Raw genomic sequence first — 72,089 nt, 5'->3', positions numbered from 1 at the left:
ATCAAATACTTCAGGCACTTCTGGTTAGGTGCATTATGGAGCAGTGTCTGCCTTTTCCTTGAAGCATCCTTTGAAGATCCTGGCCATTGAAAGCTGTAGAATACAGGACTTGATAGCTTGAAGTTGTGATCTTATACGACAAATTGTATCCTATGTTGTGCTGGGAAATGGAAGACCGGGGGTAGAAGACCAATATTTCTCAGAGCTACAGGAATCTATATTCTGTGGTCTCATCCTGCCTTGAGAGCAGCAACTAACAACAATCCCTTTTTTCCAGTGCTCCATTAAAAACAGAGCCAAATTCTGGTTGTGTTATTTGGCTATAAGTATGGACACTCATTAATGTTGCAAAATAGCGTTATTAACTGAGCTCTTATCCAGATTACTCCTGCTAGCCACACAGGGCTGTGGAAGCCTTTTAATATGCATAAATTTGGGCAATTCCAACCCCTGTTTTGGTCATTATATCCAAATTATAATGCATAAAGCCATGAGCGTCTTGTATCAGACAAATGCTCAGGTGGGCATCTTGCAAGGAGAAAGCAAATTCTGCTAGGCGTGTCAGTGCACATACAGGTCAAGCGGATTTAAAATAGCTCTCACAAGGAGCAACTATCTTTACTTTCAGATGTCTAATCTGATATTTACTGTATAACCAAATGCTCAACCGATCAGTATACAGTGGATTGGTGTGGGGGGAAGAGAGGATGTGTCAGGAAGGCTGTAAATATTGATTGCTATCTATGAGGTGCTCCAATATGAGGTGCCATGTAAGAACTTAGTGACAGATGTTGCAGTAGATGAGCTGGTTTGTTGTGATATTAAAGCAACGTACAAAGTAGCACAAAACCTGTAGAATATTCATCCCTTCTTTACCAGTGTTCTCCTTTTCATTCTCTACCTGGAATTTACATTATGCTGCTGCTAGCACAGTGCAGTGCCAATGAATTTCAGGGTTCCCAACATACATAAATCAGTGAATTTTGCTCTCATTAAAAATGATCTTTCTTATTTACTTGTATAGAGCTAGGCAATCTTACATACTGAACAGTGCAAGGACATTTTAACTAAATGGCAAAGCTTTGTGTGTGAAAATCGCCCCTGTGCAATGGACCATTTTGCTGAGATTCAAATGGGACTTCAGTGGTGCACAGGCCTTGGACTGGATCACTGTGCAAGTGCCCAGTGTTACTTCATAGGTAACTCAAAACTGAGGGTTTCCCCCCTCCCTTCTTTCCACCAACTTTTTGCATGTGCAAAGACAGTAACAAGCTCCAAATGATGTATGATCTAAACAATAAACTCTCACTCACTGATATACAAGGAACGCTTTCCAGTTATTTCTGTGCCAGGCTATCTGTAGTAATATTTAGTTCAGACAAAGCCAAAAATCAAATGAACCACCAAGTAAAACTTCAGCCAAAACAGAGACACATAAATTATTTATTAAAGGGATTTTTTTTCTGTTTTTATTAGTTTTTTCATTTCCTCTCTCCCTTTTCCACATACTTTTGCCCCTAGGCAGTCAGCAAGCTAAAAATTTGGGAATAAAAGCTTTTTCTCACACACAAAGCAAACTTCCCTGACAAAAATGTTTTCCAAAACAAGAAAGTGGATTATTTCTAACCTCTTCCCCCCCTCCCCTTTTTAGTATCTGCTTTTAAAGTGTTTTCTAGGCACAGTCGTCTTTTTTTTTCTCATTTCCATTGATGAGGAATTATCTGTGTTGCAAACTGAATTATCTGCCTGCCAAACCACTAGCCACTGAAAACTCACATGGTTTCTGAACAGAGCAGGTTGAAAATTTTTCAACTAAACTCTCTTCCATCGAAACAGAAATGTTATGTAGAAATGTACTGGTTTTTGATGAAAAATTAATGAGGAAAGCTTTTTCAGGTCTTGGGTGGAATTTCTGAGACTGACCAGAATTAGGGCACTCAGCTGCTCTGAATCAGGTACAGAAAGACACAAACTTCGGCCTCCCACATCCCAAACAACTGCCCCAACCGCTGAGCTAGAGAGTCAGTTTCTCCTTTTTCTGGCCTAATGACTAGTTATTTAAACAAGTGGAACAGCTGCAACAGGAAAGACTGAGAGAGGCTTACCCCGTAATTTAGGGCACTTTCCAGACAGGGAGAGAGGTGCATTTCAAGTCCTGCTCCAGAGCAGGGATTCAACTGTAAATCTTCCATAGCCTAGTGGAATGTCCTAACCACTGGATACAAGGAGAACAACACTACAATATCCTTGTGACTCTAGCCCAGTGATGATCAAACTGTGGACCACGTCTGGCCCGTCAGACATTTTAATCCGGCCCTCAAGCTCCCACTGGGAAGTAGGGTCGGGGAATTGCCCAGCTTCACATGGCTCCCAGAAGCAGCGGCATGTCCCCCTCTGGCTACTACATATAGGGGCCGCCTGGGGGCTCCACACGCTGTCCCTACTCCAAGAGTCATCTCTGCAGCTCCTATTGGCCATAGCCCTGTGTCTGCAGGGGTGCCGCCTGCAGACACAGCAGCATGCAGAGCCAACTGGCTGGCATCATGCCTCCTCATAGGAGCCGGAGGCGGGACATGCCACTGCTTCTGGGAGATGCTTGAGGTAAGCGCCGCCCGGACCCTGCACCTCTGACCTCCTGTGCCCCAACCCCCTGCCCCAGTCCTGATCTCCCTCCTCCCCTCCAAACTCTTCCGTTCCAGCCTGGAGCCGCCTCCTGCACCTTGAACTCCTCATTTCTGGCCCCACCCATTCTGCACCCCAAGTCAGAGTCCTCAGCCCCTCTTGCCCCCCAACCCCCAATTTCGTGAGCATTCAGGGCCTGCCATACAATTTCCATACCCAGATGTGGCCCTCGGGCCCAAAAGTTTGCCCACCCCTGCTCCAGCCCTTCATTTCTTTTGCTTTAAAGGTTAAAAACCCCAAAATCAAAACATTTTGTTCAACCTGAAACAAAATTCTTCCAGCTTAGGTGAGTAACATGCCTGAACCTTAGGGTATGACCCTACATAGCTCTCTAGCCACACAAGCTGTCTCCCTGTTTTTGCAGTGTAGTGTCCTATTGCTTCCTCACTGCTGGAACTTTTCCCTGCCCCAGGGAGCAGCCAAGGCCTTGCTCTAACAGTGGGGAAGGTCCCATTTGCCAGAGCCTTTTACTGCTGTATGTAGCTGCACCCTGCAGTGTTGAATGCATCCAGCTTTCCACTGCAGATGGTAGCTATGTCTACCCTACACGCCAGTGTAGACAAGGCCTATATACACCCAGCTAGATGGACAAGCACTTTTTAAAAAATGTACGATTAAAAATAAACTTGTAAGATACTAGAAGTCCCTGCTATTGCTCCAACATGTTGTTGTGCCATCTGTTGAAACAGCTTTCAGCTTTCCCAGTGTAACTTGGGATGGGAGGCTGAAGAAGGAAGGAGAAATATACTGACAGCAAGTTTTACAAAGAAAGGCCATACTGGACATTTTCTTGACAGCAGCTTGCTTGTGAATTCAGTGTGGTTGAGTTAATGTTACATATTGTACATTCAACTGCCACAATTGAAACTGTAGTGTATTATTGTTTTCTTGTGAGGTTGATGTGCCATGTGCTAGATGAGAAATGTAGGCCCTTTTGCCTACAGGACTACAATATTGATGTAACATTAGTCCCATAATTCTTGCTGACCCAACTGTCCAACAATATACTAAGTACCGGGTTGATTTATGATGCATTTGTTCCCACTGTGGACAAAAGAGTACCTTTTGCATACAGAATCTCTTGGATTTGCTCCTGAAATTGAGCACACAGACACATCTATAGCTACATTTCTCCCAGTTATATCTTCAGGTGAGAGGAGAGGATGTCAGAAGAATAGAGGGACCAATTTTTCTACAGAGAAAATGGACATCCTGGTGGGATGGTAGCCAGCATTATAAAAGGGAGGAGCATGCGGATTAGGTACAGGCATCATGAATACAGTCTTAAAGGAGCTAGCACTGTCTTTTTGCAGCATAGGAATGTGTTTAGCCAGAAACACTGATCACAGCACTATGCTGGATACTAGCGTTGTCAGTGAACCCCGCACATGCTATATACCCACTACTCAGCCACCATGCAATTCTCCAGGCTAACCCAGCTGAGACTGTCCAAAGTGCTGAGTACTGTACCACTGTGCCAGCAGGGTGCTTTGTATCACTGATAATCTGCACACTGACTGCATAAAACATCCTCTTATTCTAATAGGTCACCACATTGGCTGTGGGGAGTGCCTTAAAGACAGTGTAGCCTGTGGTACCCAGAACATTTGGGACAGCGCCATAGCCTTTTGGCTATACGTAAACTGATCAATCCTCCCAGCGTTGGCACTCAGAAACTGATCTATGCAGGTGGAAGAGAAGACTGGCTTTAATGCGTTCAGTGTGGGAGGTTTTTTTCCTCTGGCATCAGACTCCTCTGCTAGAAGGAACCATTGCACAATGGTGACTTTAACTCCCACTGATATTGGACAGCTTCTACATTTGTGACTCTAGATAACCTTGTAACTCCTCATGCGGGCTTGGAATAGTTTGTCACTCCTGTGCCTTGCTCACCCCACGAATAGTCATCTGACCCATAAATCTTGGTGTGCAGATATGGTTGAGCTCTTCTCTGCCCATAGGGCCTCTAACCTTCTTCCCATTCCTCCTCCTCTTTGACCTAGAGGTTGGCTAAACTGTGATATGGGTAGCAAGCAGTGCAAACTGCTGTCAAGTGCTTTCCTGGTTGTCTCTGGGTGTTGTGTTTAAGACGGCTGGTGTAACAAGGGAATGTAGTGCAGGTGGTGTAGGTTACTCCCCTGCTGATGACGCTTAGGATATTTCTTGTATGGATTTTTGGGGCTGCAGTTTCCATTAATGCATTTTCTTGAACAAGTCTCCAAGCCACCTTTTGTACCAGGTGACTTTAAACAGCTGCACTGCACTTTACTTGCCACTCCCCATGGGTCTTCTGTGTGCATCTTCTAAAAAAGCCTCAGCAATCACAAACACTAGTTTGTCCCTGTTGTTACAGATGCAATAGCCAAATTCTAGTGCCACAAACCTTTTGATATCTGTGCTGGGTTTGACAAAGCAGTACAAGTATCAGCATTCGCAGCCAACCAACCACTTCCAATACCTTTGAATTAGGTCCAGTTGACAGAAAAAGTCAGGGAAATGAATAAATTACTGCCACATTTTTCTTGTTTTCTTTTTGCTAGCATAGTGTGTATGAAAATAGGTGAGATTTAGAAGTTTGCTAATTTCCAATGTTTAATACGCCAATACGGATTACTGGAAGTCTCCCTCACAGTTGACAAGTCCCAGTATCTTTGAGAGGAAGCTAATTTGTTCTTATTTGTTACAGAACAGAAAGCCTGGCAGTAGTTAGATAGGCAGACAGTTGCCCTTCCGGAAGGACAAGGAATGAAAAAGATGTGTGAGATCGCACTGTCTGTATCGAGGAAGACAGTGTCAGAACTTTCTTAAAGATAGGCAAACATTAAAAGGAACAAAAGCACAGTGGTGCCAGTTCTCCAAGAACTGTGGATATTTTGCTTTAAATTGTATAGTGAACAATGCCATAGCTGCAGGCAAAGGTACAATTTGTTGGTCCTCTGGGGCACATTTTGTTGGTCTGAGTACAAAAATGGGGAGCTGTGGGTGCTTGGTTGTAACATTGACCCCTATGACTTCTGGCAAATCACCGAGAGTCTGATTTTTCAGAAGACCACAGTACGCAAATCTCCTTTGTAAGTCATTGGGAGCAGTGGGCACTCAGCACCTTTGAAAATCAGGCCCTTAGTGAGGCCACTGATTTTGAGCACCTCCATTTTTATGTGCCCACTTCTTCAGAGGTGCCGAGCAGCTGCTTTTGGTGCTGTGGTTTCTCAGTGGCACACAGTGGCTTAGTGTGCATGATCTTGACTCATGTTGGTGGCTTGTCCCAGTTACTGGACACCCTGCTAGTATTGGCTAGCTAAAGACGTTCTCTTGTAGCTCAAGTACTATAGGCTTCAGAGCCAACATTAGACTATTTGCCATCATACGCAGATATCCCCATCGTCTGAACTGTCTTGGCTGCATGGGGAGAGGGAACAGGCCATCTGTGGGCCACTCAGACAGTTTCGGTCAAGCCACAACTGCTGCTGCTCCTCCCCACATGGTGTAGGGATGGCATGGCCAGGCTGCAGCTGCATCAGCATAGCTGTTCCCAGTCCCCCACGCTACTGATTGTGTGTGTATATGGGAGGAGGGATTCCTTGTAAGGGGCAGATCCTACCACCTCTGGAAGCTATCCCAGATGGCAAGAGGAGAAGCTGGACAGAAACCACAGGGACTTAGCAGCCCATTTGCATAGCTATTGCTACTGCTACCAGGGAGAGATGGGGCAGCTGAGCAAAGCCACCTTGAAAATTCAGTGCCAGAAGTGACTGCCTGGGTGGCCTTCATGAAATGGCCATCCAGAAAGGGTTTTGTGCCTTTTTGTGCTGAATTGAAGTGCTCCGTCTCCTGAGATCTGGTGGGTGGGTGTGTACAGTTATGATTCATTCCACTAAGCACTTCTGAAAAAATCAGACTCTACCGATCCCAATTTCAGCACTCAAAATCAGAAGCTGTTTGAAAAATTGCCCCTTAAAGCTCTGCTTCATTTTTTCCACATGTGAAAGTGTAGATTTACACTGGTGGTGTGAAGCTTTGAGGATTTAAACTAAGATATTGGTGATACAATAAGCATATGGATTATCTCTTTCAGAGTATCAGAATATTACTATGCTCATAAAATATGCTCAGAAATAAGGAAATGGCTTATATAGTATTCCTCAAAATTAACCATGTAATTTAAATATATGTATTTCTCTAATGACTCATAAGCATTATTTTGTAGGCATTATTGTGAAGATTAGTTATCTCAGAGAAAGTAGGAAAATTGCAATGTTTCACCCATAGAACCGACAATTACTCAGTTGTACATTGAGGGCAGGTTTCAGGAGATTGTTTCAACTGAAACACAATTGCCTTCTTGGAATTAGCAATTGCAGTTAGGTGAAAAGGGCAGGTAAATATGATTAGTAAGAATAAAAGCAGGTAGAAGGGAAGGGAAGTGCAACAAACCTGAGATAGCAAGTTTAACCAACTCCCAAATCTCATTCAAATCTAGCCTATGCTGAATATTAACATCTGAGCACTATTTTTGTGGCCTATTTAGAATGAATTTGGTCACCTTGGTCTAGTTCCTAGTGACAGAATTCACCTCGATAGTTGGCACTAAAGGTCATCTCTGGCAGCCTCAAATCAACATGGGAAATAAACTATTGTCTCATCCAGTGTGGGCTACCACTCCAGGTCAGAACTGAGGCACATTGCATTGTGGGGAATCTCACACTGCTGCTGCTCAGATGTACCTATTCTGTGACTAACCAGAGGATTTTAGTCTCAAAGGCCACATTACCTTAGTGCAAAATCAGATTCTCACACCCGCCTACTGTGGGTTCTAACACCTTCCTCTGAAAGATCTGGCCACTGCCAGGGCCACCCAGAGGATTCAGGGGGCCTGGGGCAAAGCAATTTCGGGGGCCCCTTCCATAAAAAAAAGTTGCAATACTACAGAATACTATATTCTCGTGGGGGCCTCTTTGGGGCCCAGGGCCTGGGGCAAATTGCCTCACTTGCTCCTTCCCCCCCTCTCCCGGGCAGCCCTGGTCACTGCAGGAGACAGGATACTGGCCTCAATGGACCTTAGGTCTTATCCAGTATGACAACTTCTATGCTCTTAAATTTACACATTTTTCAGTTTAACATTTTCAGTCCTTGAGAGTTTTACTTTGTTTTGCCTATTTTTCTGTCATCTCTGTGATTGTGGCTTTGTCTCTTTGTGTTTTGTGTATGAACGAATAAACTGCACACACAATTTTTCATTACAGAGAATATTTCTAAAAATATTGTGGAAAATGTGACTTTGTAGAGACCATGTTGTTGGCACCTTATAAAATTAACTCAGCTACAATGCCAGCTGCTGATTTGCTTTGTTCCTTGATTTACAGTTACTCGTGATTTGCTTTGTTCCTTGATTTACAGTTACTCATAGGCTCACTGATGGGTGGGAACATATTTACTGTTTCTATTCAGAGTGTTTCTTGCGCTGTGTGGTTTAACCCAACAGGTGGTGGTCAGGAAAAGCAGAAAAGTGTGCTGACTCACCAAGTCATGATTCCGTTTTCTTTTTAAGTCTGGGGTAGCTCTGAGTTATCTTGAAAGTGAGAAATTGACAGCATAAGCTAGCGCTCGTGACAGCATAGACCAGTGCTGCTCATGGTTCCCCAACCAGCTCTGATCCTTTATTTCCAACACCCCTGACTTCTAATCCTCAGCCTCTGCTAAACTGAAAATGTCATTGTGCCAGATTGCACAGTGACTCAGTGGTGTGGACCAGTTTCCACCAGCACTAGGAGCACTAGATTCATTGTACTTAAGTTATATGATTACCACATTCTCCAAAAACAATTAAGCCCATGTGTTATCCAACCATCAAAGGATCGGTGGTAGGATCAAGACACTGGTCTGCACTGAGATTGGTGCATAGCCCCAGCCAAGCTCCAGGAGGCAATGAACTTCAAGGCACTCGGGAAATTAATGCACAATTTAAAATAAAAAAAAATAATTGGAGATATACCTATCTCCTAGAATTGGAAGGGACCTTGAAAGGTCATTGAGTCCAGCCCCCTACTTCACTAGCAGGACCAAGTACTGATCTTTGCCCCAGATTTTCCTCACTACACAAGAGAACCATGCCTGCTAAACCACCTCTTAAGAGACTACAGTGTATACCTTCCTTCCCCGGCCAAGGTGGAGGCTGGTGGGGACTTGGCCTGGCCTCCTGCCTTTGGGGTTGATAGTACTGCAGGAGGTACTAGAAGGGAGCAGTTCACATGCTCAGAGGAGCACAGATAATTGGTAACTTCTAGCAGGAGCACTTTCTGCATTCCACTATTTCTCAAGGAGAGTGCTTTCTATTTAAAGAGCCAATGTGTCCCAATGTATTAAGAGCAACACTGTACAGAATGTGGGCTGGACACTAAATGATATAATCCAGCCCTTAAATGAATTAATTTATTCATACTTGTAAAGCATTTATCTGGGTGCTTTTAAAAAATACTAAAGCACAACTCATCAGATCAAAAAGGCCAATACTTTCCAATCCCCTACGACAAACTACTGCCCTTTGTCTATAACTACCCTTTAAATCATATGAGGCCTGGTCTAAGGTTTGCTGCATTTTTGAAGATCATCAATTCAAGCGCTGACAGACCAAAGGGGTGGAGGACAGGAGGAGTTTTAATCAACCTATGGAGATTTATTGTACAGTATTGCAGCTTTAGGGCTCAAGCAATTGAGTGGAAACATATGTCACTTCTGCACTGCAAAAGACTGTGCTATGCCACTAAATCAAACCTATTTTTTTTCTAGATTTTGCCCCAAGTTAAAACTGTTGGAAACATTCCATTTCAGCTGTTTATCCTTTTGAAAATGCATCTTCCAGCGGGGCTACAATCTCTTGAATGGACTTTAGCAGAGTTAGTGCAATGCTTCTCTAACGTCTATAGAGCAACTGTCTTGTGGTCAGAGCAGTTATATTTCCATCAGTGGTCAGGCTCCTCTTTTGTCCTTGAGGGAGGGGCGTTCTTTCACTTCTGCATTTAGTCATGTTAGTGCGACAATAATAAAAACAGAGATGGACACCCAGATAAGAGTATTTTCTGGTCTTATGTTGTTGTCTTGTCCTTGCTTCTTTAATTTCTTTTCCTCTAATTATGTTGCGTGGTAAAAACTTATGCATGGTCTCTGAGCATTCTCTGTTTAACAGCATCTGAGGATATACACAGCATACTGTATTTATCATTCAGACTACATTTTTAACAACACAGCACTTAGCATTTATAAAGCAGAGGACATAGCTCTTTCAAAGAAAATTTAAAACTGGACGTCTTTCTTCTGATGCAAATGCAGTTTATATTCTTCTGTCTGGCTTCTAGTCCTTGTTTTGCCACACACTTGTTGTGTAATCCCTGTTACTCAATTTCCCATCTGCAAAGTGGGCATAATAATATTCACTAGGATTGCTGATCAGGAATTTTATTATAAAAGTTTTTTTTTTTTGGTTGGAAAATGTTTTGTCAAAACAAACTGCAGGAAAGGGTCGATGAACTTTCCATTTTAATCATTAAAAAGTTTCAAAATTGTCAAGATCCTGTTTTGACACTTTTGGAAAAAAAAGCTCAATTTTTCACATTGAAACAACTTTGTTTCTAAGCTTGTTAATTTCATTCAAAAATGTTTTAATTTTTGTTAAAGGTTGAAATCTAAACAAAGCACTTTGACCTGATCTTTTTTGTTTGTTTGTTTGTTTTTGTTCACAAAAAAAATTAACAATTTTGACTTCAACCCAATTCAGGATGGGAAACATCTGACATCTCAAAAATTCTTTCAGGATGGGAAAACAATTTCCTACCCAGTTCTACCTATTAGAGCTGGCTATTTTTTTTTTAATTTAGAACTCTTTTCCCAATGAAAAAGAATGCCTTTTTTGAAAACTCAGAACATTTGCAAAAAGCTTTGGGTTTTTTTTAGAAATGTTGTTTCTCCATAAAAACCTGAAATTTTGAATTTTTCCTCATTTGTTCTTTTTTTCCTTTATTAATTTCTACCCTGAGTGGAGAACTTTTAGGGTTTTTCTTTTTCACTTTTTCATTTTTCATTTTATTTCTTAACATTTCAAAAGTGTTAACATGGCAAAAGGAAATGAAACTCTAGAACTCTGTCATTCTGTGACTTTTTTGAAATAAGCAAACTTTAGTTTGGATCACAAAAGGGGAAAAAGAAACTGTGGGGTGAAAATCACTCATTTTATTACACTTAACAAAAGAAGTTACATGACAAATTTAAAAATGAGAAATTGTTTTATTGTGATCTTTTGAAAATACCAACAATTGTGACATTGAAATTTTTCACAAAATTCTTTTTCTTATATTTCAACCCTCTCTAATATTTACCAACCTTATAGGAGTGTTGCAAGAATTTAATCATTAATGTTTATAAAGTGCCTGGGGAGTTTGGGGAGGGACACACTTCAGAAGTGCATATCCATGGGCATCTGCTCACGTAGTTACTCACTTTTTGTAGTGTGGAGGCTGTACTTACCTTCTTGTGGAATAAGCTATGGGTCCCTGTTCGAAGCATGGTGGGTCCTGGGATCTATGGGAGGTCAGGGTTGTCAGCACCAGAGGGCCTTATGTCTCAGCACTGGCTCTGAGCCCCAGGATACAACTGCTAACTTCACTGGCAGTGCAGCTCAAAGGGAAAGGCATTATTAGTTATTTCCCCTGACTCCAGGTGACCCTAGGGGTGGAGTGCCTCAGAATACATAATAGAGCTGGTCAAGAAATCATCCTCCTGTGAAAAGCGCTCATTGGAAATTATTTGAAGTTTTGGGTGGAAATTTCCAAACTAAATTAAAATTTTCATTTTTGTCTTGACTCTCACTGAACATTTTTACTTTTATTTTGTTGGAAAATGCAACTCAGAGTGAAATGAATGTTTTTCATTTCACTCCAATATTTTGAGTGGGAAAATTTTGCGGTAAATTTTTTTTCTGACAAACTCTAATATGTAAAGCAGACCCTCTGAAAGGTGAGAGTGGGGACTGTGTGAAATCCTGGCCCCATTCAAGTCAGTTATAAAATTCCTTTTGACTTGAATAGGACCAGAATTTCAGCCCTTATACCTCTTTGTCAAGCTCCCTCCCAGCTCCTCCTTATAATTCCTCCAGGCTCCATCCCCCTAAAGCCCAAGTGTTGTGAAGTGCCCTCTGTAGAGTCCAGAAAAGGAGGAGAGATTAAAGTGAATGGGCCTAATCTAATACTTAAAGTTAAGCACTGGGTTAGTTAGTACTTGGTCAGGGCCACCGTGCTCAGCACCTTACACAATCGAGCCCTTCAAGAGAATATTCATGTTTCTAAAAAGTTGGTTAGGATTTGTAAGCAAAATAAAGTGTGTTTAAAAACCCCCCAACACATTGACAAGCTCTTAACTGCAGATCTAACTGTTAATATGTAACTTGTATGACAATTATGATAATGTAATGGGATAGGATGTGACAGGGGACATGTGACAGTATGTAGCTTGTAACTGTTAACATGTAACTTGTATGACAGTTATGATACTCTGTTGAACTAAAGGGTTGCCCATTGGAACATCATAAAGAAATAAAGTAAAACACACTTTCATTTTAAAATCTATAAGAAACACAATGCCTGCTGATGGCTTATATGGTATGCTTGTTAAAGACAACCTCAAACCCTCTTACAAAATAAAAGATAGCAATGGAGTTCTTTTAGAGTGGAGACATATTGCTGAAGGAAATATTGCACAGGGCACACACTTTAATGCCTGTCAACCCTTTTGAATGTAACATTGTAAGGAAAGTGCAGGCCCTCTCAGAGGTTCAGAGAGGCCCAGGCCACTTCCAGCTTTGGAGGGCCCTAGCCATAATAAAAATAAAAAATGACAACACATGAAAACAAAATAATGCACCAAAAAAAGAGTGAGACATAATATATTTTTATTAATTAAACAAATGCTTTTCTAGCCTTTTTCTGTGCAAATGCACTAATTATTGAGGAAAAATCTAGCTTTCATGCAATGTCACAGCTGATATTCAGCATGGCAAGCCCATTCAAACGCTCTTGTCCCATAGTTGAATGGTGATAGTTCTTTATCTGCTTCAACACGTTGAAGGTGCGTTCACCTGAAGCCACTGATGCAGGCAAAATGACAAAAATACGCAATATTTATGAATGTTTTAACTCTTTAATATGACAATCTCTATCAGTTACAAAAAAATGATGTCTTTTACCAAATCGCATCTATTATTTGCTTAAATTTGCAGCTCTAAGCTAAGAGAGTGTGTCACATTTTGACCTGATAGAGATGCACATAAAAACAAGTTGCAAAAATTATCAAATGCCAAAAAATTAACAAGTGTCTAAATTTGAGGCCCCCTTTGAGCTTGATGCCCATGCCAAATGGCCCTCCGGGTCCACCCTCTGATTGGCCCTGGGAAAGTGATGATCTTCCAGTTTGAAACCTTGGATCAAACCCTGACAAAGGATCCTGCAAGAGTTGCTCTCTAAATTCATGTCCTGATATGATTATCATGGGACAAGACAACAACTTTGCAGAAGTGCTGATTCCTGTCTATGAAAATGAAAGAACATCATTCACTCTCCATGGAAATTAAGAACTTGTTTTTTTTTAAAAAAAAAAAAAAAAAAGCTCAGCTCCAAAATAGGTAGCCAGGTTTTCAAAAGAGCTCGCAATGTTTGGTGCTGAATTCTTTTGGGAATCTGACTGGGTCACAATTGACTGCTGCCTGTTTTTGAAAATCTGGCCCATATGTAAGTGTTTAAAAATGGTTATTGAATTCTGTTGAAAATTTGTCCTCAGTTGTGGGTGCTTGGCCTTGAAAATTGGTAGTTTAAGAAAGAAAGAGGAAGGATTCAGAAATGCTTTAAGAGTTTGAATCCATCCTGATCTCTCTACCAAAGTGATCTAGAGATCTGGTTGCGTAAGACTGAGCAAGCATCCCCAAGCTTGAACGGCTATACTTGGTATGATTTACCCATAACTAGTGGTATTGCTGCATTGTGGCAATTCTCACAGGCTTTGGTATGTCTTCAGTTATGTAATGTGGTCTCTAGAACAACAGTCACTGGAGAGGTTGAGGAGCTGTGTATGTGAAGAAGCCAAGTGGCAACTGCTGAAGGAACTCAGGGCAGCATTCTGCAGGAGGCAAAATGCCTTCAGGTGCATTGTGGAATAGTACTTTAAAGTGGGTCTCTTCCCTCTTTCTTGGAGATGGGCCACAAATGCTCCTGAGCACCAGACTCCTACCACCAGCCAGTATGCAGGAGGGTTGGGCTCTGGTCATTCCATCACCAGCTCCCATCACATAATCTTTTGAGTGCGGTGCCATCTCTAGTCACTACCCTATACCATGTGCTTAGAGAGCACAAGGACTATGATTCTGGCTGCTCCTTGCTTCCATGTATAAAGGACGAAATAGAATCTGTGAGAGCCCCATTTGTGCATGCACAGGCAGCCAGAATCCAGAATGCTGTGGTGTGGGCTGTGGTCTCTTATAGGACATTGTCTCTTAAAATGTAATCCCTTAGGAATACAGCACTGCATTGCTGAGGTTGCTAAATAACACATAACTGTCACCAAACTGTAAAGTCATTTTAGGAAACAATGACACTTAGTGGTATTTTGGAGATATTCAGGAGTAGGGGCGATAAAGTACAGCTCATCGCCATTAATTATTTGAAACATGAAAGATCAGAGAGGATTATCTCAAAGGTTTGATCTGCAACATGAAATGAAATTACTGCAGCCAAAATGTCAAGTCCAAGGACTGTCAGCGTGGTAGCCTTGCCTCTCCCTACAGCTGTGAAGATAAGACTGTTCTATCCTATTCTTAGACTGTGAGCTCCTTTGGGCAGTGATCTCATCACTACATGTTTGGCAAGTGCTTGCTGCATTCTGTAATCTAAATAAAAGTAAAAATACGGAAAGAAGGGGTGTGCATGCTACAGTCGTGTTCCTTCGGTAGCATGTGTTCTCTGAAAAGCATCAAACCAAAATAGACTGTCATGCCAATTGCTGCTGTGTATGAGTCTGACTGCACTTATATCTGTGGTTAACCTGCACAGCTGCCATCTGGATTCCTTCTGCAACCTGCCCACTTGATGGAAATAATGGCTTCCAGCTAACTTCGGGCTGGCGTGTCACATTTCAGCACATCATCTTGTGCCAAGGACAAGGAAGGCCCATATTGCATGTAAACACTGAAAACTACAGGTTACTCATACACAGGGTGTAAACTGTTACCTAAGGGGGATTTTAATCTTATGTCATCATGAATACTCTGCATAATAGTGCATAGGTGTACAGTTTCTAGAACTGGGTTCATCCTTTATTCCTTAAACTTTTTCAGCCTTATATGACCCCCTTTACATAAGATTTGGTGCCACTACACACTACAGGACCTTGGTTACAAACCATGTTCTATGTGGTCCCAGTTTATATCAATAACGTCACATGTGTGTAAATAAAACAAATTACTCTTGAAATACTAAGACTCTGTCACTCATTTCTCCTCCTCTGGAAAGCTGATTTGCAAGTCCCCAGAAATCCACTGTTGCTTGGTAGAGGGGTGATGGTCAATGTAGTGACTAATTCATCATTCCTGCCTGACTCTTGCTTCAGGACATCTTTCGTCTTAAGGCTTGTCCCTGGAAAACCTCTTTACCTTTTCTTTTTGAATATTGAGCAGCCACATTAAATGTCCATGTCAGAAGGCAAAGGATGTATGGTCTCTTCTCCCTCTACTGCTGTAGCATAGCCTCCTTATAGGGTCTGCTACCTTCCAGATTCTCTCTTTGTGGGCTGGGAGTGTATCCTCTCTGCATTCTGCATGTTGAACTCCCAGTGATGGCCCTGGAAGTTAGGTAAGCAGACTTCTGGCATGTGTTTTGTTACCCTTTCTTTAGATACCAGTGTCTTATTCTGACACCGGAGTCACCCCTCTACCAAGCAACAGTGGATTTCTGGGGACTTGCAAATCAGCTTTCCAGAGGAGGAGAAATGAGTGACAGAGTCTTAGTATTTCAAGAGTAATTTGTTTTATTTACACACATGTGACGTTATTGATATAAACTGGGACCACATAGAACATGGTTTGTAACCAAGGTCCTGTAGTGGCACCAAATCTTACGTAAAGGGGGTCATATAAGGTGTCTAAAACCAGGTTATGGGTTGCTGGTTATGATTATGCTGTCTGTATGTCTGTATCATTTTGTAGTTGAAGTTATGAGTATTGGCTGTATACTGTCTGTATTTCAAATTTTGTGCTGTATTTCTGGGAAAAATCCCAAACAAGTTGGTGTTAGCTCTGCCTAGCCTGCTTGATAGCCCATTAAGGACCATCAGCTACACAATTGACCCACTGAGAGGAGGCAGATACGCCTTGTAACTCAGCAAAGTGCAGGAACTTGCCCATGTGACTGCAGACTCCATTTTCCTGTAATTTTCCACAGTAAGAACAAAGAATTGTTCTTACACCTGGAAGAGCCTATATAAGGCTGATGCCTCATCTCCATCTTGTCTTACAATCCTGCTTCCTACCTCTGGAGAGACTTTGCTACAAGCTGAAGCTCTACACAAGGGACTGATGACCCATCCCAGCTGAGGATGTACTCCAGAGACTTGATTTGAACCTGCAGTTTACTCCATCACTGCTGCAAGCCTGAACTAAGAACTTTGCCATCACTGTATGTAATTGAGTCCATTTAACCAATTATAGCTCTCATCTCTACCTTTTTCCCTTTATGAATAAACCTTTAGATTTTAGATTCTAAAGGGTTGGCAACAGCGTGATTTGTGGGAAAGATCTGATGTGTATATTGACCTGGGTCTGGGGCTTGGTCCTTTGGGATCGAGGGAACCTTTTTCATTTATTGGGGTGTTGGTTTTCATAACCATTCATCCCCAGGACAAGAGGTACTGGTGGTGATACGGGGAGACTGGAGTGGCTAAGGAAATTGCTTGTGTGACTTGTGGTTAGCCAGTGGGGTAACAGCAAAGTCCTTTTTGTCTGGCTGGTTTGGTTTGCCTTAGAGGTGGAAAAACCCCAGCCTAGGGCTGTAACTGCCCTGTTTAAGCAATTGGTCCTGAATTGGCACTCTCAGTTGGGTCCCGCCAGAATCATATCGTCACAACACACACACTGTTATATACAAAGCCTACAAACAGAAAAGTTAGATGAAAACATAAGATACTCCTGCTGGAAGGTTGCAATAACACTATATTTCTTAGAACTCAGAATGATAACACACAAGGGGCGGAGGGAGAGAGCACATGTGCAGGCTGCTTCTTAAATCAGAGACGGCTTGACTCATCTTACTGTAGACTGTCTGCAAACTGACTGCTGCTAGGCCTAGATCACACACTTGCCGACAAGCAGGGCCAGAGAAACCCCACAGAATTAAAAGTGATAGCATATATTTTTAGCACAATTTTCAATACACCACATTGTGACATTGCACCCCAGAAGGCTTTATGGAAATCTGCTTATAAATGTATATATGACATAACTGGAATATGTTTTATGCTATATATGCCATGTAACATGTCTCTGTAAAGGTTATAATCTACTGAATCTATTCCTCCTATTTGTATGTATGTATCATTCAAAGTTATGAATATTGGCTGTGTATTTGCTTGATTTCTAAGTAGTCTTAGTAAAGCATTTGGTCAGCTCCTTGAGAAAGGAATGTTCAAGTTAAGTGTCCAATCGAGAAGCATTTAAGGGACAATGGATCTTGGAAGGCTCCAATCCACATAAGAAGTCTACTTAGGATGTTCAAGGCAGCATGTGAACCACGGCTGCTACCAGTAAATTCTGAGTCATGCATGGACATGTGACTTGCCCATGTGACTCCAAAACTCCATCTTGGAGCTGGACTTTGCATAGGAGAGAGAAGGGGGTCTCCACCCACAAGAGAAGGTCTGTAAAAACCCCTGGGAGATCCCTCCATTTTGTCTTCAGCTGGCTCAAGAGAGAGCCTCTCCACCCCCAAGGATACCTGAGAGAAACTGGAACAAAGGACAGTAACTACAGGGGGTGTAAATGATTGCTGGACCCAGACTAGAAGGAGACTAGTCTGTAAAAGGAAGCTTACTGGAACATCTCTGAGGGTGAGGTTTTATCCGTATTCAGTTTTATTACTGTATTAGGTTTAGACTTGCGTGTTTTATTTTATTTTGTTTGGTAATTCCCTTTGTTCTGTGTGCTACTACCTGGAACCACTTAAATCCTACTTTCTGTATTTAATAAAATTACTTTTTACTTAATAATTAACCCAGAGTATGTATGGGACTGTGTCAGAGGTGAAAGTAAGCTGGTATGCCCTGGTACGGCATACCGGCGAGAGATGGTGCACCGTACTGGCGTGGATCGGCTTCCCCTGGCTGGTAGCTCCCAGGGGTGATTTAAAGGACCCTGGGCTCCTAACTGCTGCTACCACAGCCCCAGCCCTGGGCCCTTTAAAACCTGATTTAAAGTGCCCAGGGATTGAAAGGCCATGCCTCTTCTGGTTGAGGCCCCATCCCCTCCTAAGGACTCCAGATATCAGTTAATCCTTTAAGTTACTTTCACCCCTGGACTGTGTATACTTAGCGTGACCGTGCAATTTCCTGGACAAACCTTACTGAATTAAGTTTAAGTATCTTTGGAGTCTATTGTATTGGAAATGCAAAGTTTAATAATTTTGAGGGATTGTACATAATGTCTCTAGGGGGAGAGACATGACTAACGTAAACCTTGAGAAGTGTTATGAGCTTGAAAGGACTATTTGAAATGACATACAGCCTCTGGGTCTGCAGGAAGTCAGTCTTTTGAACTTTCTCCCTGAGGAGGGGACCTTGGTCTGCCGATCACCTGATAAAAGAGGACACGATCAGAGACCAAAACAGTATAAAGCAGTCACTGAAAGGTTCATGAGTGAACTTGTAACCAGAGAAAAAACTCTTGGTGTGGCTTGGAGGACTGTTCACCTGCCAGAGCCCTTGATGGAGTTGGGTTGATATCTGGTAAACATCTTATCATGTGCGTAGGTTCTTTTACTGTTTTTAATATGTTTTCTCTGTAATGTGTTCACTTCAAGAATATATGTGCTTGCTTAGACAAAGTTGTGCAACACCTTGTAATGGTGAACAGTTACGTTGTTTATAGCATCTGAGAAGAAAAACAAAGCAGGCATGCTCAGGCAGTTTGACTTGATGAGGAACCCTCAGTATAGGCAGGGAACTGCACAGCCTGGAAAAACCCCAGTCAGGAGGAGGAGAGACATGGGTCTCCTCCCAAGAGATATGAGAGCTGGGGAGCCACAAGGCTGATGGCCTTGATAGACCATAGAGGGGGAATACAGGTCCAATTACACTGAACTGTGACACTTCAAAATACACAATTCAGGTAAATTAGGCGGCAATTTCCCCATATGATTTTAGATTAAATTTCTTTGTGATATGACCAGTCCTATGTCCACTGATTGCACAAAATCCTGAAAGTCCATCAGATTTTTTGGTATGTAGAATAAGCCCCTGGGAATTTAAAGCATTTTCCCCCCAAACACACACAGGACAAGAGTGTTAGTCTTTTTTTACCTTCTTAATTATTATAGGAGTATAAATGCAACCCCTGCCTCTGTGCATTACACATTCCCCTATGATCACTTTCAAAATGACTAGGAAAATTTACCAGCCAAAGTGCACAATCTACTCACCATTTACCATGAGGATGATAGAGGGAGAAAAACAATATTTTACTTTCCCATAAAAAAATTACTTTCCTGGGGCCAATAGAATTTCACATGATCCTTCCATGATGAAGAGCCCTGGTTATGGGAAGAGATTGGAAATCATGGCTCCTGTTTTATTTCTTTATTCTTCATGATTTCAGGGAGGCATTTAGTATCACAAGTTTACCACTAGTAAGTTTAATATTCTAATAATGCTTTCTCTCAGAAGGTGTGATGAAGCTTAAATAACTAATGTTTGTAAAGCAATATGAGTTTTTTCAAATTAAAAAAGCACCATGTAAAGACAAATTGCTATCATTATTAAGTGCAAAGTACTTTTAGTATAAAGCCATAGGAGTTCAGGTCATCCCTGTTCAGGGCAAGCTACATTGATTTTTTTCCTAATCAGTAACTTAAAGTTCTGAATGTTTAAGATCAATAATGCTGGTGAGTTTTAGACCAATCACTGGGTCACTGGAAAAAAAGCATTAAGTGAAAGCAGTCCAACACCCAGTTTCTAATATATCTCATGTGCTTAACTAACCAAAAGGGTCTGGTTCTGTTGCAGTGTTAAGTATTTAACTCTTGCAGATCATCATAGCCTATGGAACATTCTTAGATATAAAGATTCCCACAGAATATGGAAATATTTTTTTATTAAAAGACATTGCACCTGTTTTGTTTAGAAGAGTGACAGAAAAGTTCAGACATTGAGATAGGTGTTCCTCAGTAGCAATAAACTGAAATGCCTTCATAATCACATTTTTTGTAGTGGTCAATGAGGTGGATGGCTCAATGAACGAATGATGGAATTATGGCGTGTTTCTCCTTTACATCATCGGGACAACTGTGAGTCAGTTCAATATTGCATAAAAGCTCTTACTATCTGAGGCTGTCCCATGGTCTATGTAAAATGGGTTTGTGGACTTAGTGCAGTTTCATATTCCAAAAACTACCAACACAACAACTAGAACTAACTGATACTGTTGGTTAGGAATGCCAGTAGAAAGGCCAAGGAGGAGAACATCAAGTCAGACACCTTCTAGGAGTAGGCCTTCCATATTCAGTATTTTGGTATGGTGAACCTGTCTTGGCAATACCCATGCTATACTGCTCCAGAAGATAAACACAGCTATATTTTTCTTCTGTGAATATTGCATGCACTTTAAAATACCACCATGCATTTGACGCCACCTACTGTTTTTGTTTTGTGGGCATAACCTCTAGTCAACAGCTGCAAACCTAAGACATGGATTTCAATTGGATAGTCTTACAGAGACATCAGGCTTCACCTGGGTATAAGCAAAATCTGATTAAAAAGAACTGCACTAAAACTAATATAGGATTTCTTCCAATATTTGATTATCTATACATTGTTTCTAACAGCCCCATCTGCTGAATCCGAATAATATTGAATAAACTGGGCATGCAAAATAATGATCACTATTGCACCTGCAAATTGGGTAATGTAGAGCTCTTTGACCACACTTGATTTACTTTTATTTTCCATTTATTTCCAGTGAGCAATTATGGTAACTATGAGCATGATTTAGGCATGCAATTCTGCAAACACTTTCATACACACATCTAGTACCATAAAATCAGACATTCTGTGATCAACACAAATTGGGTATGCTCAAACTGCTCTTTTGAAATGTTTCTGTTACATTTTGACACCTGAATATTTTAAGTATCTGTCTATTTCTATGTTTGGAAGTTTGTGTAATATGCATACTTTCTTTATGAGATGTGATACCCTGTTTAGATATTTTCAATTTTATACCTGACAAAGAAGTAATCTTACTGCCTTATGGGCATATATCAAATATGAATTCATCTAATTATTACTAAAAAATGCCAGAATGAGAAGACTAAAAGGTGAATGGTACAGAAGAGACCAATAGAAAGGCTCAATAACTACTTCAGCTATTGAAAACAATATTTCCTTTATCTGAGTTAAGACTGTGAAGAATATCTAACTAAGCAGTATAAAAACAAATGTAGGGATGCCTGGAAAAGCTTTCTGGAAGGTATCTGAATTTCAAATAGTGTTTTAATACCAAATCTTTACCCCCTGCAACACCTGTCTGTGAGACATGGATTAAGTCCCACGTACCTTTCTCTGTGCCAGACTGGAGGGCATGCATTGGAGTGCTGGGACACAACAGGTGCTGAGCCTGTATTTTTGCTGGTCCAACCCTGGCTTCTGATTTGAGAAATTCTTCTGACTTAACTCCCACTCCTCAAACCACAGCTTAAAAAATTGTCCTATTTGCCAAAATATCTGGCACTGCATCATTTAAAAATATACTTTATTAGCAATTTCATTGTTTTGTATAAGGGGTCTAGGATGCTTGGCAGAAAAGGGTACCATGCAAATATTTTTTGTTGTTATACAATGTAACACAATCATTCAGAATGTGATGCTATCTCTGGGTATCAGATGTATTAGAAACGTGCAAGCCAGCACATTTTTAATCACTAATATCCCACCTAACATGTGGAATACATAAAAGATGCTGATTCAAGGCATTTTACTTGCACTGTTTCAAAGCTAGAATTTGAGACCCATCTCCTCAAGTGCTTTTGCTGTTAAGAAAACAGGATCACAAATAACAATGGACCTGCCAAAACGGGCAAGCTATTTTCTGCTGCCTTCCATCTCCAGCTTGAGATGGTGATTTAAGATCTAAGTTGAAAAAATACTTTGCAAATGTAGGAAGCCAAACCATTGCCTCTAATTACAGTAGTAAAGTAGAAGGAATGACCTATTTTTGTTGGTTTCTCTTTACTGAGCCAGTTCAGACATCCTATGTTGCGTGGTGACTTTCTTTTTTTTTTTTTTAAACATACGTAGTGATGAGCTGAAAATCCGCACTGGGTACATTGCTCTTTCCACCATGTAAATGAGAAGTGAAAAGAGATTCATGTTCGTGTGTGGAGACTGCACAGACAATATAATGAGTTGCAGTGGTAAATAATCATGACTGGCCCCCCAGTTAGACCGGAAAAGGAACAATATCTGGACCAGCCAAGCAGTATGCTTGGGATTGGAGAGTACTATTAAAATCAAACAGTGACTCTTCTTAGGGTGAAATTCACCCTAGTGCAGAGGGACTGCACAAGGCTATGTACAGCACTTACGCCTTGAGTTGAGACTGCACCGAGGAGCTGGCTATTAAACATGCTATCCTCTGTGCATAATGGAGGGGTCTCAATAATGGTCCTGTGTAGAAGGCAGTGAAAGGCTGGTGTGGACCAGAGGGAAAGGCCATGGGATGTGCAGTTACACAGATGGTCCAACAGCCTGTACAAGTAGCGTGGTGATAGTAGTGGGAGCTGTGCCATGGTGGGCAGGGCTACACATAGTACTGAGCCCTGGTCTCGGTTTGACAGCTGGATTTCACCAAGTAACCCAGGCTTTCTGTGGATGACATGAACTGATGTGGTTAATAGTATTTATTACTTGTGTCATTGTGGTGCCAAGAGGCCAAGGAGCTGCATTGTGACAGCTACTGTATATTAACAGAGTAAGTGACAGAGCCTGCCTGGCAGAGCTTGCTATCTGAGGGGGAGAGGTTAAGTCACAAAGAGCAGGTGGGCACCCTCTCCTCATTAGAAAGCCATGGGGGATGTGCACCTAGCTCTCAGTTGTGTCTTTGGAAATCTCCGCCTCAGTAGACAAGACAGACAAAGGTGAGAGAGAGGAAATATTGTCCCTATCTAACAGATGGAGAACTGAGGTTCAGAGAGATGATGGTCAACATCCCCAAAGAATGAAAGTTAGGGGCCTAAGTACCTTTGAGGATCCGGACCCAAGTGGTGTGCCAAAAGTGTCAAAGCTGGGGATTTGACCTTCCTGACAGGTTAATGGTTTAAATCCAGACCCTGCATGCTTTGTGGCCCCAAAACTAGGAGGATTTGAGTGCGCAGTGAAAGCAGGATTGAGCTGTTAAACAGAGAGAATGTGGTTCAGTTCCTTTCATCTCTGCAATATACTAACTCATGTTAACTATGGTTCAATATAAATATATTTCACATGTGGAAAAACTAGAGGCTAGATTAAAAACAGTTCAGCCACATAAAAAGCTCTGTTAACTGCCCAGTTACAAAAAGACGAGCCATTTATGTCAAGTTACAATGCAATCTGATCTAACTAAGGTTCTCCTTCCACAAAGTGCTCTGCAGAGGCAGCCCAGCATTTATTGCAATGGGGCTGTGCATAATAAAAGGGGTTCATCAGTGCAGATGGAGAAAAAGTCTGTTCGTACCAACAGATACGTCTTGTAAAATTTGTACTTAATTCACTGTGTATTTTATTTCTTCAGTTAAAAAGAGTTTCCCCACAACAGTATAGGTAGGTATTTTGACATAAATATGTCACCTGTTGAATTGAATTTGTGATATTAAAATAATAATTAGTCTGTGTATGTAAGCACAGATGGTGAAATATTTTAATGGCCAGTATTGGCAGAGCAATATCCAAGGTCAGTCCTATGCACACAGCAGCAGTTGTGCCCTTCTAACTTGGCTTGAATCATTGTGACTTTCAGTATTAATACCAATTAAATTAATGAAATGCCTTCATAAATTTTAAATACTGTGCTAATAACAAATAAATACAATTGAGTAACTATAAAATAGACTGAGTTACATTACTCATCAATGTCCAATATCCATGACATATCTAATGATTAGACTTTGGCCCATTTATAAATAATCATAATTATTTGCATTCATTACTATCAAACCCAGTAATATGGCTGATTAATACAAACTGTAGTTAACATATTTTCAGTTTACATTGATAAGCCATTCCTTAACTTCCAATTACCACAGTGTCCTCAAAGTCTTTTATTCCTAATTCCATGATAAACTGTGAGCAATAAACTTTGCCAGAGTTTCCTTGCAAAATATTTTGTTTTATTTGTACAGTATGTGTTTATTGGTCTCTAATGTCACACCATATCACTCTGGCCTGAGATTACATTCTATGGATTTTAATAGAGGTTGTGTTATTTTAACGTCACTCTGAAAGTTTGATAGTGGTCTTTGTTTTCTGGTAGAGATACGCCATTCTAGTGAGTCTCAGTTTGAGCTGCTGGAGCCACCGGATTTGATTCTAATTAAGCCAGTTTTCCCCTAGTCTAATTCCATTGACTTCATTCCTCAGCAGCCCAGGCTTCCAGAGTCTGCAGCTCCAAATCAATCCACCAGGTGGACTTCCCTGGAGCCAATGCTCCATTTTCTTTCACAGGCAGCTTCAAAAGTGTTATTTTTCATTCTAAATCAGAACAAAACCACATTTCCAAATATCAAAATCCTCCAGGGAAGACAATTACCTTTCTCCACCTAATTGTCACTGCCAAACTCTGCTGGCTTTTACCAGAAGCAAATTACATGCCTACCTATTCTAGGCAAATACTTACATATCCAAATCTTCAGTCTGCACAGGGAAGCAAAAGGATAAATGCGGGGGAGGTTCCATTGTATGAACATATAGCACCAGCTAAATCCAGCCTTAACAGAGATCAGAGATCAGGCTCATATGGGTGCATTCTTCATTGCCTGGCCCCTTCCAGAGTTATTTATGCTTGTACAAAGTAGATGTGAAAAATTTGCTACCATTGTGTTTTATACCATTTTGCATAGGTGTAAATACTGACACAGCACGGAAGGTAGTGTGAAATTGAAATACATGCACTGTATAAATACTGGAGCTTGCACATACTGCTAATTTCTCCATGATTTCTTCACTCTGGGTTCTTATAAGTAAAATATAATAGCTAGCAACATTTGTTAATTTCCTCTGAACATGGTCTGAGTTTGCTGAATTGCAGTGCGGGGGCTGGAAAAGCTTTTAGTTTTGTTGCTTTTAGTTTGACTTTCAGTGAGAGGCAGGAGCTCTCAAACGCAAGAGGAGAATGGAAATTTCCTTTCACTGGTTGGAATAAATAGGTTTATATTAAAAAGAGAGAGGTGCTATGTATGGCTGATGTTGGACAGAGTCATCATGTGTTTGTTTGTATGTTAGATTAAAGAAACCATTCATGAATTCTTACACAAATGTTATCCCTTCAATGCTACCAAAGTTAGTTTCTGGTCACATTACCAAGTACTGGCCATTAAATAGAGATCTGCCCAAGAAACAGTCTAGTTTATGCAGCCAACTTTTCAAAAAATATGTTTACAAATTATAGAAGCTTGATATGTTGTAACGATTATTCCACTTGTCCTCTTTCTCTGCAGCAAGTCCTCCTGAGCACCCTTCACGGCTGTGTCAATTTGTCCTGTTGTCCTTTGACAATTTGAGTTGAGTGCCTCAGCTTTTCTGTGCGATCTTGGCAAGTCAGTCAGGGTACATTAGCACAGCCATGACTGTCCTGGGCCCATTGACTCTGGCTCCCAGGACTTGGGTCACGGAGCTAAAAATCATTGTGTAGACATTCAGCCTCAGGCTGGAGTCTGAGTTCTGGGACCTTCCATCTTTGCAGGGTCCCAGAGCTCAGGATCCAGCTTGAGCCTGAACATCTACACAGTGACGTTTTTTCAGCCCTGTGAGCCCAAGTCAGCTGACCAAAGCTAGCCATGTGTTTTTTATCCCTGTGTAGACATACCCTTAGGGTCAGATTTTGCCACCATTATTCATGCTTAGCAGTACCTTAGTTTGAAACTTTTCCTATTGAAATCAATGTGATGACTCAGAGTTACTGTTTATGTTCACAGCATAAACACAGAGATGTTAGCTTTAAAAAAATATTCTTGCTGGAAGGTTGCAATCTAGCACTTGTTTATTTCTTAGAATTCAGAACGATAACACACAAGGACCCCAAAACAGAGAGACACAAAGCAGACTGCTCCCTAAAGCAGGGCACAGCTCACTCCATCATACAGCTGTCTGTCTGCAAACTAACAGTTGCTAGGCCCAGTTCACATGCTTCCCTTCAGAGCACCCTAGTCTGCAAGCAGGACCAAGGGAAAAACCCTGAAATTGAACGTCAGTCTACAATTTTAACACAATTTTAGAACATCTCAGTTACTACTCAAGGTGAGTAAGGATGGCAAAATCTGGCCTCTCCCCCTCTTTTGGAAGTGCTAGACTGTGACCTATTACTCACTATGGTGAGCAATTACTCCAATGAGTAGTTGCACTGACGCTAAATAAATACCTGAGCTGCCACTTCCTGCAAAAGGGCTGTTGTAGGAGATCTTTGTAGTCTCTGAATCTGATTCTGCAATCCTCCCTCTCATAAGTACCTTACTATCCAAAGAATCTCTTTATAATCTGTGGGACTGTGGGACAGCAATGTGAGGAAGGTGGCAAATTTGGGCCCTGAGTGCTTGAAGCAGTTGAGTATCATGTTGCCTCACCACCTCCAAAGCAGTTCTCCGCAAAGAGCTTGATTGTACCTTGTGGGTTAGTAATATGTTGGGAGGATGCATGTCCTTGTTGGCCAGAGGTGGGCAGTATCATGGTATAATTCCCAAATCTGAACCTTAGAGTCCAAAAGTTGGGGTACCAGCATGAATTCCTCTAAGCTTAATTACCTGCTTAGATCTGATAAGCTGCCACCAATCAGGAATTCCAGTGCCTGATACACTCTGGTCCCCCAAAAAACCTTCCCTGGGGACCCCAAGACTCAAATTCCTTGAGTCTCACAACAAAGAGGAATAAACCATTTCCCTTACCCCTCCTTCCTTCCCCCTAGCTCTTTCCTGCCCAGAGTACACTAAGAGATCACCGTGATTCAAACTCCTTGAATCACCACACAGAGAGGAATGTTACCTTCCCCCCACCCTTTTCCCTTCACCGAGAGGCAATACAGATTCAAACTCCGTGAATCTAAAACAAAGAGGAAATTCACCTTTCCCTTCTCCCCACCAATTCCCTGGTGAGTACAGACTCAGTTCCTTTGAGCCTTAACTAGGAGAAAAAAATCAAACAGGTCTTAAAAAGCAAAACTTTTAATGAAAAAGAGAGAAAAACGGTAAAAGTTATCTCTGTACTTTAGATGGTAAAAGTTACAGGGTCTGTCAGCTTATAGACACTAGAAAGAAGCCTCCCCCCAGCAAAATACAATTTAAAATACTTCCAGCAAACTACACATTTGCAAATACAGAAACAAGCAAAAGACTATAACGGCCTTTCTTACTAAAATACTCACTATAAGAGACTGTAGCAGGGAGATGGGCAAGAAAACTGGTTGCCCGTCTAGTCCCTTCCAGGACCCAGAGAGAACAAAGCAAAACCCCAAAAACACAAACAAAGGCTTCCCTCCACCGAGATTTGAAAGTATCTTGTTTCCTGATTGGTCCTCTGGTCAGGTGTCCAGTTCACTGTTTGTTAACTCTTTACAGGTAAAAGAGACATTAACCCTTAGCTATCTGTTTATGACAGGCAGTGAAGGCATTCAGCCACAGATAGCCTCCTGAAGCTCTCTGGTATACTGAGGTGCCATGCCCACTGCAACTCTGTTGCCTACTAACTCCCAAAGTGGGGCCCCTTTAGCTTCACTGGTCAGTATGTGTCTCCTTTGGGGCTACATGTGTCCCAAGCATAGTAAGGGACTGGTTAGTGGGGGGGTTGGGGGTAGTTGCTGTGCTCTCAGCACAGAAAGCGCAATTCTGCTTCACCCATATATGGGCTGTGCAAGGTGTGTGTGGGGAGGAGAGTGGGGGAGGCTTCTTCCTCCCTGTGCTAATAAACAATGTTCACTTAAACACCACCCTATACCGGAAACCTACTGACCACTATACTTACCTACATGCCTCCAGCTTCCATCCAGACCACATCACAGGATCCACTGTCCACAGCCAAGCTCTAAGATACAACAGCATTTTCTCCAGTCCCTCAGACAGAGACAAACATCTACAAGATCTCTATCAAGAGTTCTTAAAACTACAATACCCACCCGCTGAAGTGAAGAAAAAGATTGACAAAGCCAGAGGAGTACCCAGAAGTCACCTACTAGAGGATAGGCCCACCGGCTCTACAGTTTTAGCCGCTCCAAGCAGCATGCCGAATTGCCTCCGCAGGTGGCGGGGGCAGTCTGTATGCCCTTAGGGCGGCAGGTGCATTTCCCCGGAGGCAGCAATTTGGCAGCAGCTTCTATGTTTAGCTGAAGCCACCCCAGACAGCTAAACATAGAAGCTGCTGCCGAATTGCCCTCACCGCGGAAATGCGCCTGCTGCCCTAAAGTGCACGGACTACCCCCGCCTCCAGGGGCTGCAATTCGGCGTGCTGCTTGGGGGTGTCATAACTTTAGTCCCAGATTTGGACCTTAGCGTCCAAAATATGGGGGTTAGCATGAAAACCTCCAAGCTTAGCTACCAGCTTGGACCTGGTACTTGCTGCCACCACCCAAAAAATTAGAGTGTTTTGGGGCACTCTGGTCCCCCTGAAAAACCTTCCCTGGGGACCCCAAGACCCAAATCCCTTGAGTCTTACAACAAAGGGAAATAATCCTTTTTCCCTTCCCCCCTCCAGGTGCTCCTGGAGAGATACACAGACACAAGCTCTGTGAAACTACACAGAGTGACTCCCCCTCTCTGTTCCCAGTCCTGGAAACCAAAAGCACTTTCCTATTCCCCCAGAGGGAATGCAAAATCAGGCTAGCAAATCCAACACACAGATCTCCCCCTGAATTCTTCCTCCCACCAATTCCCTGGTGAGTACAGACTCAATTTCCCTGAAATTTCCCAGTAAAGAAAACTTCAACAGGTCTTAAAAGAAAGCTTTATATAAAAGAAAGAAAAATACATACAAATGGTCTCTCTGTATTAAGGTGACACAATACAGGGTCGATTGCTTAAAAGAATATTGAATAAACAGCCTTATTCAAAAAGAATACAAATCAAAGCACTCCAGCACTTATATTCATGCAAATACCAAAGAAAAGAAACCATATAACTTACTATCTGATCTCTTTGTCCTTACACTTAGAAACAGAAGACTAGAAAGTAGAAACTACTTCTCCAAAGCTCAGAGAAAGCAGGCAGACAGAAAACAAAGACTCAGACACAAACTTCCCTCCACCCAGAGTTGAAAAAATCCGGTTTTCTGATTGGTCCTCTGGTCAGGTGCTTCAGGTGAAAGAGTCATTAACCCTTAGCTATCTGTTTATGACAGGGGGCAAAACAACAGGGACTGCCGCCCCCTTCAGAATGCTGCCCCAAGCACCAGCTTGGCATGCTGGTGCTTGGAGACGGCCCTGAACAGAACGCTACTAGCCGTCACCTTCAGCCCCCAACTAAAACCTCTCCAGCACATCGTCAAAGATCTACAACCTATCCTGAAGAATGATCCCTCATGCTCACAGATCTTGGGAGACAGGCCAGTCTTTGTATACAGACAGCTCTCTAACCTGAAGCAAATACTCACCAGCAACCACACAACAAAAACACTAACCCAGGAACCTATTCTTGCAACAAAGCCCGTTGCCAACTCTGTCCACATATCTATTCAAGGGACACCATTATAGGACCTAATCACATCAGCCACACCATCAGGGGCTCATTCACATGCACATCTACCAATGTGATATATGCTATTATGTACCAGCAATGCCCCTCTGCCATGTACATTAGCCAAACCGGACAGTCTCTACGCAAAAGAATAGATGGACACAAATCAGATGTCAAGAATTATAACACTCAAAAACCACTCGGAGAATACTTCTACCTCCCTGGACACTCAGTTACAGACCTAAAAGTTGCAATTCTTCAACAAAAAAACTTCAAAAATAGACTCCAATGAGAAACTGCAAAACTTAAATTAATTTGCAAACTGGACACCATTAAATTAGTCTTGAATAAAGACTAGGAGTGGATGAGTCATTACACAAACTAAAAACTATTTCCCCATGCTAATTTTCCCCCTACTGTTACTCACACCTTTTTATCAACTGTTGGAAATGGGCCATCCAGATTATCATTACAAATCTTTTTTTCTCTAGCTGATAATATCCCACTTTAATTGATTAGTCTCATTAGAGTTGGTATGGCAACCCCCACTTTTTCATACTCCTCGTTCTTTTTATAGTCAACAGGCTCACACTTGGGTTCTTAAAGTTATTCATATAAGTCCATGACCGGACACCAAGATGGGCTGCCTACCATTCATAGGGGCAACTGCAGCTCCCGTTGCTTTCAGTAGGAGTGGAGTCCTTGAAAATGGGACTAAATCATATGAATTTAGGTGGCTGACTTTCACCAACCAAGATTAGAGATTTCAAAGATTTCAGAGATTTCATCTTAGCCATATATAAAATAAAATAGATTAGATTAAACCACTTTACAATTCCAGCTCTTCCTTGACCATGCAGACATTGGAACAATCTTTCACCCTCCTTCACAGGAATGTTGAGGCTGGTTAAGGTCTCTAAGATCGTTTTTGAAATCCTCAGTTGGGAGGTGCTATTGAGAGAAAATACTGAGGACTCAATGTTGGCATTAAGACAGAGGCCTGCACTCACCACAGTCCAGAACTGATCTGCCTAAGCTAGAGTTCAGGGAGGCATCAGATCTTAAAGAGGCTCCCCATGAATGCTTGAGTAAAAAACAATTTCAAGAGGCACTTCCTGTCACACTCTGCCTGCTTAACGCAGGCTAGTTTTAACAGTGACTAAAGCCCAAGGCAGTGTCCAGCCCCCTATGCATGGGAGAAACTCCTTAAGATTGGTCTCAGCCTTGGTCAACTGCACAGGGCACGTATTTTATGCATCTTGTCTCATTACACAATCTCCATGCAAAAGTGACATGGAAAGCAAAATGTAAAACGAAATCCATGCCATTTGTGCATGCTGGTTTTACAAATTTCCTAAGTTTAGTTAGCTTTCCCCCAACCCCCCTGCACCTTTGCAGAGTAATGTTTGGCAGTTAAATGGCTGGTTCAGGCACGTTCTTTGGGCTTCGGCCCTTTTGATTGTTGAAATATGTTATTCCAAAAATCATAAACATCTGTGTAAAGGGCCTGTGAGGCATAAAAATTGCATAAATGATAAAATACCCAACCTTTGGTCTCTCAGCTTCTGCCATCTGCAGAACTGAAATCTAACCATTATGCTCCTACTTCTCTATATTTTATCTTTGAAATGCAGTAGCCTCACCACACTTTCAGCTTCTTCAGTTTTCTGTTACCTTTATGGTAAAGTTGTTCCAGTAAGTTCAGCCATATGTATTGATGACTGAATGCAATTAATTCCCATAAGCCAGAGATGAACAATGAACAAAACACTTTTTATTTTATTTGCAAAGTCTTAGTCATTGGTGAGTAATAAATAGCAATATATGGGAGCTTTTTCACTTACGCCCATATTGATTCACAAATTTCACTAAGCTGAAAACAACTGAGGCAAATCAGCTGGGTGGAAGAATTTAATCAGAAAAATGGGAATGATAATTTGGAATTGTTTAAGAACACTTTATTAGATGCCTAGAAAGTCACAATCCCACAACTGAGGAAGGTTGTATTGATTTTTTTTAAAAAATGTGAAGTTAACTATGATAGCAAATGGAAGAAAGGGGAAGTTGATAGTAATAAATCAGAAGCTGGGAATTGTAAAAAATTGTTAAAGGAAGCAAAGGGACTCAAGGTGAAATCTATGGCCAGCAGAGTTAAGGACAATACGAGGGAGTTGTTTAAGTATATTAGGAGCAAAAGGAATCCTAACAATGCCATTGGTGCATCACTAGATGGAAATGGTAGAATTATCAATAATAATGCAGAAAAGACAAAAGTGCTCAATAAATATTTCTGTTCTATAGTTGGGGAAAAACAGATGAGGTAGACATATATAATAACACTTACAATTTCACTAATATCTCAGGAAATTTTTAAGCAGAAGCCGTTAATGTTACACATTTTTAGATCAGCAGGTCCAGATAACTTGTATCCAAGAGTTTTAAAAGACTGTCTGAGGAGCTCATTGGACCATTAAAGATGGTTATCGGTAAGTATTGGAACACTGGGGAAGTAAAAGAAGAAATCTAATGTTCTGCCAATATTTAAAGGGGATGAACAAGATGATCTAGGTAATGATAAGCCTGTCAGTCTGACAACAATCCCAGGTAAGATAATGTACTGGCTGATATGGGATTAGATCAGAGGTCCCCAGAATGTGTGGTGTGACCCTTTAGGGGGGTGCAGAGAACCATTGGGGGGGCATGGAATTGTAAAGTGGTTTAATCTCTTGAGGGCGGTAAATAAATGCATACAGATTTGGGGAAACTCTTTCCTAATCCCTGGCCACGTCCCCGCCCCTTCCACAGCTACTGTCCAACTCCTAGCTCTGGGGGGAGAGTGGACTGTGAACTGGAGTAAGGGGGTGCAAGGTAATAAGTTTGGGGACCGCTGGATTAGATTAATAAATAATTAAATGAGGGTAATATAATAAATGCCAATCAACATGGGCTTATGGAGAAAAGATTCTGTCAAACTAATTTGGTATCTTTTATGAGATTATAAATGTGGTTGATAAAGTTAATATTGTTTCTGTAATAAACTTCTGTAACACATTTGACTTGTTACCACATGACATTTTGATTAAAAAAACTAGAATGATATAGAATTAATGTAAAACCTGTTAAATGGATTAAAATCTTGCTAACCAACAGGTCTCAAAACGTAACTGTAAACAGAGAATCATTATCAAACAGAAGGGGTTTTAGTCAAGTCCCACAAGAATCAGTTCTTGGTCTTTATGATATGTGACATTTTTATCAATTACTGAAGGGAAACATAAACTCATCACTGCTAAAGTCTGCACTTTCTGACTATCAGGCTCCTTTAAGGCATCTGAAATTGTGGCTCAGAATCACTGGTCAGATTTGAAAAGTTTAGGCCATAAATTATTTAATCTAGTGTGAATAAAGAAGCTGTGTAACTTGATTTCCCTTGCTTTATATTGTTTGCCTCGACAAGGAGGTAATTATCTTTTATCTCTATATGTTGCCCTAAGAAGACTTCAGTTTATGCTAAATGAATGGTGTTGGACACAAAGAGGCTTACACATTTTGATGAATAATACTGGAAAATCCAGACTCTTCCCAACACCACAGACCGATTTAAAGGTCCAAACCAAAACAAGCTGATTCAAGTTCCAGGAGATAGAAAATAGTAATCTTGAATGCACAAGTCTTGAACATAAATATGCGTGGGACTAGTCCAAAATTCAGAGTCAAACCTAAACCTTTTGTGGTTGATCCAACATTATGTTTCCATAAATTAACTCACTGTGAGCATGGAAATTCAAAAGGCAGATGAAAACTTAAGGAAAAATAGCAAAATTAGTTACACAGAGACGTGTTACTGTAAAATTTTACTTGCTAATACTCAGAACAGGGGAAGCCAAAGGCAATGAGGGTATCAAAAAGTACAGTAGAATGGTTTTTTATAAGGTTCCTGACAATTCATATAATGCTTTGGGTCTTTTTCTTTTGTTATCTCTGGATGGTTTTATGAGAAGGCATTTAGCATGCAATTGAAATATTCTCTTCTAAAGTTCTAGATCAATATGCATCTTGTGGCATAAAAATACACTCCAGACATCTTAGATACAAGGTCTGTTTAGGTGGATGGTAACACTTCTTGCTTATTTTAGGGCCCCAGCTTCTAGGATTAAAGGCTGAACTGAGATTTTCAAAGACCACCTGTGGAATTTGGACACCTAATTCCTATTATCACTCAGAGTGAGCCATGTACCAGAGGAATTGGGTGTCCAGATCTCCTAGTTGGCATTGAAAATCTCAGCCTAACTCTCTCTGATTGTTGTGACTTGGAAATGCCCCCTAAGAAGGATTGTGTGTCAATCCCTAGTTTAGCATATCTACAACTAGGCCATTGGAGGTGATGGTGATGTGCTTTTGGTACTAACAGACAAAGTAAGCATCACGTTGCTGCAAAAGCAAAACCATAAACTGAATTCTTTTGAGCCGAATCAGGCCTGTTGTCACATTTTTTCATGTGCAGTATGTTCAATCATTCATTGCCAAGGCTTGTATTTTTGTGCACACTTGCAATTTGATTCCAGAACATTGAGTAAAACACTCACTGCAACTGCTTACTTAGTGGTGGTAACTAATATATAGATATAAATACAGTCAGTCACTCACTCCTAACCAAAATACTTACAACAGTAAAACTTTGAAGTGTAGAGCAGGCCTGTGGAATGCACCGCCAATAAGCAACCCCCTGCCTTATGCAACAACTTTAAAGTATCCCAATTGTTTCTAGGACAGTTTTATTCAATATTTAGTTACAGACCAACTTCTACAAACTGAAGGATATTTGCTTCACTTAAGTGGTCCCTTGGATGGTCATGTAAGCACAGGCATCATTGTTTATTTGTCCCAGAAACATTTTAGTGGTGTACATTTTTAGCTTTTATATGCTTTTCATATATGCTGTTGTCTCTTCAGGAGTGGAGGAGCTGGTCTGAAAAGCAGCTTGTTAGAGAGTAGGATGCAAAAGAAAAGCACATGCTACAGACAGACAAGATCTATGAGAGGTAACTCCCCACCATTCCTGCCCTATCTCTTTTGCTCCAAAGAGGCAGGTTCACGAAGTGCTCATGTTTAAGGAGGGAAATGGTCCTGCATCACATAAGAACGGCCATACTGGGTCAGACCAATGGCCCATCTAGCCCAGCATCCTGTCTTCTGACAGTGGCCAGTGCCAGATAAATCAGAAATGAACAAACAGGGCAATTTATTGAGTAATCCATCACTAGTCATCCAGTCCCAGCTTCTGGAAGTCAGAGGCTTTGGGACACACAGACCATGGGGTTGCGTCCCTGAGCATCTTAGCTAGTAGCCATTGATGGACCTATCCTCCATGAATTTATCTAATTCTTTTTTGAACCGTTATCCTTTGGCCTTCACAACATCCTCTGGCAACAAGTTCCACAGGTTGTCTGTGTGTTGTTTGAAGAAGTACTTCTTTTGTTGGTTTTAAATGTGTTGCCTATTAATTTCATTGGGTGACCCCTGGTTTGTGGGTTATGTGAAGGGGTATATATTCACTTATTCACTTTCTCCACACCAATCATGATCTTATATACCTCTATCATATTTCCCCCCCACACACACACATTTTCTCTTTTCTAAGATGAACAGACTAAGTCATTTTAATCTCTCCTAATATAGGAGCTGTTCCATATTCCAATCACTTTTTGTTGCCCTTTCTCTGCACTTTTTCCAATTCTAGTAAATTCTTTTTAAGATGAGGTGACCAGAACTACACACAGTATTCACGGTGTGGGAATACCATAGATGCACTATGATATTTTCTATCTTATTTTCTATCTAGATCCTAACATTCTGTTCACTTTTTCGACTGTCGCTGCCATTTGAACAGATGTTTCCAGGGAACTATCCACAATGACCCTGGGATCTTTTTCTGGAGCCATAACAGCTAATTTAGATCCTACCATTTTGTTTGTGTAGTTGGAATTATGTTTTCCAAAGTGCATTATTTTGCATTTATCAACATTGAATTTCATCTGCTATTTTGGTGCCCAGTCACCCAGTTCTGTAAGATCCCTTTGTAACTCTTTGCAGTCTGCTTTGGACCTATCTATCTTGAGTAAATTTGTATTGTCTGCAAATTTTGCCATCTCACTGTTTACCTCCTTTTTCAGATCATTTATGACTATGTCCTACTACAGATCCTTGGGGAACTGCTATTGACCAATTTCCTTTGTGAAAACTGACCATTTATTCTTACCCTTTGTTTCCTATCTTTTAACCAGTTACTGATCCAGGAGAGGACCATCCCTCTTATGCCATGACTGCCTATTTTGCTTACAAGCCTTTGGTAAGGGACCTTATCAAAGGCTTTCTGGAAGTCCAAATACATATATCCACTGGATCACCCTGGTCCACATGTTTGTTGACCCCCTCAGAAAATTCTAATAGACTGATAAGGCATGATTTCCTTTTACAAAAGCTTCTCCAACATTCATCTGTGTGTCTGATCATTCTGTTCTTTACTATAGTTTCAACCAATTAGCCCAGTACTGCAGTTCGTTTACTGGCCTGTAATTGCCAGGATCAACTCTGGAGCCTTTAAATCAGTCATCCACCAGTCATCCGGTACAGAGGCTGATTTAATAGGTTACATACCATAGTGAGCAGTTCTGCAATTTCATATTTGAATTCTTTCATAACTCTTAGGTGAATACCATCTGGTCCTTATGACTTATTATTGTTCATAAGAACGGTCATACTGGGTCAGACCAAAGTCCATCTAGCCCAGTATCTGTCTATCAACAGTGGCCAATGCCAGGTGCCCCAGAGGGCGTGAACCTAACAGGCAATGATCAAGTGATCTCTCTCCTGCCATCCAGCTCCATCCTCTGATGAACAGAGGCTAGGGACACCATTCCTTACCCATTCTGGCTAATAGCCATTTATGGACTTCACCACCATGAATTTATCCAGTTCTCTTTTAAACACTGTTACAGCCCTAGCCTTCACAACCTCCTCAGGTAAGGAGTTCCGCAAGTTGACTGTGTGCTGCATGAAGAAGAACTTCCTTTTATTTGTTTTAAACCTGCTGCCTATTAATTTCATTTGGTGACCCCTAGTTCTTGTATTATAGGAATAAGGAAATAACCTTTCCTTATCCACTTTCTCCACATCACTCATGATTTTATATACCTCTATCATATCCTCCTTTAGTCTCCTCTTTTCCAAGCTGAAAAGTCCTAGCCTCTTTAATCTTTCCTCATATGGGACCCTCTCCAATCCCCTAATCATTTTAGTTGCCCTTTTCTGAACCTTTTCTAGTGCCAGTATATCTTTTTCGAGATGAGGAGACCACATCTGTACACAGTATTCAAGATGTGGGCGTACCATGGATTTATATAAGGACAATAAGATATTCTCAGTCTTATTCTCTATCCCCTTTTTAATGATTCCTCATGTCCTGTTTGCTTTTTTGACTGCCTCTGCACACGGCATGGACATTTTCAGAGAACTATCCACGATGACTCCAAGATCTTTTTCCTGACTTGTTATAGCTAAATTTAGCCCCCATCATATTGTATATATAGTTGGGGTTATTTTTTCCAATGTGCATTACTTTACATTTATCCACATTAAATTTCTTTTTCCATTTTGTTGCCCAATCACTTAGTTCAATTTATCAATTTGTTCCAGAACCTCCTCTACTGACGTATCAATATAGGACAGTTTCTCAGATTTGTCACCTAAAAAGAATTGCTCATGTGTGAGAATTTCTCTCACATCCTCAGCAGTGAAGACTGATACAAAGAATTCATTTAGTTTCTCTGCAACGGCCTTGTCTTTCTTGAGTGCTCCTCTAGGATCTCAGTCATTCAGTGGCCTCTCTTATTGTTTGGTAGGCTTCCTGTTTCTGAAGTACTTAAAAACATTGCTGTTGGTTTTTATCTTTTGCTAATTGCTCTTCAAATTCTATTTTGGTCTACCTAATTATACTTTTACACTTGACTTCCACAGTTTGTTCCTTTCCATTTTCCTCGGGATTTGACTTTTAATTTTTAAAGGAAGTCTTTTTGTCTGTAACTACTTCTTTTACTCTATTTAGCTATGGTGGCATTTTTTTGGTCATCTTACAAAAACAAAAACAAAAAATGTTTTTTTTTTAATTTGGAGTATACATTTGGTTGCTAACATTTCTTGTCAGCTGTAACTAATTTTTTGCCTTGGCTTTCCTGATTTTGTCCCTACACGCTTGTGCTGTTCCCCTGTGTACTTCCTTAGTGACATGCTCCTTCTTCCGTTTCCTGTTTGTATCCCTTTTGATTTTTAGATCACTAAAAAGCTCCTTGTGCAGCACGTTGGCCTCCTTTGGCTCTTCTTAACTTTCCCCTGTGTCAGAATAATGATTGGCGGCAGCTCCACCACGCTGTTTTCTTCTTCGGCGGCACTTCCGAATTGCCACCGAAGAGCCCGACATGCTGCCCCTTCCCCTTGGCCACTCCAAGCACCTGCTTGCTGAGCTGGTGCCTGGAGCCGGCCCTGACCCAAAGGACTCAGAAACCAGAAGGCAAATAAAAACCCAATTTAAAAAAAATCCCATTATTTTTAAGCCAATCTCAAGATTTTTTTTGTGGGGGCCTGAATCTTGATTTTTGAATGCTTGGAGTTGGTAATACTAGAACTTTTGCAACATAGGTAGCATGTGCCTTTTCCAGCTCCCCACTATTGGAATTCACTCTCCTAAACATTAGCCAGCCAGTTTGTCACAGTGGCAGCTATTGAGATTGTTTCCCCTACCCTTTCTCCAAACTCACTAGCCTTTGATGTAGGGGAGTCTTTCCTCCGTGTCACAGCCTCTCAGCATAGCAGCTGGAACTTCCCTTCTTCTTAGATCCTCATTAGGTGTATCCAAGGGTAAAATTTTCAAAACACCTTGGTCCAATTTTCAGAAGTGACCGAAGCATTTAGAAGCCTCAGGCTGGTCTAAACTACAGGATGGTGCTTGCACAGCTATGTCCAATCAGGGGTGTGATCTCTGACTGACATAACTTTATTGAGCCTTACACACACACACACACACACTCTATCTATAGCTATATCTATATATCTTGCGATAGCAATAGTTTTAGAGCACCCTAGATAGTTACCCAAAGTTTTGAGTGATCAACAGCCGGAGTTCTGGGGGCCCTCCTTCCATCCAGCTGCTGCAGGGAAGATGTCAGTGTCTGCTTGAAGAAAAGCTCCCTCGAACTGCTTCAAAGTGTATTTTTTTATTTAATTTTTATAGCTAACTTAAACAGAGCACATAACTCATAGTGACTCCTAGTGGGTCACCACAGTAATCTCTAGTGGGTCACTAATTTTTCTAGCTTTAGCAAATTGCTTGTTATTCCTTATTAACAAAGCAGTTTTGTATTTTTAACCATAACAACAAAACTTGTATGTCAGGGGCACTGAGAACAAAGGTCTGCTATTTACACAAGCCCTTTTATTTTTATGATCCATTAACTTTGTCTCATTTTTTATTTTGATTAGCAAAATGGGCAGCAAGTTTAAAACAAACAAAAGGAAGTATTTTTTCACACAACACACAATCAACCTGTGGAACTCCTTGCCAGAGGATGTTGTGAAGGCCACAACTATAACAGGGCTCAAAAACAAACCTAGATAAATTCATGGAGGATACGTCCATCAATGTCTATTAGCCAGAATGGGCAGAGATTGCGTCCCTAGCCTTTGTCTGTCAAAATCTGGGAATGGGCAACGGGGGATGGATCACTTGATGATTCTCTGCTCATTCCTTTTGAGGCACAGGTCACTGTCAGAAGATACGATACTGGGCTAGATGGACCTTTGGTCTGACCCAGTATGTCTGTTCTTATGTTAAAACTGCAATCATGCAGCTCTTTGGCCTTGTTATGAGAATCTTAACAATTATGCCTAACTATGTGGTATTTGGTTTTTAGCTAATGGTGGCTGGACAAACAAAATGGCTGTGGTTATGTCAAGTTCAATTCTCTCATTACAAGTCTACCAGTGTTTTTATACCATTAACAAGCTTCTAGTGGAATCTCATTGAAAGATGATAGAACATAAGCTCCTAAATGCCTAAACCACTTTTGAAAATAAGATTTAGACTCCTTAGGTGCTTTTGAAAATTTTACTATTAGATCCATCAGTAAGTGGGTATAGGATATTAAAAACCAATCTCCATGTAAAAGCTCCTGGGGGAAAAAAAGAATAAGGGTTTAAAGATTTAAGGGCTTTTAAACTTGGTCAAGTTGTCTGGGCAGAGACCGCAACCCTATAAAGAACCGCTTTAATCAAAAAATGGCATTTCAATCCCATGGGAATTTTAAATATTTCTATTTTTGTTTTAATCCTAAATCAGGATCAAAATATCAATTTTTTTTTCACAAAATGAGTAGTTCTAAAAAAAAAATTGAAATTGTTGAAATTTTTAGTTTTGGATTATTTGAATGTTAACCTCTGTCCACCTCAGCCACTGTGGTGCTCAGAACTCCAGAGAGGCTGTATTTTAGAATACTCATGTCCACATTCTTCCCTATGGGTCAGTCTCCCTGGACAGGTTACATCTCACATGATGCGCCTTGGCAGTTCAGCCAGAGGGAAGACTGTGGTGTATCATGGGAGATCTTGTTCAGCTGGGCAAGCCTAGCATATAGGAGAAAGAATAGGGACATGAGGCACCCAAAATTCAATTCCCATGGGGAACTGAAGTTCCCTGGGTGGACACATGAATGTTGAACCAATGTGAAACTAAATGTGTCCTTCTGATTTTTTTTCCTAACAGAAAATCAAAAAATAATGGCAACACTTTTGCAGAAACCACATTTTCTATCCAAAATTATTTTGACAGAAAATTTCCTAGTAGCTTCAGTGCACTACCGCAGCTCGTTCTGCCACAGGGCAGAGTAATACAGCCTTTCTTCTCTACAATCTATTCTTATTCCAGTGCAGATAAAAGCTTTCTTTTCAATTTCTCCAATTTTCTGCTGCATTTTCTTCAAAGCTTAACTTCCCTGAAGGCTGTAATTGAATCTTTTTTTTCTTTTAATCTTTGTCAGCCACCACGCAAAAATTGTTGCAGGTTTCCCGGTAAAAGAGTGAAGACATTATCTAAGAACATTTTTATCATGGACACTTCACAAGTAGCACATATAAAAATGTGCTTATTGCGTGTACCTCTATAAAACATATGATGTGTGTTCCAGCCCCATTTTGACTTTAATGGAATTTAAGCATATTCACAATGTTAAACACATTCCTATGTGTTTTACTGAATAGTGATGGGCTTCAGCATATGCTTAAAATTAAGCATGCACTTGAGTATTTTGTTGAATCAGGGCTCTAGGGTCTTACTGAACAGTTCCTTTACTCCCCTCCCCGCCCCCGCCGCAACCTCCCAGTTAACTTTGATAGCTAATCTGACATTCCTATTATAAATCACTGAAATTCTAAACAGAAGGAGCAATATCCCTCTTTTCTTAAAGACAAAATTGAGCTTATTGCCATGAAACAGAAACACAAGTATCCACCAAGTGTCAGACTCTGCCCTATTGAAGTCAATAAGAGCTTTTCCATTGACTTAGATGGGCACAGGATCAAACCCTCAAAAGATCGGAACTCAAAGCTGAACAGCAAAGGATGGTAATGTGTTTGGAATCACATGGCTCAATAGGTGAAAGAAAACTGATGGAAGAAAGAACACATCGAGACTAAAGACTTATGAAAGTCTAAAAAGAACCTACTGTGACAATAGACAAGTCATGCTACTAGAAAAATAGAAAGGATGGGAGGGGAGAGCATTATTAGGTCAGAACTGAGATCAGCATTTATGTCCAGAAGGAGTCCACAGCAAACAACATAGGAAGATAAATTGCAATTCTTTTTCCAAAATCTGTATCATTGACCCCAAACAGAGATGTTTAACTGAATGGCCTGTACTGATTTCTTTTAGAATATATTGGAATGGAAAACAGATAAGCTATGAAAAAGAGAGGTTACTCAACTTAATACCAAAAACCGATTTAGCTCTCTGATAAAATCTGAAAGTGCTTGGCCTGAAAGATATGTTTTCTTACCATTACCCTGTTGTAGATTCAAAAAGACAATATTTAGTGACTCAGATCTTCCTGATTCATTTTAATGAATGCATTATAAAGAGAGCAATAGAAAACAAAAGCCAATCTTGTTTGTTTTTAGCAGGGAGGCAGAGTAGATTGTTCTTTGGTTTGATTGTGTGTGGGACACTGACAGAGCAGTGAGAGTGTCTTTGTTCAGAATCTCAACAGGAGCACACTCAGTTTTGGGTAGTTTGTAGTAATCCAGAATAAAGGTATAGATACAAATAAATATACAAATACATGCCTATGCAAAAACACACTATTTGTGTAAAGCAAAGGAGAAAGCATGACCTTCACTGAGATAATAGGATAAACTAAGGATTAACTATCCCGGCAATACAGCTGGAACAATCTTGCTATTTACCTCACTAGATATTTACCATACCTAAGGTGTTTGCTACACTTAGGTGGGGAATACTGCAAATTTCATGGTAAAGTTAAGTGCTGAACATCACGTACGTGCCAAAATTTTGATACGCTGTGCTGCAGGAAAATGGAAATAAAATAAAATGAGTAAATTGAATATTAGTTTGTCTAATTAAAACCTGGCAATAAAAAGTGTGAAAATTACAATACTTTTCTGAGCAAAGAGGAAGAAGTGTGTGTATATATATTTTTTTTCTGCCACGCAAAGTAGATGTATTGGATTCTCTTCCATCAGTAGAGTTACAGTACATGAAATTGTTGTGTATGTTTATAATAAATTTGAGGTTCTTGTGTCTCCCTCAAAGGTAGAGGCCATTCTGGCCTTCATTTCAATGGTGGCCGGAAACCTCAACCACTGTCAGGGCCCCATGGTGATAGGTACTGTAAAAACACTTAGTCTAGCCTGAAAAGTTTGCAGTCTAAAAAATCATCCAGCTACACAAAGGGGAAACAGAGCAATGAAGTGACTGTCCCAATGTCACTCAACACATCAGTATCAGAGACAAGAATAGAGTTTACATCTTCTGAACCCCATTCTAGGGCCTTATTCACTAGACCAAGCTGAACCATCACATTAGCCAGTTAATTACCTCAGTTGCTGGCCATATCTAAGAGCAAGGGGGTAGCTTAGTTTTTGACTCCATTCAGTCCTTGTCTCCCACGATGAAACTTACAGTAAAGCTGCTGACTGGTGGGTGTTAGTGGATTTTGTGATGTAGACACCTTTCCCCAGAGAACTGCATCATAACTACCAACTCATTTACACAGGCTATTAAACATCCATCACATGGAAATGACTTGTAGTCATTACTGAGTGGATTGTATTTGAACCAATGACCTATGTTTGGAGCAAAGGCATATTCAGGCCTGAAAAAGTTTGTTCTGATAATGGTTAACAGCTCAGCATAAGTAGAACTGGAATGTGTATGTAATTGCAGAGTAATCATGTTTAGTATAATGTGTAAAAAAGATGCAGAGTGATCAATTTGTGAGGAAATGAGAAGATGGAAACAGCTACAGAGTTAGAAAAGACAGGTTTGAGTTAACACAAAACCTGCATTGACAGGGGTATCCAATTGCTAGGGAAATGAAAAACTAATACAATATACATAATGAAATAGCAAAAGTTATACATAGCCAGCCTAACAAAGGGAAGCTGAAGCTGGTCCTGGAGGTGTGAGGTGTTACCCCGATTAGCTTCCCGCCTGTAAGTAAGTGATCATTGCTTGCTATCGTTTTGCCTTAATAAAGAGTTGTTACCCCAATGTGCTAAGTGGTGAATCTCAATCCAACAACCTAGAGTTGACGAGTTCTGATAGCATTAAATTGTTTTCTACCATAAAGTAAGCAGTGTTTTCTCAAAATGTAGTTGGAAGAGTCAATGTATTGAAGTGCAGCTTTATAACCATTATTTGTTGCATCCTTAATATCATTCAAAGCAAAATCAGCCAGTTTACTATTTATGAAATACTATTCAATCAAGACATTAGCCAGTCATGACATACAAAGTTCAGCTTTGATTTTGTCTTCCTTTGTTTCACCTGCTGCACAATGGTTGCAGCATTACCAAATGCAGAAAAGTTTGTTGGTGATAAAATCTATAGACAGGAGAAAAACCTGCAAATGAATCAAGGGCAAAAAAATGACCCTGGTACATAGTTTTTAATAGCAATCATAGAAATGCAGGACTGGAAGGAACTTTAATAGGTCATCTAGCCCAGTTCCCTGTACTGAAAAATACAGTCATGCCCACTGCTTGATCTTGGAAATGGTCCATAATGAGGATCCTACACTTTTCCTCTGGTTGAATTCTGCATGGATTGATTTCCATGAATTGATGTACACATGAGTAATTGAATGCTCTGCATATTTATTGTTAACATTGTTGTCTGTCTGTGTGATATCCAGCTCTAAATGGAATTAGAAACTGATTTGAATCCATTTATAAATTCCTTAGGAAATCATTGACATATGTGTACCTGTCCCATAGTTAAAAATAAGGATACCCAGGCCTCACATACCACTTTGGCCAGGACAAAAGGCAGTTGTTCTATAAAGAAAAATTGCATCCTTCAAATTTTGTATCTTTTCAAATCTGATTCACATACAGGACAGAATAGGAGTTTTCCCCATTATTCGCTTCCTAGAATAGTTAGGGAATGTAAATTTGAAATAATCTTATTATGACCTGAATATAAAACACAGCTGTTCTTGGCACCTCATTGTTCTGCTACTGAAAATATCTTTTTGGTATTTGTTCAAGACATTTTTCATTCCAACTACAGTTTTCACATTATTTCCAGTAAGAATTTTAAAAAAGGATACACCCACTTTTAGGCCTCTTCTGCAGCATATTATATGACTAGATAACAGAAGGACAATGGCTTCTTTCACATTACTTCAGTACTAGTGACTTCACCTGCCTTACAAACCAGAAACTGGACAGTAATACTTATCTCATATTGCCTGGGGTCATCAGTGCTTGTATATACAGATAATACATATGTGAGAATATCTTCTTCTATGCCCTGAGTGCAGTATACAGGAATGGAGAACAACTTTATCAGCATAAACAGAAGAAAGAACCCATGATTTCAAAGAGCTACTCAATTATTTATAAAAAAGCACCATGGAAGATACATGGCTGAAAAACAACACATCTGACATAATTCCATCAGTGATTTAGGAAGTGAACTCACACACATACACAAGATTTGAAGAAGATTTTAATTACTTATTCCTTGCTTTTTACATCCTACATCCTGGACATATTAATGACCTGCTCCCAGGTCCTTCATTTTGAGTGCAATGATGTGAAGCTGAAAGTGAAAAGGTGTGAATCTGCTTCTTGAAACTATCATAAATGTGTCCACCAATGGAAAACATATATAGCATTGCATGCACAATTTCCCACCTAGGGAGAGGATGACACTGAACAAACCACATGGGAGTCACATCACTTACTGCAGTAGTAAAAGGATCTCAGATATGACAGTGATGAGGCTGGTGTAAGGCCTTGTATAGAATTGAACAGTATTATCAATTCAATATGTGCAAGCATGTGAATACAATGAAAACATCTTAAACAAAAGTAATAAACGCTGTCTTACTCCCACCACCATCAGTGGAAAATATTATTCCTTTCTTTGCATTTTTCTAAGCAGTAGTTAAACAGAAAATATTCTTGAAACTGAACATTCAGTGTCACAGTCTTAGATATAAATGTTTTTCAGATGCCGAAACCTCATTGAGACTCGTATTTCAGTATGAGTCATATTTCATCACAGTATGTACATTTTGTTGTTAATTTCCATTGAGGGATTGTCTTATAGAACATGTCAGTGGAAACCTTGTTGTTTCCAAAAGAATATTGTGTCATTTTAATGCAGTTTAGATCCAGTGCCTGCAGCTGATTTCTGTTTAAGACTTGTTTCATTTAAGTTTATAACATTCTTAAAGACTTAATTCTTATTCATAAATACTTGCATCTAAATCATTAGTTTTATTATTGATGTGATGCAGCACAAGTTATCCTACTAAAAGTTGTTCTCAGCTCAGTGGTTAAGCAAAACATCAATCCAGCCCCAGGGCTCAAAGCTAATCTTTCAGTTCATTACATTTTAAAGATTGCAAATAGTCAGAAGGGTTGGAATATGTAACTTGTTATATACAGTAAACACATAAAATAGTTATATAACAATGTTCATATCAGATGTTGAAGCATAATAGGAAAATCAGACACAGGTTCATAAAAATGTCTGAGGAGCAGTTTCAGATATATTTTGACTAAACATACAAAAAGTGATGCATTTTTGTATGTAATCAATTTTCTCACCATTTCCAAATGAAATGCATATTTTTTTCAGCAGTTCAGCTTTTGTAGTAGTGCTGGCATAAATACTCTTGCATATTCTCAGATTCTTGTGATTTTAAATTGGTTTTATACATGAGGAGTTAACTTTAAATGCATTTATTGAAATTGCATCAGAGTTCCCATTTACCCAGGTTCTTAACACTACAGAATAGCGTTATAAACAGGACCACGTTTTTGTCATAGACATTTCTAGGGAAATTTATAGGTTCATCAGAGTAAAAAGGCAAAAGTTATGGTAACATAGTGAAAATAAAATCAAGAGTCACTGTTATTACTTTCAGAGTGGTAGCCATGTTTGTATCACCAAAAACAACGAGAAGTCCTTGTGGCACCTAAGAGACTAACAAATGTACTTGGGCAGAAGCTTTTATGGGCTAGAACCCACTTCATCAGATGCATGAAGTGAAAAATACAGGAGCAGGTATACATTTATTTGGGCTTAAATTAAAACAATAAATTAAATCAATTTCCCCAATACTAATTTCTCCCTACTGCTACTCACACCTTCTTGTCAACTGTCTGTAATGGGCCACTCTCTTACCACTTCAAACGTTATTTTTCCTCCTTTGGTATCCTGCTGTTAATTGATTTATCTCGTTAGACTGACCTCACACTTTGTAAAGCAACCCGCAGTCTTTCATGTATTTATACCTGCTCCTGTATTTTTCACTTCATGCATCTGATGAAGTGAATTCTAGCCCACGAAAGCTTCTGCCCAAAATAAATGTCTCTAAGGTGCCACAAGGATGCCTCGTTGTTTTTATTATTACTTTGTGCCTTTGTTTTTAATTTTTAGGGAAAATAACAAGAGAAGTGTACATGCCCTGTTAACAGTGAACAGAGTTGCCCAGTCAGAGTAAACCATAAATACTACAAATAATCAAGACTGGATATCTTTCTAAAAGATATGCTGTAGCTCATACTGAAGTAATGAATTTGCTGCAGAAATTACTGTGTGAGGTTCTGTGTGACTGTGTTACCAGATGGCCAGATTAGAGGATCATAGTGGTCCCTTCTGCACTTAAAATTCCAGCCTGGCTTTCTAAAACAATAGGGTTGTATTTCTTTAATTACACGAGCACTTCACAATTATTTGATGAATCCAAATTCTCAAGTAACCATTTTTCTAGGGTCACAGCAGTATAGTTTTTGATCAAGTGTTCTCTAAATGTGCGATCTTGCTCCCATTGCCTTAAATGAGGATTTTGCCATTTAATTCAGTGGGTGAAAAAACAGGCCTTAATATCCTCCATTGGAGGTCAAGGCCCAAACTCTGTATTGAGATCTGCTAGTATTCAGGAGCTGCTTCCTGGACAGTCTTATTTACTTCAATAGGATTCACCATAGGAGAAGGTGTCTGTAGTCAGAACATTACAATATTCTCCCTCTTGTAACTCTCAGGACTCTTAATGTTTTTTCCACCTGTTCACCATTATATCTGCCACACACCGTGAGAAATCCCTTAATGTCAAAATGTTGTTTTGTATATCATGTAATCCTTGACTCCCATGGCAGCCAAAAGTACAGCATAGCTTACAAAATGTGGTGTCAGCAGCACTGTGGGGTCATTGAACAAAACTTCATGGAAAAACCACTCTTCTCCCAGCCCAGCTCCTACTTTCATCAAAGTCAATGGCAAAGCTCCCAGTTTCAGTGGAGCTGGGAAATCATAGGTCAGACCCTTAGTCCTTGAAGTGTTTTCCCACATACCTGAGGCTGAAGGGGTGGTTTTGCCTTTCCCCCATCAAATCATATAGACTGACCCTGTTCCCATTGAAATCAATAGGAGCCTTGCCATTGACTTAAGTGGGAACAGTATGGGGGGGGCCTGATTTTTGAAAGAATAATACATTGGTGCTTAATGTGTCATGCAGACCTTCTTGGTTGAAAATGCCTTTAATACTTCCAAGTTTCCATCCACCTTTCCTGGATAGACATGAACATCTAATTCTGTAATTTTGGGTCTAGCTAACATTTAACACATAGTCATATTCCTTTTTGTCTTTTTTTTTTAAAGAAATATTTAACATGTTCCACAATGTTAAGGGATGCCAAGAAATCCTTCCAGCAAGTAAGGTTTCATACATCTAGCTAGCTAGGAAGAATAAATAATGACCTTTTCTCTATGCCAGCAAATATAAAACTTCCATATTTCCACAGGCACAATCTTAATGGCCATCTAAGATGTCTGATATAGTTATGATTTAAGCAGTGTTTATGGGAGTTGACCAAGGAATTTACTTGATATCACAGAGCAATACAAAACACATGAGTAAATTATGCACCACAGATAGCCACATACAGTTCACTGACAGTGAAATGAGGCACACTTGGACTACAAAAGCATACTTTTTTACACACGTGCAATCATATGCATATACATTCATGTGATTTCTAGTTGATTCATGGTTTATAATATCCCCTGGAAACTTGAATCTAAACCATGTCTCTTGTTTCCTTCCCAGAATTTCCTTCCCTCTACTGCATATGCACAGGGTTGATATTTACTCTAATGCTGCTTGCAAATGCTGAAATTGATATTTTTATATACACAAGGCAGAAGAGCATTACAGCATATTTAAGGGATTATCACCCATATAAAGAATGATTCATTTTACAAAGCATTACTAAAGAGAGTCAGTTAATTTCTGTGTCTGCCAACACTGACAATATTAGTTCCTCATAGCTATGTCTCTATATAACTATATAACTTTTTAATTTACCAAATATTTGATGTTCAGGTTCCCAGATACAGTCAAAGAAGAACACTCAGAACAACAATAATATTTCTGTTTTCACACATTTTACACTATAAAAACATGTCTGTCAAAACAGGGTAAAGAGAATTTCCATTCAAATTCTGTAGTGCTAAATTCTTAAATTAAACACAAGATGATCAAAATTTTCATTTTAGGTACCCTAGTTGGGAATCCATGGGCCTATTTTTCAAATGTGTTTAGCTCCTTTAGTTCTAAGTAAAGTAAGTGGAAGCTGATATACACTACAGACCACAGCTACACTACAGGTGTAAAGGTGTGAACCTTGACTGAAAAAGCTATGCCAGCAGAAGTTCCTAGTGTGCTTTTACCAGTATAGTTTGTTTCACTCATGGGAGATGGTTTTAACTATACTAGTCTAGCTGTGTCCACACTAGAAGTGCTTTGCCAGTACAGTGGCATTAAAATGCTTGTAGTGTAGACATGGTCTTATGCTGAAATTGTTATTACAATAGCTCTGTGATGGGTTGTTCGTCCCACACCCGAAAGGAAAGGTTTAAAATCAAGCTAGGGAATCTGCACAGGGAGCAGCCAAACAGGGACCAGCAGGTTCACATAAAAGCAGCTGCAGGGGCAGACACAGTCAGTTGCTGAGGGAGCCTAGGAGTGAAGATTGTGTTCCTAGTGAGCTGCAGGAAGGGTTGCACCTTGGATGGAACAGTTGCCAGCAGGGACTAGGGAAGTGAGAGGAAGCTCCTGGCTGACTGCAGGGACATGCTGGCTGGAGGACCCAAGAAGAGGGTGAAGAAGGTGCTGGGGCTGCAGGGAAGTGGCTTAGGGAATGAAGCAGCACTGGCGGAGAAGTTAAGGAGAGGCGGCACAAGGCTGCTATTTACATGATCCCGGGACCCGGAGCTGTGGGTGGATGTGAGTCCCCCTCACTCACCACTGGGGAAGTGGCTGGGCTATAGAACTGGGAGATACTTAACATGAGGGGGAAAGGAGTCCAGGAGAGCTGGCTATATTTTGAAGAATCCTTATTGAGGTTGCAGGAACAAACCATCCTGATATGTAGAAAGAATACAGGCGAGTCTCATCTTACATGCATTTAACATGCGCGAATTCAGCTTTGCACGGTCAGCAAAAACAAAAAACAAAAAAAGCGAAAAATAACAATTTAAATACTGTTCCTGTAGTGTGGGCGATTCTGCCCGCCATTACACTCAATGTAATTTTGACTATATGCATTTTTCGCTTTACGCGCTGACAGAGGAACGTAACCCCAGCATAAGATGAGACTCACCTGTAGTAAATATGGCAAGCGACCAGCTTGGCTTAACAGTGAAATCCTTGCTGATCTTAAACACAAAAAATAAGCTACAGGAAGTGGAAGATTGGGCAAATGACAATGGAGGAGTATAAAAACATTGCTCGGGCATTTAAGAGTGAAATCAGGAAGACCAAATCACATTTGGAGTTGCAGCTAGCAAGGAATGTTAAGAGTAACAAGAAGGGTTTCTACAGGTATTTTAGCAATAAGAAGGTCAAGGAAAGTATGGGACCCTTACTGTATGTGGGATGCAACATAGCGACAGAGGATGTGGAAAAAGTTAATGTACTCAATGCTTTTTTTCCTCTGTCTTCACGAACAAGGTCAGCTCTCAGATTACTGCACTGGGCAGCACAGCATGGGAAAGAGGTGACCAGCCCTCTGTGGAGAAAGAAGTGGTTCAGGACTATTTAGAAAAGCTGGACGAGCATAAATCCATGGGGCTGGATGCGCTGCATCCAAGGGTGCTAAAGGAATTGGCAGATGTGATTGCAGAGCCATTGGCCATTATCTTTGAAAACTCATGGCAATTGGGGGAGGTCCCAGATGACTGGAAAAAGGATAATGTAGTGCCCATCTTTTTAAAAAGGAAGAAAGAGGATCCAGGGAACTATAGGCCAGTCAGCCTCACCTCAGTCCCTGGAAAAATCATGGAGCAGGTCCTCAAAGAATCAATCTGAAGCACTTAGAGGAGAGGAAAGTGATTAGGAACAGTCAGCATGGATTCATCAAGGCCAAGTCATGACTGACTAACCTAATTGTCTTCTATGAGGAGATAACTGGCTCTGTGGATGAGGGGAAAGCAATGGATGTGTTATTCCTTGACATTAGCAAAGCTTTTGATACGTTTTCCCACTGTATTCTTGCCAGCAAGTTAAAGAAGTATGGGCTGGATGAATAGACTATAAGGTGGATAGAAAGCTGGCTAAATCATTGGGCTCAACGGGTAGTGATCAACAGCTCCATATCTAGTTGGCAGCTGGTATCAAGCAGAGTGCCCCAAGGGTCAGTCCTGGGGCCAGTTTTGTTCAATATCTTCATTAATGATCTGGAGGATGGCGTGGACTGCACTCCCAGCAAGTTTGCAGATGACACTAAACTTGGAAGAATGTTAGATACACTGGAGGGTAGGGATAGGATACAGAGGGACCTAGACAAATTAGAGAATTGGGCCAAAAGAAATCTGATGAGGTTCAACAAGGACAAGTGCAGAGTCCTGCACTTAGGACGGAAGAATCCCATGCACTGCCACAGACTAGGGACCGAGTGGCTAGGCAGCAGTTCTGCAGAAAAGGACCGAGGGCTTACAGTGGATGAGAAGTTGGATATGAATCAACAGTGTGCCCTTGTTGCCAAGAAGGCTAACGGCATTTTGAATTGCATTAGTAGGAGCATTGCCAGCAGATCAAGGGAAGTGATTATTCCCCTCTATTCGGCATTGGTGAGGCCACATCTGGAGATTCAGCTGTTAGTAAGACATTCTCTTCTCACAGGGATGAAGTCTCAGTCTTGACCACACATCTGAAAAGGGAAGTGTTTCTTGCATGTTCTTCTTTTGCTGGTGACTGTTTACAAGTAAACACTTCTGATCATCATATCTACCTTTATCAATAGATAACTCCCTACAGATTGTGATGAGGAGCCAGATTTTATCTATGTTTTTACATTAACAGTTGCCTTGCGCAGTAATGGGTGGTAATCTTGCAAAACCAGCAAATGGTGCAAACAGCTTGAGTTGTCTAATATCAGCTGAGTGGATGGTGGGAATTGCTAGGTGATCTAAGTATCAAGTTTCAAATACTTAGATTTCCTGGAATAACTAGTCTGATTTCTAGCAGGATTAACTCACCCTATCATATTTCCAAGGTTCCATTTGAATTCCATGGAACTTACTGTAGGAGTGGCTGGGATCTTTTAGCCAAATCATTAAACCCCTAGGTTTCTTTTACATGAGATGAATTTTAGATACTGTGGCAACTTTTATAAGATTAGTTTGGGTCATGTCCTTGGCCAAAACTGTACTTCTGGCCACTGTTTGTGTGGCATGTCAGGTACTGGTGCCAAAGGTATGCATTTTAGTGGTACTATATTATTGGAGTTTGATAAGTTCTTTGTGGCCTCTTGTGGCGAAGAGCTTATGGGCTTGAAGCATAGTCCATTTAAGTCTGTAGGAAGTCTCCCATTGACTTCAAATTGGCTTTGCATCAGGTCTTGTATTGAATATAATATATTAAATGCATGGGCAGAGAGCAAGCAGTCAGTAGGTGATTATAATCTTTACATAAACATCTTGTCTGAGAGTGGGAGTTCTAGCTGGGAACATTCAAACCACTGTCTGAACTCAGGTTATGTCATCAATAATGTAGCTCTTGGCTTGTGTCATTTCAAAAAACAGATGTTTTTGTAACTTTGTCAAGCTATGTTTTGGATATGTAGAAGGCAGCTTAGTTACGTCTCAGGTTTGCTCTCCAAACAATATATTTCACTGTAAAACAATGTTGAGGGCCAAATTTTCAGAGTTGCTTCAACTTAGCCTCTAAAATTCCAGTTGTGAGTTTTGCATGAAACGATTATCTAGTTATCTAAATATACCAACCCCAAAGAGCTCAGAACATAATTCAGACGTGCCACAGCAAGGGATGATAATGAACCAAGATGAGAGGAAAGGAAGGGAAAACATCAGTAACAGACTACAGTGTCTCGTTGGTTCCTTTTTATTTTAAATATTTCAGTGTTTTAGGTCAGTGTTAGAAGGACTGAGAGATGTGACTCCTGAGGAGAAATTTGAAAGAGCAGGATGAGGTTGCATGGTATATAGGAAACATGCTGGCAGAAGGAGAAAAGCTCTAGAATCAGAGTCAAAGTCTGATGCGCTCAGGGGGTTAAAATAGGGGGGAGCACAGCTAAAAGCAGAAGGAGACTCCTCCACCCTCTCCCTGGCTTGGAGGAACAACATCCCTCTTAATGCACCCCTTACTCCATAGTGGGTATGTTCAGCTCCGCTTCCTGCTCCAATCTGCTTTAACCACTTGGTAAGCTGCCGTAGCTTATGGGAGCAGGCATGAGCAAGGGTCATATTTCCTGTGGTTGTATTCTCTATAATACACTGATTTTTATTATTTATACTGTGGTAATGCCTAGGAGCCCAAGTCATGGACCAGGCCCCCATTGTGCTCTGTACTGTAATGCATAAGAAAAAGATGGCTTGTGCCTCAAAAACCTTGAATCGAAGTACAATCTAGCTGCTTGTGTGGCTAAAGCCAGGAAGTAATAACCATAGTACCATGATTAATAATTTTTAAAAGTGGAGTTAAAATATTTTTATAGCAAATAATAAAGACTATGGAGACTATGTGTTTATCTTTGATTATTTTTTAGATGTCTCATTAGAAAGTACTTATGGTTCATGTAATTTTCTAACCCTATTATTTATCAGTTATATAGTATGTATATGTACCAATTTTATAATATTTTATACCAAATGAATCTCTGTGTGTGTGTGTGTAATATTCACGAAATAATTTGTATTCTCTCTACCGGCAAGTAATGGTTGGTTCCAGCATAAAATAATATGTAGCTAGCTAGCTAATAAAATTCTTGTGCCTTAATGGCAGTGATCATTAATGGCCTAAGTATTCATAGCAAAAGAGAACATTTGAAACACAATAAGAAGTCTCTTTATATCAGATACTTTGCACTGATTCTGATAAAGCTGAAGATTGTCAGCTTTATCAGAATAAATGAATTGGACAACCCTATGATGCAGGCTCACATTTTAATTGAATAAGTAAAGGATGCGAATACTTCAAAAGAAGTAGTAAACAACATAGCTTACATTTATGAACCACAAGGCTATCACTTAATTACAATAATTCTTTAAACCTTCAGAGCCAAATTCTCTATTTATGTAACTCTACTAACTTCTGTGGAGTTGCATTTGCAGAGAATTTGGCCCTCGTTTAGTGACAGATTCTCACGAGACAGAAAAATTTCTGACTTCGAAACAGGAAGCAAATGTGAGTTCCCATTTTTAAGCAACTATTTGTTCCACCACCTCTATTAGCTTCTCTCACACGCATAGGAAATGCCAAATGTGCCGCTCATATGTGCATGTGGCTCCCATTGACTTAAATGGGAGTTGTGTACATGTGAAGGAATATTTGGATGATGTCTGGGGTGATCATTTTCTCATCCAGTCACTGATTAAATGGTTATGCAGCTGACTCCATTTAGAAGCCAATATCAAATATATTTCAAACCTTGCCCTGCCACAAAGCTTTTCTACACAGCCCTTCCTAGGGCCCAATTCCCTTGAAGGAGAAGAAGAATTAGATTGTCCACATTACCTTTTATCATCAAGATATCCCAGAGCAGTTTTCCAATAACAAACACTAATTTCCATTCACATAAGTTTTGGGAACTGTACTGATCTGTTCACTTTATGGTTTCAACACCCTCCTTCATTTTGGATTCCTTCAATAGCAAAAACAAGTACACCCAAGAGTTTTGTTGGAACAATCAAAATGTGCATGGAGCTCTCCTCCCCAAAGAATGGAGGACTCCTCCCAGTGGGTACTGGAGAGGATTCACTGAGACTTGTACTTAGGTTCAACCCAATGAGGAAAAGAGGATTTATATCCTCCAGCATTTGAGAGTACAAAACATTTACATCCTTAGTTATCGTCTCTTCTCCAGTCGCTCAACTGTCTGATTATTCCCTACCCCTCAATTACTGCCCCCTTTATTTATCAGAGGGTTCCATGATGCTTAGTAGGAGCTGCAGAGAATGTTGGTAATTTATTAGGGGATGGAGGTGGAAAACTAAGACTGTGCGATTTTTATGTTTTGGTGCTGATAATTTTGTTAGGTACTCAGGTAAGACAGCAATGAATGCTGTACAAATGCTTAGATGAAACTGAGAGATAATGAAACAAATGTGATGGCTATTAGGTTGCTTAATACACTCTGGAAGGCTTTCAGATATGATGGTGATGAATGTGATACAAGAATATGTGTAGGATAGAATTCCTACACCAGTTTAACATTTTTCTGATCCTCCCATGTATAACTAACGGAGTGCTGGGTCTTCATCGGATTCTAATGCTGTCAGTGGGATTCTTGCAATTGACATCAGGTGGAAAAGGAATTAGGCTCTTCATTATATTACGAAACCCCATCTTCATAAGGGTTGTGAGTGTATAATATATACAAAATGGGGATACACTTTTATACAAAATAAGTTATTAATAGAAATCACTAGGCCAGTCTAAATCTGTGGGAGAGTAAATGAAAATCTGCAGAGATGTCTTTTCATTTCCTGGAGGGGAGGCATACTCACCTCTATTAAAAGTTATTAATTGTCTGCAGATTGGCTAGATGTCATGTCAATTAAAGTAATAATCCGTCACAGCTACAAAACTTGAAGCCACTAATAGTTTTGGCATTTCAGTAGTTGTAATTAGGCTTCAAAGTTAACAGCCTATTGTGATGAATAAGGAAGTTCACACATCGCTTGGTGCCATCATGTCATTCTGACTGAAAGTGCGTTAAGACAGCAGGGCATCAGTTTGCCATATGAAGGATTTTGGCTATGTCTTCTCTAGAAACACTACAGCAGCACATCTCCAGTCGCTGTAGTTTATCCACCTCCCCAAGAGGTGGCAGCTTGTTTGACGTGCCCCTAGCACTGTCTATGCTGAGGCTTAGGACAAATTAACTATGTTTCTCAGAAGTATGGATTTTTCACACCCCTGAGTGACATAACTCGGTTGATCTAACTTTTTAATGTAGACCTGTCCAAAAAGTTGGGAAAAGAAACCAAAAACCCTGCATCATAGTCCTATAACCGATTCCTAAAGACCCAAAATAGTGGTTATTGTCAACACTGTAAACTAGTCTTATAATAAAATCTGATGATTAATAACTCTAGTGCTGTACATCCGTCACAGATGAACTGTATCAAGCAATTTATAGGTCTCAGAGCTCACACTCTAAAGTCACAGTGGCTATTAAATAACCTCATGTTACAAAGCAAGTTTCAGTCCCATAAAAGGGTAAAACAGGATGAAAGATATTTCCACAGATCTTCATTTAATTTTCCACAGTCTCAGTGATTTCTGATTAACAACCCATTCTGTGAGGCAGTGAACTGATGAAAAGAAACAAAGAATTGTGTTAAAGTGACAGGACTAGCCGAACTTAACAGATAATTTTCCTCTTCTAAAAGCAATTAAAACAACATGCCACATAATTATGGGCTTGAGGCTGACAACTACATAGTTTTATATTGAGAATTCTCCGTTACAAGAGCTAATAGACAAAATTATAAGCTTTTCATTAAAAGTTAGCAATCTTTCTGGAAATCCAGTGTCATAAACAGATAGTTAAGGGTTAATGCCTCTTTTACCTGTAAAGGGTTAAGAAGTTCACCTAGCCTAGCTAACACTTGACCAGAGGAACCAATGGGGGAACAAGATGTTTCAAAAGGAAGGAGGAAAGTTTTCCTTTGTTTTAGAGTTTCAATTTCAGCCGGAGTGAAAAACATCAAGGAACCAGCCTCTTATCAGAGTAGTAAGTTTTAGAAAGGGATAAATAGGTTTATGTTTATTTTCTTTGTAACTTGTCTTGGTACCATTAAGGGAATTATCAAATTTGGGTATTCTTGTGTGTATTAAGATTTTTGCCCAGGGGAACATCCTCTGTGTTTTGAATCTGTTGTCTGTGAGAGTAGTTGGTATGCTAATCTCTCCCAGAGGGTTTTCTTTTACCTTTCTTTTCTTTAATTAAAAGCCTTCTTTTTAAATACCTGATTGATTTTTTTCCTTGATTTTAGATCCAAGGGGGTTGGATCTGGATCCACCAGGAGTTGGAGGGAGAAAGGAGGGGGGATGGTTAATTTCTCCTTGTTTTAAGATCCAAGGGGTTTGGATCTGTGTTCACCAGGAAATTGGTGAAGTCTCCCAAGGCTACCCAGGGAAGAAAAGTAGTGCTTGGGGGTGGTGGCAGCGATACCAGATCTAAGCTGGTAATTAAGCTTAGAGGTGTCCATGAAGGTCCCCACATCTGTACCCTAAAGTTCAGAGTGGGGAAGGAACCTTGACAGACAGATTAATAAATCCAGCCTTTCTCTTTTTGTACCAGCAGATTGTGAGCAAAAATATTTCTCATTTGATGTAATTCAGATGTCTAAATACTTAAATATGCTCACAGAGCAGGAGTTTAGATGTATAAATGACATTGGTTGCGCTGGTGAAAAAAATTGGGTGTGAAATTATCCCACAGGCATATTTGTCCACAAACTTATAGGCTCTGAAAGGGAGGTAGGGCCTGGAGACTCATTCAAGATTAGGCATCTACAGCCCACACAAGAGCTGAAATTAACACACAAATATAACTGGCTCTGTTTTAGGGGATATCTTCTTGCATTCAGCTGCAGCCCTGAACATGTGCTGCGGCACAATCATGTGGTCCCAAGAGGAACTCAGAGAGCATGCCTTCTTCAACTCCATGTGCATGCACCATCTTTGATATGGATCAGAGTGCTTTCCTCTGTGGACAGTCAGCTCCATGAGCCAGTGCAGAAGGTTAGAGGTGGAGCCATGTTCATTCAATTTATGCCCCCCAAGACCACACGATGGCAGAGTAATCCATCCATTCCACAAGCATAGGGGCTGCAATTATCCCTGGCCCTTTTACAGAATATGCATGGTGGGGGAGAAAGTCTCTGTTCTCCCTTCCCCCCCGTCTTCCCTATATCCTTTCCACACCGACACACACACAGCTACACAAGGCCAGGAACAATATTGTTCTATATGCCTAATAAAAAACATTCAACATGAACATGTTTATATATTTTAAATGCTGTATTCATAAAATTGCATGGCATATGATCTTTAATAAGAGAAAATTACAGTAAATCATAGCTAGTGATTTGCCTTTTTGAAATACAGCACAAATGATGTCAGGTATCAGAGGGCTAACCATGTTAGTCTGGATCTGTAAAAAGCAACATGCGTCTGACGAAGTGGGTATTCACCCACAAAAGCTTATGTTCCAATATGTCTGTTAGTCTATAGAGTGCAAATGATAATCATCACAGAATCATATGACTGGAAAGGTCTTCGAGAGGTCATCTAGTCCAGTCCCCTTCACTCTTAGCAGGACTAAGTATTATCTAGACCATCCCTGACAGGTGATTGTCTAACCTACTCTTAAAAAGCTCCAATGATGGAGATTCCACAACCTCTCTAGGGAATTTATTCCAGTGATTAACCATCCTGACAGTTAGGAAGTTTTTCCTGATGTCCAACCTAAACCTCCCTTGCTGCAATTTGAGCCCATTGCTTCTTGTCCTATCCTCAGTGGTTAAGAAGAACAATTTTTCTCCCTCCTCCTTGTCATAACCTTTATGTACTTGAAAACTGTTATCACGTCCTCTCTCAGTCTTCTCTTTTACAGACTAAATAAACCCATTTTTTTCAATCTTCCCTCATAGGTCATGCTTTCTAGACCTTTAATCATTTTTGTTGCTCCTCTCTGGATTTTCTCCAATTTGTCAACATCTTTCCTGAAATGCACACCCAGAACTGAACACAATACTCCAGTTGAGGCCTAATTAGTGTGGAGTAGAGCAAAAAAATTACTTCTCCTGTCTTGCTTACAACACTCCTGCTAATACATCCCAAAATGTTTTGCTTTTTTTTGCAACAGTGTTACACTGTTGACTCATATTTAGCTTGTGATCCATTATGACCCTGAGATCTCTTTCCACTTAGCTAGTCCTCACAGCATCACAGTGAGGTACACATACTGTATCAGAATTATTTTAAAGACTGCAAAATAGAAACAGAGATCAAGCAACTTGTCCAAGGCCATGCAACAAAGCGGCAGGAGATCCGGAATATAGTTCTTTGTAGAGATGAGAAAAAAACTGGTGCTTCAAATCTGAAGCCCTTCTAATATTTGAGGAATGTCTGACAAATTCCCAGATCTGAACCTACTTCTGCAGTTGTTTGTTAATCACTTCTAAAGCCCGAATAACCCTCTTCTCCCATTCAGATTTGACCAAAATCCCACAGGAATGTCCACCCTGCCAAAGATGTTCCCTCATGAACTATGCCCTGCTATGCCCTCATCTTGCATATATTATGGTGGGGAATGACCAGCTTCCTTCCAAAGTTGCTGCCAGACTGATGGGGCTGGTGGTCTGAGGGGAAAGATGATGAGCACCCCTTTCAATTTCAGCCAGAGGGAAAAACATCAAGGAACCAGCCTCTTATCAGAGTAGTAAGTTTTAGAAAGGGATAAATAGGTTTATGTTTATTTTCTTTGTAACTTGTCTTGGTACCATTAAGGGAATTATCAAATTTGGGTATTCTTGTGTGTATTAAGATTTTTGCCCAGGGGAACATCCTCTGTGTTTTGAATCTGTTGTCTGTGAGAGTAGTTGGTATGCTAATCTCTCCCAGAGGGTTTTCTTTTACCTTTCTTTTCTTTAATTAAAAGCCTTCTTTTTAAATACCTGATTGATTTTTTTCCTTGATTTTAGATCCAAGGGGGTTGGATCTGGATCCACCAGGAGTTGGAGGGAGAAAGGAGGGGGGATGGTTAATTTCTCCTTGTTTTAAGATCCAAGGGGTTTGGATCTGTGTTCACCAGGAAATTGGTGAAGTCTCCCAAGGCTACCCAGGGAAGAAAAGTAGTGCTTGGGGGTGGTGGCAGCGATACCAGATCTAAGCTGGTAATTAAGCTTAGAGGTGTCCATGAAGGTCCCCACATCTGTACCCTAAAGTTCAGAGTGGGGAAGGAACCTTGACAGACAGATTAATAAATCCAGCCTTTCTCTTTTTGTACCAGCAGATTGTGAGCAAAAATATTTCTCTTTTGATGTAATTCAGATGTCTAAATACTTAAATATGCTCACAAAGCAGGAGTTTAGATGTATAAATGACATTGGTTGCACTGGTGAAAAAAATTGGGTGTGAAATTATCCCACAGGCATATTTGTCCACAAACTTATAGGCTCTGAAAGGGAGGTAGGGCCTGGAGACTCATTCAAGATTAGGCATCTACAGCCCACACAAGAGCTGAAATTAACCACACAAATATAACTGGCTCTGTTTTAGGGGATATCTTCTTGCATTTAGCTGCAGCCCTGAACATGTGCTGCGGCACAATCATGTGGTCCCAAGAGGAACTCAGAGAGCATGCCTTCTTCAACTCTATGTGCATGCACCATCTTTGATATGGATCAGAGTGCTTTCCTCTGTGGACAGTCAGTTCCATGAGCCAGTGCAGAAGGTTAGAGGTGAAGCCATGTTCATTCAATTTATGCCCCCCAAGACCACACGATGGCAGAGTAATCCATCCATTCCACAAGCATAGGGGCTGCAATTATCCCTGGCCCTTTTACAGAATATGCATGGTGGGGGAGAAAGTCTCTGTTCTCCCTTCCCCCCCGTCTTCCCTATATCCTTTCCACACCGACACACACACAGCTACACAAGGCCAGGAACAATATTGTTCTATATGCCTAATAAAAACATTCAACATGAACATGTTTATATATTTTAAATGCTGTATTCATAAAATTGCATGGCATATGATCTTTAATAAGAGAAAATTACAGTAAATCATAGCTAGTGATTTGCCTTTTTGAAATACAGCACAAATGATGTCAGGTATCAGAGGGCTAACCATGTTAGTCTGGATCTGTAAAAAGCAACATGCGTCTGACGAAGTGGGTATTCACCCACAAAAGCTTATGTTCCAATATGTCTGTTAGTCTATAGAGTGCAAATGATAATCATCACAGAATCATATGACTGGAAAGGTCTTCGAGAGGTCATCTAGTCCAGTCCCCTTCACTCTTAGCAGGACTAAGTATTATCTAGACCATCCCTGACAGGTGATTGTCTAACCTACTCTTAAAAAGCTCCAATGATGGCGATTCCACAACCTCTCTAGGGAATTTATTCCAGTGATTAACCATCCTGACAGTTAGGAAGTTTTTCCTGATGTCCAACCTAAACCTCCCTTGCTGCAATTTGAGCCCATTGCTTCTTGTCCTATCCTCAGTGGTTAAGAAGAACAATTTTTCTCCCTCCTCCTTGTCATAACCTTTATGTACTTGAAAACTGTTATCACGTCCTCTCTCAGTCTTCTCTTTTACAGACTAAATAAACCCATTTTTTTTCAATCTTCCCTCATAGGTCATGCTTTCTAGACCTTTAATCATTTTTGTTGCTCCTCTCTGGATTTTCTCCAATTTGTCAACATCTTTCCTGAAATGCACACCCAGAACTGAACACAATACTCCAGTTGAGGCCTAATTAGTGTGGAGTAGAGCAAAAAAATTACTTCTCCTGTCTTGCTTACAACACTCCTGCTAATACATCCCAAAATGTTTGCTTTTTTTGCAACAGTGTTACACTGTTGACACATATTTAGCTTGTGATCCACTATGACCCTGAGATCTCTTTCCACTTAGCTAGTCCTCACAGCATCACAGTGAGGTACACATACTGTATCAGAATTATTTTAAAGACTGCAAAATAGAAACAGAGATCAAGCAACTTGTCCAAGGCCATGCAACAAAGCGGCAGGAGATCCGGAATATAGTTCTTTGTAGAGATGAGAAAAAAACTGGTGCTTCAAATCTGAAGCCCTTCTAATATTTGAGGAATGTCTGACAAATTCCCAGATCTGAACCTACTTCTGCAGTTGTTTGTTAATCACTTCTAAAGCCCAAATAACCCTCTTCTCCCATTCAGATTTGACCAAAATCCCACAGGAATGTCCACCCTGCCAAAGATGTTCCCTCATGAACTATGCCCTGCTATGCCCTCATCTTGCATATATTATGGTGTGGAATGACCAGCTTCCTTCCAAAGTTGCTGCCAGACTGATGGGGCTGGTGGTCTGAGGGGAAAGATGATAAGCACCCCTTTGGGCTTCAGTTCTCAAGACGGTAAAGAGCTTGATTTCATTATTACATCTGTATGTTCAATAATATTTCATGTTTTTTGTGCTTTACTTTGGAATTGCAAAAACAGTTTCCTTTTCTCTTGTTTTTCCTTCTAGCATTTGGAGACAGACGGTGTCCTGGTCATAGTACAGATTGAGGACATCTCTCCAGTGTCCCTCTCCCTCATCCTCTACATCAAGTTTTGGGGACTCCAGAAGATGTACCACTCCATAAAGGGGATGGGAGTGGTACCAAACTTGTCTCAAGTGGCAGTTCTTCATACATCTTGCACCTTTATTCGACTGCATTCTTCTCTATCATATTGAAATGAAACCTTTCCTCGCCATTCCTAATGCTATCCTGTTGTGTTCACATCATTGTACCTTATATGTAACATTATTCTCAGCATAACTATTTAAATCCCATATTCTGCTGTCTCTTGGCAGGAAATATTACATATGCAATAAATAGCTTCCAGAGTAAGTTTTTCTTTGTTGCATTAAAAGGAGTAGAAGACATTTTGCAAGTGAGATTTTGTAGTCATCATTCCTTAATTATTCAAAATGCTAAGCAAGTCCCATGACCCTATTTGAAAATCTTGTTTTCTTTGCCCACTAAATTCACACATATGCACTAGTGAACTCCCTTAGGGTCAGATCATGCAACTATAATAAGCAAAATCCACATGAAGAAATAAGGATCTGACTATGCATAAAGAAATTAATTAAAATATGGCCTTTAATTAAGTGTATGTCTAATCTGACAGATCATCACCTGGTATTTTAAAAATAACTGGTGTGCTAACCACTTCCATAGAGATGTTTTTATTTCTGTAGAGTGGATTTTAGAACATCAGGTAGTTTATAAAATAAATTAATTCCTCAACTTTTCTACCTCTGGGATAATTTAGTTTATCATGTTCAGAGGTTGCAACAAAATTAATTCAGAGAAGACCTCTGCAGGTTTTTCTGAGGAAAGAATGTAAACAACAGAATGATGAGAATAAATTCCAGTAGAGAATTAGTTCACTTGCAAATGATGCAGTGTTCCACTCAGTGATCAGATAAAATGCATTCTCTGTTAAAAATGGAAAATTAAAAACTTTAGAATACTTAGTACTTGCATGGTCTTAATTTTGCAAGGTGCTGTGCTGAAGACAATGGGAGCGTAGGGCACTCAAACAGCTTTCAGAATCAGGCCTTAATGTCTTATTGCATTATAATACAGATTGAACAGGGAATGTTTAGGGCTTTAAAGTAAAGAGAGTATGGCTAGTGTAGTTGGTTTTCCCTGAAGTCCCTGACATGCCTGGGAGCAAGTGCAAGTTAAAAATTGAACTCCGCTTACCTGTATTTAAATTTATTCCTGACATTTAAACTTGCTTTTAAAATATGTTTTTAATTTGTGGAAAAAACCTAATCTGCTGGAGTTCTCTCTGATCCTTTAGTGCCAGAACAATGTACACATTAATTGCAAGTATCAGAGAGGTAGCCGTGTTAGTCTGGATCTGTAAAAGCAGCAAAGAATCCTGTGGCACCTTATAGACTAACAGACGTTTTGGAGCATGAGCTTTCGTGGGTGAATACCCACTTCCTGTCATGCATCTGAGGAAGTGGGTATTCACTCACGAAAGCTCATGCTCCAAAACGTCTGTTAGTCTATAAGGTGCCACAGGATTCTTTGCTGCTTTTACATTAATTGCAGTTACCTTGCATGACATCACAGTCCACACAGCCTAATTCCTAGAATTTTTCTTTTAAAGATGAGTGACATATACATTTGTGGTGTTTCACACTGTGACTGTAATCTGGGAGAAATCTAAATTGTGATCTTGCAAACTGATTATAAAAAATGTCACCTTTTCTATGTTCTTGATTAATCCCTTCTGATTATATAAGTATCTAACTATATCTGCTGTACTGGTTATATGTGTGTATATGACTATATACGTTATACTAAAACATTCCTTGTATTTCAGTGACCTTAGTGCTTTTGAAAATGCCTGATTGACATCCAAAGATGGCAAGAGGGCCAAATAGAGCAGATTGTCATTTTTTTGCAAGGCAGGTAGTAGTCTACTATACAGTGAATTGAGACCACCAAATCCTTTCACACAGGTCACTGAACTGCCATCAGATGTTGCAAACTTCTGACTATGTGAGTTGGCAGCCATCTTATAGGAGGTATGACCTCCAGGCTTCTATCATTTGACCCTGAGCAACCTCATGCTGCCATCAGCTAGAGCTTTGAAATGGTGCTAGGAGACATACATACACCTATGGACCAACACCCTATTATAGTCGGTATGACTCAGTGCCTGGGATGGACCACACTGAGAATGCCACACTCAGGCCAGACTGCAAGCATTAGAGCAGACAATCCCCAAAAACTGGTGGTTTGATCTATAATTAGATTCAGCAAGCCAGTAACAAAAGTGCTTCTGCAGTATCACAGTGGTTAACCAGAGGTCAAACTCCGTCCCCTGTGAGTTTCCAGCCCTTGACTCCAATCCAGATAAACAGGTCTGATATACTTAGGAGTTATTGAAAACCTAATTCACCATAAGTGAGGTTCTTACTAATCCCAAAGGACAGACACTTACTCCAAGTCAATATGTATTTTAGATGTTGCCCAAATATCTCACTGTCAGCCAATCCTTAGTAAACTAAAGATTTATTAATCTCTAAAAAATCAGAGTTATAAATGATTGAAATGTCCTCACATCAGGGTTTGTAGCAGTGATGGACTAGATTGCTGGCTTGCAAAAGCCTCTCTGATTACTTCTAAAAGATTGGAAGGTCTTCAGTCCACAGTTCAAGATGCTCCTTTTCGTTGTAAATTCACAGTCCAGAGAATTAGAGCAGGAAAGAGGCAAAGTGAAGTTGTCTCAAGGGTCTTTTATATCCTTTGCCAAGTTCATGGAAATTTATTGTCCCAAGCAAAGCCCACAGCCCCAGTGTATGGAAAGTTACTGGACAAGATGGAGTCCAGGGTCACATGAGCATATCACATGCCCTTACATGCTTTACTGAATCACAAGGGATGGCCATTGGCTCCTTGCTGTCTGAAGCATCTGCAGGAAAGACCTACTGGGGGGGATAAGATTCTTCAATGGGCCATTGTGAGAGCTGAGTGTCCTTAATGGGCCATCCATACATTGCTGTCTAGTCCTGATGTAAGGGTATGTCTACATTATGGAATTATTCCGATTTTACAGAAACCAATTTTTGGAAATAGATTGTATAAAGTCGAGGGGATGTGGCCACACTAAGCACATTAATTTGGTGGTGTGCGTCCATGTACCGAGGCTAGCGTCGACTTCCGGAGCATTGCACTGTGGGTAGCTATCCCATAGTTCCCCCAGTCTCCCCCGCCCATTGGAATTCTGGGTTGAAATCCCAATGCCTGATGGGGCCAAAAATTTGTTGCTGGTGGTTATGGGTAAATGTCGTCAGTCAATCCTCCCTGTGTGAAAGCAATGGCAGACAATCATTTCGTGCCCTTTTCTCTGGATTGCCCAGGCAGACGCCATAGCACAGCAACCATGGAGCCCATTCACCCTTTTTTCACTGTCACCGTATGTCTACTGAATGCTGCTGACAGATGCGGTACTGCAGCGCTACACAGCAGCATCCACTTGCCTTTGCATGTTAGCAAAGATGGTTACCAACCCTACTGTACAGTCTGCTGCTTTGCAAGTTGACGAAGACAGTTATCAGTCATACTGTACCGTCTGTTGCTGTCATGGGTGCTCCTGGCTGGCCTCGGTGAGGTCAGCCAGGGGCACGTGGACAAAAATGGGAATGACTCCCCAGGTCATTCTCTTCTTTAAGTTTTGTCTAATGGAGAGTCAGTCCTGCCTAGAATATCAGGCAAGCCTACTAAAGAACCAGAGAGGCAAATGGTCACCCCAGACATTCCTCAGAAATGATGAGCTGCATGCCATTCTAGGGGGTGCCCCTGCAACAACCCCACCCGTTGTTTCCCTCTTCCCCCACCCCTCCTAGGCTACCATGGCAGTTATCTCCCCATTTGTGTGATGAAGTAATAAAGAATGCATGAATAAGAAACAACACTGACTTTATTGCCTCTGCAAGCAGAGATCAAAGCGGGGGAGGGGAGGCTTGGCTTATAGCAAAGTAGAGTGAACCACCATTCTGCACTTGCTCAGCTTATAGCTGAAAATGGGAATCTGTGATAAGCACTAGGATAGAAGCACAGGCAGGACTGAATCTCCATTTGTGTGTGGGCCTTTGGTTGACACTGGTAAAATACAAAATGTCCCAGGATATGTATGTTGGGGGACGGTTCTAAACAGTAGCTTAATTTGTTTATTTGCAGCAAAATGTAGAGGTCTAAGTATCTGACTGTGAGCCCTGGTAGCAAGAGGTAGGCTGGGGTAGGCGCGACCGTGCAGTGCTGCTGACTGGAAGAACAGCCTGAGGCAGAAGCATCTAGCTGGCATGATATTCCAGGCAGGACTAAATCTCCATTAGACAAAACTTAAAGAAGAGAATGACCCGGAGTCATTCCCATTTTTGCACAGGCACCCCCGGCCAACCTCACCGAGGTCAGCACAAGGAGCAATCACGGGATGATGATGATGGATACCAGTCCTACTGTACCGTCTGCCATCCGTAAGGCAAGGCAAGGGGATGCTGCTGTGTAGCGCTGCAGCACCGCGTCTGCCAACAGCATCCAGTAGACATACGGTGACATTGAAAAAAGGCGAGAAACTATTTTTTCCCCTTTGCTTTCACAGAGGGAGGGAGGGAGGCTGACGACATATACACTGAACCACCCGCGACAATGTTTTTGACCCTTCAGGCTTTGGGAGCTCAGCCCAGAATTCCAATGGTTTTTGAAGAGTGCGGGAACTCTGGGATAGCTGCAGTCGTCAGTCACCCCTCCCTCCATGAGTGTCTATTTGATTCTTTGGCTTTCTGGTACGCTTGTCTCAGCTCCTTAAGTTTCACGCAGCACTCTGTTGAGTCCCTGTTGGCCTCTGTCCATTATAGCCTTGGAGATTTTTTCAAATGTTTTGGCATTTCATCTTTTGGAACGGAGTTCTGATAGAACAGATTCATCTCCCCATACAGAGATCAGATTCAGTATCTCCCATACGGTCCATACTGGAGATTTTTTTTGATTCTGGGACTGCATGGTCACCTGTGCTGATCAGCACTCCACACTGGGCAAACAGGAAATAAAATTCAAAAGTTTGCGGGGCTTTTCCTCTTTACCTGGCCAGTGCATCCAAGTTCAGATTGCTGTCCAAAGCGGTCACAATGGTGCACTGTGGGACAGCTCCCAGAGGCCAATACCGTCAAATTGCAGCCACACTAACCCTAATTCAAAATGGCAATGCCGATTTCAGCGCTACTTCCCTCGTCAGGGAGGAGTACAGATATCAGTATTAAGAGCCCTTTATATCGATATAAAGGGCTTCATTGTGTGGATGGGTGCAGGGTTAATTCTATTTAACACAGCTAAATTCAAGGGGGGAGTGATAGCTTGAGGGGGGAGTGATAGCTCAGTGGTTTGTGCTTTGGCCTGCTTAAACCCAGAGTTGTGAGTTCAATACTTGAGGGGGTCATTTGGGGAGAAGTCTCTGCTGAGGCAATCTGCATTTTGGTGGGAAGAACATCTCAACAACCCAACACTGTGGTATTTAATTTCAAAAGGGGGAACTATGCAAAAATGAGGGGGTTAGTTAAACAGAAGTTAAAAGGTACAGTGACCAAAGTGAAATCCCTGCAAGCTGCATGGGCACTTTTTAAAGACACTATAATAGAGGCCCAACTTTAATGTATACCCCAAATTAAGAAACACAGTAAAAGAACTAAAAAAGAGCCACTGTGGCTTAACAACCATGTAAAAGAAGCAGTGAGAGATAAAAAGACTTCCTTTAAAAAGTGGAAGTCAAATCCCAGTGAGGCAAATAGAAAGAAGCATAAACACTGCCAAATTAAGTGCAAGAGTATCAGAAAAGCCAAAGAGGAGTTTGAAGAAAGGCTAGCCAAAAACTCCAAAGGTAATAGCAAAATGTTTTTTAACTACATCAGAAGGAGGAAGCCTGCTAAACAAACAGTGGGGCCCCTTGATGATCGAGATACAAAAGGAGCACTTAAAGATGATAAAGTCATTGCGGAGAAACTAAATGGATTCTTTGCTTCAGTCTTCATGGCTGAGGATGTTAGGGAGATTCCCAATCCTGAGCCGGCTTTGTAGGTGACAACTCTGAGGAACTGTCACAGATTGAAGTGTCACTAGAGGAGGTTTTGGAATTAATTGATAAACTCAACATTAACAAGTCACCGGGACCAGATGGCATTCACCCAAGAGTTCTGACAGAACTCAAATGTGAAGTTGCGGAACTATTAACTAAGATTTGTAACCTGCCTTTTAAATCAGCTTCGGTACCCAATGACTGGAAGTTATCTAATGTAACGCCAATATTTAAAAAGGGCTCTAGAGATGATCCCGGGAATTACAGACTGGTAAGCCTAACGTCAGTACCGGGCAAATTAGTTGAAACAATAATTAAGAATAAAATTGTCAGACACATAGAAAAACATAAACTGTTGAGCAATAGTCAACATGGTTTCCGCAAAGGGAAATGGTGTCTTGCTAATCTATTAGAGTTCTTTGAAGGGGTCAACAAACATGTGGACAAGGGGGATCCAGTGGACATAGTGTACTTAGATTTCCAGAAAGCCTTTGACAAGGTTCCTCACCAAAGGCTCTTATGTAAATTAAGCTGTCATGGGATAAAAGGGAAGGTCCTTTCATGGATTGAGAACTGGTTAAAAGACAGGGAACAAAGGGTATGAATTAATGGTAAATTCTCAGAATGGAGAGAGGTAACTAGTGGTGTTCCCCAAGGGTCAGTTCCCCAAGGATCAGTCTCAATTCTATTCAATTTATTCATAAATGATCTGGAGAAAGGGGTAAACAGTGAGGTGGCAAACTTTGCAGATGACACTAAACTGCTCAAGATAGTTAAGACCAAAGCAGACTATGAAGAACTTCAAAAAGATCTCACAAAACTAAGTGATTGGGCAACAAAATGGCAAATGAAATTTAATGTGGATAAATGTAAAGTAATGCACATTGGAAAAAATAACCCCAACTATACATACAATATGATGGGGGCTAATTTAGCTACAGCGAGTCAGGAAAAAGATCTTGGAGTCATCGTGGATAGTTCTCTGAAGATGTCCACGCAGTGTGCAGAAGCAGTCAAAAAAGAAAACAAGATGTTAGGAATCATTATAAATGGGATAGAGAATAAGACTGAGAATATCTTATTGCCCTTATATAAATCCATGGTATGCGCACATCTCGAATACTGTGTACAGATGTGGTCTTCTCACCTCAGAAAAGATACGCTGGCACTAGAAAAGGTTCAGAAAACAGCAACTAAAATGATTAGGGGTTTAGAGAGGTTCCCATACTAGGAAAGATTAAAGAGGCTAGTACTTTTCAGCTTGGAAAAGAGGAGACTAAGGGGGATATGATAGAGGTATATAAAATCATGAGTGATGTGGAGAAAGTGGATAAGGAAAAGTTATTTACTTAGTCTCATAATACAAGAACTAGGAGTCACCAGATGAAATTAATAGGCAGCAGGTTTAAAACAAATAAAAGGAAGTTCTTCTTCACACAGCGCACAGTCAACTTGTGGAACTCCTTACCTGAGGAGGTTGTGAAGGCTAGGACTATAACAGCGTTTAAAAGAGAACTGGATAAATTCATGGTGGTGAGGTCCGTAAATGGCTATTAGCCAGGATAGGTAAGGAATGGTGTCCCTGCCTCTGTTTGTCAGAGGATGGAGCTGGATGGCAGGAGAGAGATCACTTGATCACTGCCTGTTAGGTTCACTGTCTCTGGGGCACCTGTCATTGGCCACTGCCGGTAGACAGATACTGGGCTAGATGGATCTTTGGTCTGACCTGGTACAGCCGTTCTTATGTTCTTATGTTCTTATAAACTCGTAGTGTAGACCAGGCCTAAGTCTGTCTGGGTGGTTTCACCCAGGACTACAGCACATGTTTAAGATATGAATACATAGCCAGTATTCATAATTTCAGATACAAAGATGATACATGCATATAAACAGGATAATCTGACTTAGTAAATCATAACTTTTCCATGGATACCTTACATGACCTACTTTGTACAAGACTTGTGGTAATTGTGTAATAGTGGTAATAGTGGTAATAGTGGTAATAACAGTGATATAAATGGTCACCTTTCTTATACACAGCATCACAAACAGACTAAGCAGTTTACTCAGCTTCTGCAGCCTCAGACTCCAGCCGGCCTACACAGCTTGGGTGGGCTCTCTTGAGATAAACTGGGCTAGGATTTGGCACTGAGAGCCTGGAAGTGAGAGAGGAAAAATAACTGCAGGCATGGGAGTAAACATACCTCCTGTACCCAGCATCTCCAGGATATCTGGCAAAATGCAGAACAAATGAAAAAACAAAGCAGAGGCATTTACACCATCAAACTATATTCTTATTTGCTGCTTGACTCTGAGACCAACAGGGTGTTCATGGATTTTGTGACATTGTACAAATGAAGGGCCAGATCCTGTAGCAGGAGCCACATGGACAGATCCTCATCAGGGGTCCACCTGCAGGATGTGGCCTGAACATTGTACTGTATATGTGTCTAATGTAATTACACACACGCACACAGGACTGTGAGGGAATGAATTTGAGTCATTCAGTTAAAGATAAATATCTGTGTAGACTTTGTACCAATCTCCTAAACCACCCAACCTCCCAGACAGACCTATCTTTAAGCATGTTCTAGTAATGCAAATTCTAATCCCATGTGATGTCTAATGTCATGTTGAGAGAGAACAAGCAAGAATGTATTAATACATATACAATACACTTGCTTTACAAGGCAAATTAATGGAACATGGTGTATCCAGATTCATGAGGATAGAGAGCATTCAAATGCATTTCTAATATGTTTACTGGTTGTGAGCCTGAGTAGAAAGAGCATATGCAGATTGATTCTAAGCATGCAGTGTAATCTTAATGTATATGAGCTGTGCAAATGGGGAATTAAAGGTTGTTATCAGCTCTGACACATGATCTTTGTTTTCCTAACTGTGAGTCATCTGTCTCGCTGGCTGATCATACATTTTTGAGTGAATCTGTATAATACTTTCTCATTCTCCATTACATAGCCCCATCATCTCATTTCTAAGAGAATAAATCTCAAAAGCGCCTTTCACACTAATGAGGTGAGTTATCGCTTTTTGTGGAGAAATATTTGTCTGCTTAATGACCTGAAAACTGGGACTTTAGGGAGCTGTCCACACCACTGCTTTATTGAGCTCCCGAGCATTCTGCCATTTGCCTAGTAAGCTTCATCTTCACGGCAACCGAGAATGTGCCCATCAGGCTCCCAGTGAGCAAAGTGAACTGAGTGAGTGCGGTGACACTGTATGAAATGTGGCCATGAAAAACAAATACACAATGAGTCACCCATTCACAGGAGCGAATGGAGTATCTCTGTGTGGTTTCCAGCAAACTGTTCTTAAAATATTATGATCCCCATATCCTGTTCCTTCTCGCTTATATTTTTTCATCACATGGCTTCATGAAGACAGGATGTCTGGCAGGAGTAAACTGAAGGGGCTCTATGGTGTATTTACTACTGGAAAAAATATTAAGGGTAGCATGAAAGAGCAATGGACAAATTGTCTCTTCTGTGGAATAATACTAAAT

This window comes from Gopherus flavomarginatus, chromosome 4 (assembly GCF_025201925.1).
Source record: "Gopherus flavomarginatus isolate rGopFla2 chromosome 4, rGopFla2.mat.asm, whole genome shotgun sequence".
NCBI classification, from domain to species: Eukaryota; Metazoa; Chordata; order Testudines; family Testudinidae; genus Gopherus; species Gopherus flavomarginatus.
Note: the sequence above shows the minus strand (reverse complement) of the source record.